Here is a 72089-nt window from a genome sequence, read left to right on the forward strand (position 1 = left end):
ATAATGGTTTTAATATTTCCCACCTTTTAAATTTTAATTTTAATATTTCCTGATTGGAATAAATTGGTTGTACAGAAATTTCATTTTGACATTTCCTTGTGTGCTTACCATACACCTTAATCAGACTTATGTCCTCAACCTTCAAGAATCACTCTTCTTCATCCTCCACTCTTTTCCAAACAGTCTTGACACTTTCCTTTCATTTTCATGAATATATACAGAATTTGAACCATATTTATTCTCCACACACTTTTAAAGAAAGATTTTAGTCAATAATTAAAACTATATACTCAGATTTGAATTCTGGTTCTGGGTGGATTTTGGAAAAGTTAATGTCTCCAAGATTTTTTTCTCATCAATGTCCATAACAAGATTAGCATCATGAGTTTTGCAGGACTAAATGTACTCCTCTGGTATAAGAACATAGAGATGCATATGTTGATTACTGTTTGTGTTATTATTGCTATCATTATGGAAAGATATTTTTCAAAGTACTTCCTTGACACCATATTCACAAAAATATGTAGGTGACTGAAAGGTCTGAAATAACAGCATAGAAATTAACTTTATTTGCTAAGCATTCTTTAAAAAAATGTAGACAATAGTCCAATTTATTTTTCAATATGACATATTTTCAAACTTAGAAGTTTAATTTCTTTTACTTCTGTAGAGAGAATGCACAATCGTAGTGGTTAGCCATGCAGTTAATTATTTATGATTCTTCATTTTAGAAAATGTCTCTAACATACTTACTTAGTAATGTAAATAACTAAGTCACATATTCAGTGGTCAATAATGACACAGGAAGCAAATAAGGTACACAGAAATAAAGCGCTTAGGTAAGAATCATTTCACATATGCATATTTATTTTTGTTTCTGTTTTTAAGGTCCATTAAAATTTTGGGGAGGGTGGTTTAGTTGGCTAGTTTTTTAAGATAAGCAATTATTATATAGCACAGTCTGGCCTGGAATTACCAAGGAAGGCCCAGACTGTAACTCAACTAACTCCTATCTCAACTTTCAGAAGGCTGAGTTTAGAGGAATCCATCACCATGTCCACTTATTTTCTTAATTTTGATTCTCAAAATATATCTGAATCCCAGATTACACAATGCATTCTACAATAAATACTAATTACATTATTCTCATTTATGAGTTCTTTCATTTCCAACAAGCTTAATTTTGGCAAATGAAGGTACTCAAATATTCTGTACTGCACATGTGTCTGATTGAAGAAATACTTCATTTTTTTCTTTTAGTACAAAATCATATCTGCAAAATGGTACCCTGTGAAAGATAATGAAAAGTAAATTTTAATACTACAGAAAAATTTCCTTCCTTTTTATCTAAATATTAGAATAGACAGAGCCTATGCTAGGAGTTGCAACAGAACCAATTCCAGTCTCCTCAATTTGCTGTGCAGAGAATCACTTCTTAAAACCTATGCAAAAGGAAAAAGTTTCTTTAACTTTTTTCTCCATTGTCTCACAGAAATGCATGCATGGCATGGGAGGCAAAGTTGGCTGCTGAAATCATTGAACTCAATTTATCTGTGGCCAGGCCTATTCTATTCTGACCACCTCCAAGGAAAGGAATGTAAACAGTACATTCAAATTTAACTTTAAAATAAAGGAAAAGTAAGAAAAAAGCGAGGTACAGGAGTCAGATGTGGTAGGGCTGTTGGGTACAATTGTAAATAGAATAGGAAGCAAAGGCTTCTTTGAGCAAATGGCATTTTACTGTAAAATCTTGCTGGGGGAGGGGGGTGGCCATTGAATTTCAAGGACAGAAACATTCTAGAGTGAGCAAACAACCACCAATATGAGAGGATGGGGTGTGATAATAACAGGGGATCCAGCCTGGCTTGAATCTCTTAAAATATCCATATATTTTGGCCCACTTTTTTTTCAAGTGAAGGCAAAGCACTACTAAATTATCCCTAGTTTTTTTGTCCTCACAACAGTAGTTTATTGATATATGAATGGCTATATATTATCCTACCAGAAGTACGAGATGAATTTGCATTTAGATGCTTTTCCAAAATCTCACTATGGATATAGATTGATATAGATCTCATCTAGATATGCACGTGTATCTACAGATACAGATATAGATATGTAGATAGATCTCATCTAAAACAGATATAAAGAGAGACAGGCAGATATATTTATACTGACATTCAACTGGCATAATAGCAATATCTGGAATACTTTAATTCTAAAATCAATATAGTTTCAATGAAAACAAATTACAGAGACTTATCTATATGGAAAATACCCCAGAAAACTCTGTCAAAATACTTATTAAATAATTTAAATAATAGTTCATAAATATTTTCTTTATTCATCTGTTGACTTATACCTAGTCTGTTAGTTTGATTTCATTTTGGCCACTTTGTATAATTTATGCTGACTTGATTCCTTTGGTGCTATACCTAGGTGTGATATAGTTGAATCATATGGTACATCTCATTTCAATTTTAAGAGATCCTCCAAACTATTTCCATAGAGGTTAGAATAACTATATTCTTATCAACAGTATATAAGTATTTTCTTACCCTCACATACCTGCAAGCATTTAAGAATAGCATATTAAGTGTGTGATAAAAACATCACAAGAGCATGTGTCCTATTTTGATAGGAATGGAAACACTTGTGATAAAATGAGCAAACTGGGCCAGCGGTGTGGCCTAGTGGTAGAGTGCTTGTCTAGTGTAGAAGCCCTGGGTTTGATTCCTTGGTACCACACGCACAAAAAAAGCCAGAAGTGGTACTGTAGCTCAAGCGGTAGAGTGCTAGTCTTGAGAAAGCCCTAGGACAGTACCCAGGCCTTGAATTCAAGCCCCAAGACAGCTAAAACAAAAAGCAAAAAAAAAAAAAAAAAGGAATTAGCAAACTAAGAAAGATGACAAAACTCAAGTGTGAAAAGTGAACCTCTTGTTGGAATTGCTAGAGATCTGAAGAATCTCAGATAGAACAGATGAAGTGGACTTGCTTATTTTATGAACAAAAGGAAAAAAGTTAGGAGAAAGAATATCAGTGTAAGTCATGATCATTTCTAGCTCTGTGACCATGTATTTCACTTTACAGCTCCAAACTTTTGGATACTATCTAAATGGTTTAAAAAAAAAAAGCTGAAAGGAAGGGGCAACATTGTCCTCAAAAAAGTATAAAATGGTAACCCTTCTGAATGACACCATAATAGTAATAACTAAATTATATTTAAAAACACAGTCACTCTGTCAATGCATATCATATATAAGAAATAATTTCTGAATACCTGAGGAATCAGTTTGTCTCAAAATTTCATCTTTGATGTGTCTTATGTATTGGTCATGAATGTGTTTTCTTTATGTATGTTAATGTGATTCCAAACTAAATTTTATCTAAATAAAAAATTACATACTTTTTAACCTTTGCATATTCTGATCTCTATGAACAGTATGGTCTGAAAGATAAAAGAAACACGTATCTCATATTGTTACAGTATCTCACTTTGTTATCTGATATATGAATTTATTTGTGTTTGGTTATTTGAAATTTGATAGGGAAGGGGGAAAACCAAGACAGGTGGGGGGGGTGGGGGAGGGTAATGGGTACCAAGACATGTGAAAGCGTATCAATGTATGTGAATTAATGCACCTTCTATCTGGCAAATATCATGTAACCCTTTTACTAATTACAATAAAAAATTTAAAAATAAATAAATAAATAAAAAGAAACACATATTTGCCTTTGTATTCCTAAACTGTTACTTAATAGGCTAATATTCTATTTCCTTACCTTTCAGGATATGTAAGTGATTTTAACACAAGACTCTGTATTCTGTATTGACAGGTGGAACATTGCAGATTTGAACCCTGGGAATATGTCAAAGCAATGCCTGAAATATTCGCAATGTCATTTAGAAATTGAGCTAGAATCTTCACTTCTTGAAGTTTGTCAAATGGTTTGCTTTTTCTAAACAACAACAAAAAATATAATCAGAATAATCACAATATTTGCAATAATTTAATTGTAAAATCAACACCATTTTAATAAGACAAGTTGCGAGGAAAAATATTTATGGAAAATGCCACAGAAAACAATGTGCCAAAATGCTTACTCAAATAATTTAAGTAATAATTTAAAACCATAAAATAATAGTAACAATATATTCAGTCCCATATGTAAACATTTAAGATTACATTTAAAAAGTGAGTTATCTTGACTTTCTGAATGAATGCCTGGATTATAAATTTCTCTAAAATTGGTCATCTTATATATCCTCTTTTAGATTATTCAATTGTTACATTTCATAGTCTAGGACCTCCTAAATATTTTTTCTGTCACAATTTGTCAAATATTTTTAAATAAAGAAGTAATCTATAATGGTTCAACACCCAAAAGTATGGTAGCAATTTATGAATTATAATTTTATGACTATTCACAAAGAACATAGAACTGTAGTAATGCTTCCCATACTTGTCCTTTTTTTTTTTGCCAGTCCTGGGCTTGAGCTCAGGGCCTGAGCACTGTCTTTGGACTTTCTCAAGGCTACAGCTCTACCACTTGAGCCTCAGCACCACTTCTGGCTTTTTTCTATGTATGTGGTACCAAGGAATCGAACCCTGGTCTTCGTGCATGCTAGGCAAGCACTTTAACCCCTAGGCCAAACTCCCAGCCCTCCCATACTTATCCTTATTTCACTACCTTATAATTTCTTATACCATGAAACATTCCGATTTTACATAAGTAAAAACTGAGTATCAAAGAATACAGATGCTTTTTCTGAAGTCATAGAGTTAATAGATACGGAGCTGGAAAGCAACACCACCGTGTTTGTCTTTTACATGTATGCCCTTCTGCTTCCTAATTCTTCCCAATCCACTGGTTTCCATGAGGCCATTTGCATGCCTCAAGCATGCCTAAAGTAGAATAAATTCTACTTTAAATGCCGTATCCTGCCAATCATTTTCCCTTATCATCAAAAAAGAAAAAACTGAAGTGTGATATTTAAACTTTCACATTTCCTTATCACATGGAAAGTACCAATCATCACACTAGTCTTCTCTTTTAATTCCCACATCCAACTGGTCAAAAATATGACTTTGCTCAACAAACATCTTGAATCTTCTTTGAATCCATAATTGCCTATTCATTTCAAAATCCTATATCCCCTCACCAATTCCAAAATAGAGCAGGAAATGGAGATAGAAATAACTTTTCCAAATAATTCTTTTTTCCATATAAAAATCGATCTTGACCTCGACTACTCTAAATAAAATACTAGAAAACTTCCATGTGCCTGGTGACTGAATACACCATGTTTACTGAATACTGTTACTGAATACAACATGTTTACACTATGTTTACTTCAATATGTAGATGCTCACTTGCTTTCCCCATCTCTAATTTCAAGCATAATCTTCTGACAGCGCCAGCAGTGATCCTTCAGGTTTCATATTTTTTTAACTTATTAGAAGTTAGAATGCAGTATTGCATTGATCCTGCCCATCATTTGAACCTCAACTAATACAAAATATCAGTATAAAAAACTTAAGGATCCCATAAAAACATATCCCCTGACTTAAGTTTCTATGCACACTATCATTTGCTTCAAGACATTTTTCAAGGAGATATATTATTCATAGAATTTTATAACCATATAATCATCTTTATGTCCCTCATTATGCTCTAAGCTAAATGAGAATCCTGCCTCTTTGGACTAATAGTTAGCATTCCACTGAGCTCAACGTAGATAATCATTAAAAGTTGTTAGGCCAGAGGAAAGATGGATATCTTCGTTTTATTTGTATTATTAAATTAAAATCTGCCTGCTGCCCTAGACTGAATTGTATAAGGACAGAGATCTAATATGTCAGGAATTTTATTCCCAATTCTTAGCATAGTTACCGGCCTGTAGCATCCCTTAAAATATTGTTGTATTGAATGATAAAATTGTAGGTTCTCCATATGTCTCCCAGGATAGTACAGAGAAGTGCTGCGATCTTTGTGCAAAATAGTTGTCACTGAACAAAGGCAGTTTATGAATACAATATAAAAATGTACCTTGATTAATGTCACCCCTTTCACCATTAACCACATCTCTCCCAATCCCATCCCTTTTCTCAATTTTCTTAATTTTGTAGATTATGCATGGAATTTTAGGACTTCATTCTCCCCACTTTCTTCATTCATCTACCTCCCTCCCCATGATTCAAATCCCTTTCTTAAAAAAAAAACAATATTAAACACCTAAGAATGTTTGATTAGTTTATTTTCAATCTCCAATATCTAATTAATAATACAAAACATACCATTCAACTTTCTGAAAACGTTAAACACTTCTGGAATCTACCTTACCCTTGTTTGTCTGGCTAAGTGTAGGTTCCCCACTGTCTTTCTTGTGAATACAATATAAGCCATTTTTCCCATCTGGTACCATTCAGTCAGCACATCTCTTCTTATTAATCTATTGAAGGGACCATTCTGATCTTGGAATTCAATACCGATACCCCTTTGTTTAACATGCCGTATTAAACTGATTTGAATCACCCTGCGATGGTTTTAGTGACACTGAGTTTTGAAGAGGACGAAAATGGTAAGCAAAAAGATGGGCCCGAATCATGGTCCCAATGTTAATTGAATGACACCATCATTCACAATCAGATGAAAAATACTTTCTCTTCTTAAAGGGGGAGTAAAAGGTCACTCGACATTCTATGGCACATCAGCATCTAAATTATAGTTCATTGCCAAGATAATATAAAAAATTAAAGCAAATAATCAGACTTAAGATGACAGGTTTTAACAAGTATGCATGGTTATATATTTCATATTCCTTAATGAAAAATGTACAAGCTTAAGCATGATGCAACACATCATTATTTCATCATCTTTATATACTTGTAAAATACATCAGGCCATACTTGCTTCCCATTCTAGACAAGCCTGAACAACTGTAGTCTGTGTGCTATTTGTGAATTTGGTGCTTAACTATCTCTATGATTTTTGAAAGAAATTTCTGTTTCCACACAGCATTGCTTTACTTTCAAAAGCATCCTTGTTTCTACTCTGTGAGCTGACAGCATATTAAGTGATAATCTAACATAAAACTTTCTACTCAGAGACGCAGTTTTGCCTTTGCCTCCATCTGTCCTTTATGATCTCCTTGAGAACAATAGCATTTTCTATTTTAGTTTGAGGACCCATTACATAAGATAGATGAATAAGTTTGTGATAAATAATATAAATTAATTCAAAAGCTAATAAAGCATATTTTTGAGAAGTCTAAATAAAAGGAAGATGGAATCACATGCATATATGGATATATATGCCTGATGTAGTTATAATAATTTTAAATAGTGTGCAATTATAAACAGCTTTAAGGAATTTAAAGTAATTAATTCAGAAGAGTATTTGCCACTAAAACATACTTGACATGCATCTAAAAATCCAATGAAAAAAACTTTGTATTTCTTCTTATGAGACATGCATTTCACGCAAATGAAGAATTTGGTTTGGAATTCTTACTGAGATTATTTTATCTTCTTTAAGTAACTAAAAGGAGGTGAATTAAAAGGAAAAGCAAGAATTAATTCTCTATACTATCAATTTCATCCCAGCACTAAGTTATAGGGAGTGCTTTAAAAATAAGAAAATTATATATAATATTTAATGTATGTTCATTTTTCTCTTTTAAATATCTAGCTTTAAACCCAGAGAATTATTACTTAGGATGATCATGGCAATCACTTTGGAAAATATGTTATATTACACAGAAATTTCAGTAAAATTTCAATATAAACATTTCATTGTGGAATTCAATGCTTATAATTTTTATCTGCTAAACAAAACGTACCTTCTATGAGCCAAGAAAACTGTTTATATTTTAAGCTCTTTTGAATTTTAAATATTAATATTACCTTAAAGTTAAAGCTAGCATTGTATGTACAAATTAATAAACAGGAAAATATGTTTCTTGATTCATACTAAATGGCTGTATAGATCTTTATGTTAGTATATTCAGGTTAAACACCCTTCACATATCAATGTTCCTACATTTTCCAATTCTAGTATTGTAACTCACTTAAGACAACAGTACATTTTAGAGATACCAAAACTTCCTCCTAAAATTCCAATGTCATCAGTGGCAAGAAAAATTTATTCCAAAAACTTGTTAAGTTCAATCACAGCAAAATAAAATGCATCAGCAGTGTGAGACTTGTGTCTTCTAACTCACAAGTAAAACATTTCTTAATTTACATATGTATGTTTATATCATTCTGTAAACATCCAATACCTACTTTAAGAATTTATTTTTTGTTTTACTTTCCTGTTTATTTTTTCCCATATGCTTTTATTGTAATTAATAAAAGGGTTACATTATATTCACCAGATAGAAGGTGCATTACTTCACAAACATTGATACCTTTTCTCATGTCTTGGTCCCCATTTCCCTCCCCCCACTCCTGCCCCTCATCTTGTCCCCCCCTTTCCTATCCAATTTCAAATAACCAAATAAGCATATATACAATATATCAGATAACAAGGTGAAATATTGTAACAATATTACCCAATCGTCTAGAAACAAGGACATACTAAATCCACTGGCACAATGAGGTTCATCGCAGCACTATTTACCATAGCAAAGATATGGAACTAATCCAGATGCCCCTCAGTTGATAAATGGATCAACAAGATATGGTATTTATACACAAGGGAATTCTATGCTGCTGTCAGAATGAACGACATTGAATCATTTGTAAGAATTTATTTTTTAAGTGTATTTTATTGTCAGGGTAATGTATAGAGGGGTTACAGTTACATTTGTCAGATAATGGGTACATTACTTCTCGAACCTTGACACCTCTTCTCATGTTTTTGTCCCCCTTCTCTCCAATCCCCTCCCAATCATCTTGTTTTTACCCTCCCTTACCTATTTCAAATAAATAAATATATATGCAATGTATATACTAGGTTACTTCCTAATCTATGTAAGAACGAGCTTTAATATTATTTGGCAACCTTAAAATATGTACCCAATACTACATTTATCCAAAACTATCTCACCATTAATATTTGAGAGCATTGTGCATGGGAGTAGTTCTTTAGAGAAGCAAATTTGGGTTGCTCAGTTATGAGTTCTATTAAAAAACTATTTACATAATTTTTAGTACAGCATTTGAAAATTAGAGAAAACGTCAAGGAAGTTAAGGATAATACTGAAATTACTAAAATTAGTACTGAAAATAACACAAAAACTCTAATCTAACTTAACAATTGTGAGCTATATAAAACAAATTTAGTCTATTTCATATTTGGTACCCTCTTTAGAATAAAGTAGAATGACATGAAATTCTTTCAATATGTAATATTTTAATATTCGCCATATAAAAATTCAGGCTGTTTGGATTATCAGATGAACTGAGCACCTAAAAAAAGAATATTTTCATTCGTTTGTCAATGCTGGGTTTTGAATTCAGGACATTGCACTCATGAGGCAGGCGCTCTTGCTGAGCCAAAGCTGTAGCCCAAAAGAACATTTTCAATTATGAAAAAAGAACATACCACAAAATACTTACTCATAGATCTTTGGATTTTCAAACACTCCATGTTGGTTTAATAACTTAAATGAAATAGAGCCATCCATCATAGTTTCATCTAGGACAGTGATACTGAGAACAAAATAATAGCCTACAAAAGAGAAATAAAGAAGTTCCCATATATTATCTTTGGTTCATCTTATTAATCATTTAGATCTATTGTTGGGGGGATACCCAACTGATTTAAATGTAGTAGAAAACATAACTTTAAGTTGACTGATTTCACAAACCAATAAAAAAATGGGTCTATGGTGCTATAGCAACCTTTTTATTATATTGTATTGTTGGGGTAATGTATAATTAAATTCATCAGGTATTGGGTATCTTACTTGTTTTTCTTTTTTTTATGTTAGTTGTGAGGCTAGAATTCTGGCACTGGGCGCTGTCCCTGAGCTCTTCAACTCAGTCTATCAACTCTACCCCTTGAGCCACAGCAACACTTCCTGTTTTCTGATGGTTAATTGGAGGTAAGATTCCTCACTGACTTTAGTGCCCAGGCTGGCTTTGAACCACAATCCTCAGCTCTCAGTCTCCTGAGGAGCTACTTCCTGGTTGGTACATTACTTCTTGAACATCCATACCCCTTCTTATGTTTTTGTCCCACTTCTCTCCTCCACCCCTTCCCAATCATCTTGTTTTTTCCCCTTCTCTTCCCTATTTCAAATAAACAAATAAACATATATACAATACACCAAGTAACAAAGTCAGATACACCCATGCATTATTCACAAATTTTATTTTGTTTTATACATATAAAAATATACATACATAGACAGAATCTAGTCTCCCATTTTATAGGCAAATAATATGATCTAGAAGTATTTATTTGGCCAATGGGGAATATATTTGCTTAGTTCATATATTTATCAGTTAGTGATAAATCTTAAAAATGAGGTATAAAAATCCTACCTGTCAGTTCAGTATGGTAATGGTTTAACCTAGCAGCTATTGAAACAAAATTAGTTTGATAAAAACAAACAAATAAGCAAGCATACTGCTCTGGTTCTCTGTGTATTAAATAGAAAAACAGGAAAGAAAAGAAGTTCCCTATAGGAAAGGGGGAAAACAAGATGAGGGTGGGGGTGGGGGGAGGGAAATGGGGACCAAAACATGAGAAAGGGTATCAGTGTATGTGAAGTAATACATCTTCCATCTGGCGAAAGTAATGTAACCCTTCCATTAATTACAATAAAAATTATATGGAAAAAAAGAAAATAAATTCCACCAAACTGAAACCCCTGTTTTAGGTGAAAGTTTTGATAACCGCAAATACTTATGGTCAATAAAAAATTTTAATTACCCCCTCAAAAAAGAAAAGAAGTTCCCTAAGAACAAACAAAAGTCTCAGTAATGTGGAAATTAAGTCAACCATATTCACTTAGTAAAGGACTCCTAACTACTTAGGTAAAGATATTCCAGGATTATAGTACTAAAGTCTTGGCGATAGAGGGAATCCAAACTATTCCAATGGTAAATATTTTTTCATGTATTTTTTATTGTAATTAATAGAAGGGTTACATTATATTCACCAGATAGAAGGTGCATTACATCACATACATTGATACTCTTCTTCATACCATGGTCCCCATAAATCTTTAAAGAATATCTAGCAGGAAAGAATTTTCTATATCAAAGTAAGTCAAGAACAACTAATTAGCACACACCATTTTTTCATCTGTTTCCTCTGTATGTGTGTGTGTGTGTGTGTGTGTGTGTGTGTGTGTGTGTGTCTGTCTGTCTGTCTGTCTGTCTGTCTCTGTCTCTGTCTCTATCTGTGTGTATCACTCATGGGTGCTATTCAATAGTAAACCTCAGGGTTTACTTTTTCTCCAAGGGTATCACCCTACCATTTGAGCTTCTAGTTTAGGGTGATATTTGGATGAAAAAAACAAAGTCTCAAGAACATTTTTGTCCAGGTTGGCTTTGAATTGATGTCTTCTTATCTTAGCCTCCCGAGTTAGTAGTTAACATAACAAATACATAATATTGGAAAATAAAAATTGGCCAGGTGTTTGACCTAGTAGTAGAGTGCCTGCCTAACATCACAAAGACCTGGGTTCAATTCCTCAGTACCCCATACATAGAAAAAAGCCAGAAGTGGTACTGAGGCTCAAGTGGTAGAGCTCTAGCCTTGAGAAAGTCCAAGGATAGTGCTCAGGCCCTGAGCTCAAGCCTAGGACTGGAAATAATAATAACGAACGAAAGAAAGAAAGAGAGAGAGAGAGAGAGAGAGAGAGAGAGAGAGAGAGAGAGAGAGAGAGAGAGAGGGAGGGAGGGAGGGAGGGAGGGAGGGAGGGAGGGAGGGAGGGAGGGAGAACGGAAGGAAGGAAGGAAGGAAGGAAGGAAGGAAGGAAGGAAGGAAGGAAGGAAGGAAGAAAGAAAGAAAGAAAGAAAGAAAGAAAGAAAGAAAAGAAAGCTTTAACAAATTAAAAAACCTGTTGGAAAAGAAATATACATTTTCTTCAAGGAAGAATTAGATTGACGACAAATGGAAAACAACAGAAAATTTATGTGGAAGAATGAGGATAAGTATATTTGAAGTACTTAACATAAAAAGTTTTCAAACAAAAATTCTACCTTGACCTGTATTTTCATTCCTGAAGAAAAGAAAGATAAAGATATTTTAAATGGAAATTAAAGCAGAACTGAGGAAGTGGAAAAACCTCCCAGGATGCTCCTGGATTAGAAGAATTAACATAGTGAAAATGCCAATCCTGTTGAGGGCTATCTACACTTCAATGCAATACCCATCAATATCCCAATGTCATTCTTTAAAGAAATAGAAGAGGCAAGCCAAAATTTTATATGGAATAACAAAAAACCCCTTAGAGAAAAGAACAGTTTTTAGCAGAAAGAACAGCACTGGAAAAATAGCAATAACAAAATTTAGACTGTATTACAGAGCCCTACTGGCACAAGAGGCCTCAGGACCATGGATTGGACCCCAGACCCAGAAATCAAGCCACAGATCTACGGCCATCTAATCTTTTGTAAGGGAACCAAAAAAAAAATTAGGATGGAAGAAAGACAACCTCTTCAACAAGTGGTGCTGGCAGAACTGGTTAATAAGCACCTGCAGAAAACTAAAGTTGGATCCTTCTATGTAACCCTGCACCAGGATTAATTACAAAGACCTTGAGGTAAAAACAGACACCCTGAAAACTTTACAAGAAGGACTAGAAGTACAGTAGGTTCCTTGGCACAGGTTGAAACTTTCTTAATAAGAACCAAGAAGCACAACAAATTAAAGAAAGGCTGGATAAGTGGGACTGCATTAAACTGCAGAGATTCTGTATAGCAAAGGACATAGCTAGCAAGTTAACTAGAAAGCCCACAGAGTGGGAGAAGATCTTCACTAACCATATCACAAAGGTCTCATATCTAAAATATACCAATAGCTACAAAAATTGAATCTCAAAAGAATCTCAATTAAATTTTCAAAGAAAAAGCCATCCCATTAAAAAGTGGGCCAAAGACTTAAAGAGAGTCTTCTCCGAAGAGGAAATAAGAGTGGCCTATAGACATAGAAAGAAATGCTTGACATATCTGGCCATAAAAGAAATGCAAATTACAACAATTTTCAGATTCCACCTTCCTCCAGTTAAAATGGCCATGATCAAGAAATCTAATAATATCAGATGCTGGCGGAGATGTGGCCAGAAGGGTTTGCTACTACATTGTTGGTGGGAGAGTAAACTCATTCAGCCACTCTGGAAAGCAGTATGGCGATTCCTCAAAGGACTAAACATATGGGGCTGGGAGTTTGGCCTAGTGGTAGAGTGCTTGACTACCATGCACAATGGCCTGAGTTCAATTTCTTGGTACCACATACATAGAAAAACGTTGGAAGTTGTGCTGTAGCTCAAGTGGTAGAGGTCTAGCCTTAAGAAAGCCCAGGGACAGTGCTCAGGCCTTGAGTTCAAGCCTCAAGACTGGCAAAAAAAAAGCCACTAAACATACAGCGCCCCTATAATCCAGCAATTCCACTCCTTGGCATTTACCCACTCATCCAGAAACAAGGACATACTAAATCCACTAGAACAATGATGTTCATTGCAGCACTATTTACCATAGTGAAGATATAGAACCAATCCAGATGCCCCTCAGTAGATTATTAGATCCAGAAGATGTGGTATTTATACACAATGAAATTCTATGCTGCCCATCAGAAGGAATGACATCGTCCTTTTGTAAGGAAATGGAAAGACATGGATAAAATCATATTAAGTGAAGTAAGCCAGACCCAAAGGAACATAGACTCAATAGTTTCCCTCATTTGTAATAATTAGTACACATCTAGGACTCTCCTATCAGAGGAGTACAATAGCTCAAAACCTAGATACATAAGGTCATATAGAATAAGACTAAATGAAAGGATCTCTAGGATATGGAAACAAGAGCTTTATCTTGTATGATTGCTGTTCTTGTACTGTCATTTCTCTTCTCCTTTGTTACCCTTTGGTTAGTCTCACATTATTACTATATCTGACTTTGTTCCCTGATATGTTGCATATCAGAGAAATATGAAGGAAAACATGAGAAAGGGTGTCAATGTGTGAGAAGTAAGGTACCTACTACCTAGCAAATGTAAATGTAACCCTTCTATACATTACCCTGACAATAAAATAACATAAAATTTGAATTTTTTAAAAAAGAAAAAAGCATCCATCTGCAAAGTGTACAAAGAGTTTTAAAGCAAAGTTTTCACATCCATAGTCTGTAGTTTAAGTTTTTGTTTTTGTTTTTCTGCTATTCAAGACATCCATCCTCAGAATACAGTCTCTGGGTGGCTTGAGCAATCAAGCATCCAGTTTACACAGAAGCTTCGTGATACAAGACTTATTTCCTATTCATTAAGATGGGGCTAAGGTTTCAGACATCTTGATGTTTGAATCCTTGCTGGCACTGGTGGCTCACACCTATAATCCTTACTACTCAGGAGACTGAGATCTGAAGATCGTGGGTAGAATTCAGCCTGAAAAAGAAAGGAGTTGAGATCTTTCCTCCAACGGATCACTAAAAAGCTAGAAGTGGAACTGTGTCGCAAATGTGGTAGAGTATTCGCCTTGAGAAAAAAGTTTAAGGACAGTGCCCAGGTCCTGAGTTCAAGTACCTGGACTATCACTAACTAAACAAATATCTTGGGTTAGTATGAAGCTAATTGAAAGGACTTCCAGGATATTGAAACAAAAGCCATATAATGAATGATTGTTGTCCTTAATGTACTATGTTATCTCTCATCTCTTTTGCTGTCCCTTGGTTATATCATATTGTTACAGTATCTCACTTTGTTATCTGATATATTGGATATATTTGTATTTGGTTATTTGAAATTGGATAGGGAAGGGGGGAAAACAAGATGAGGGGTGGTGGTGGGGGGGAGGGTAATGGGGACCAAGACATGTGAAAGGGTATCAATGTATGTGAATTAATGCACCTTCTATCTGGCAAATAGCATGTAACCCTTTTATTAATTTCAATAAAATATATTTAAAAAATTAAAAAATAAAAAACCCAAACAATTAGCAGCCATAATCTAAAAGCTTTGCGTGTGTAGAAACAAGAGGTTTTATCTTTGTGATTGTAGTTCTTAATGTACTATGTTATTTCTTTTCACTCTTACTTTTCTCTTTATGGTTTATCTCATGCTGTTACTGTATCTGACTTAGGTACCCTGCTATATTGTATATATATTAGTCTGTTTACTTGAAATAGGGAAGGGAAGGGGAAAGACAAGAAAAAAAAGATATTTCCAAATTAAAAAAAAGATTAGTAGAAATTGCTAGTGAAGAGTGTGTTTCAGTAAAAAAAATAAACAAAAGGAAAGGTTGAGAGCTAGGGGATGGTCAACTGTTACTTAACTATTACTAGTTAAGTACTCCCAACTACTTGGAAGGAGAAGAGAGAAGAATCATGTTGAAGAGCCTGGAGAAAGCTGATGTAAATGTATCTCAAAAACATGAATTTTAAACAAGCAAAGAGCTGTGATATAGTTTATGTGACAGAGTACAGTTCAGGAACCTGTTGTCAATCTGCAATATTATGGAGTGACACAGAGACAGAGACAGAGACAAACACACAAAGCCAGAGCCAGAGCCAGAGAAAGAGACACAGACACAGACACAGAGAGGAAACAGAGAGAGGATGGGGAGAGGGGGAGAGGAGAAGAAAGGAAGGGAGGAGGGAAGGAAGGAAAAAAGAAGGAAGAAAGGAAGGAAGGATTCTTCACATAGTAAAACTTTTATTCTTTATACTATACTCCTATCTTTTTCCTTTCTAAACATTAACTTTTTCCTTTACTACTTCTTTTTAAAGTTCAATTACTGAACACGTTTATATGAGATGCCTGTATTGCTTTTTTTTTTCCCTTATCAAAGCCTAAATATGGTAGGATGATCATTTCTTTTATTTCTTTTTGGTAGAAATATAAGTTCTCAAATAGATGTTGCCAGGTATATAGATTTACCTACCTACACAGTCTGGACATCTAGGCATTTAATAAGTGTCTTACAGTCTCTAACATCTATGTTCTGTAATAAGTCCAGAAAAGGGATGATAACAATACTTTGACTGTTTTTTTTTGAAAAATAAGATCCTGTTCATTTTATCTAAAAATTTGTTGATGAATTTTGTGGATTTTTAATCTAAAAAATATTCTAGACCTGTTCAATTTATCCAAATTGTCCACATTTTAACAAGCATAACAAAAACTGAAAGAATGCAAATAATCTTTCAAATAAGTGGAAAATTTGCATGATGAATTGGTAATTTGCCTATGAGTTAAAAGGAATAGGAGATACACTAGGCCTCCTTGGCACAGGTCAAAACTTTCTTAATAAGGACCAAGAATCACAACAAATCAGAGAAAGGCTGGATAAGTGGGATAAACTGTGGAGCTTTTGTATGGCAAAGGACATAGCTAGTAAATTAATTAGGAAGCCTACAGAGTGGGAGAAGATCTTCACCAACCAAACAATGGACAAAGGCCTCATATCTAAAATATATCAACAACTCAAAAAAATGAATCACTCCAAAACTAATCTCCAAAGTAACAACCATCCCATTAAAAAATGGGCCAAAGACTTAAAGAGAGTCTTCTCTGAAGAAGAAACAAAAATGGCCTATAGACACATGAAGAAATGCTCAACATCTCTGGTCATAAAAGAAATGCAAATCAAAACAACTCTAAAATTCCACCTCACTCCAGTTAGAATGGCCAGGATCAGGAAAACAAATGACAACAGATGCTGGAGGGGATGTGGCCAGGAGGGATCACTACCACACTGTTGGTGGGAATGCAAACTCATTCAACCACTATGGAAAGCAGTATGGCAGTGCCTCAAAAGGCTAAACATAGAACTCCCCTATGACCCAGCAATTCTACTACTTGGCATTTACCCAACCATCCAGAATCTAGGGCATACTAAATCTACTAGCACAACAATGTTCATTGCAGCATTATTCACCATAGCAAAGATATGGAACCAACCTAGATGTCCCTCAGTTGATGAGTGGATCAACAAGTTGTGGTATTTGTACACAATGGAATTCTATGCTGCTGCCAGAAAAAACGACATCGACCCATTTGTTAGGAAATGGAAAGACTTAGAAAAAAATCCTATTAAGTGAAGTAAGCCAGACTCAAAGTAACTTAGGCTCAATGGTTTCCCTCATTTGTCATAATCAGTAGAAACCTTGGGCTCTACTAGCAGAGATCTGTAATAGAGCAAAACCTTGATATATAAGGCCATATAGTATGAACCTAATTGAAAGGACCTCCAGGATATTGAAACAAAAGCCATATAACGAATGACTGTTGTCCTTAATGTACTATGTTATCTCTCATCTCCTTTGCTGTCCCTTGGGTATCTCATATTGTTACAGTATCTCACTTTGTTATCTGATATATTGAATTTATTTGTATTTGGTTATTTGAAATTTGATAGGGAAGGGGGGAAAACCAAGACGGGGAAGGGGGTGGGGGGAAGGGTAATGGGTACCAAGACATGTGAAAGGGTATCAATGTATGTGAATTAATGCACCTTCTATCTGGCAAATATCATGTAACCCTTTTATTAATTACAATAAAAAATATTAAAAAAATGTTAACAACTTACTACAGAATGGACTCTTGCCAGTAGTGTCCAAAAATGCAGTGGTCCTCAGAGGCAAGCCTTCTCTTCTTAGATCTTTTAAATCTCCTTTCCATAGCTTTGGTTGATAACCTGAGATTTTGAAACATAACACTATAACAGAACTTCTCTCAAATAATACAAAGATTTTGAAATAAGTGACTATAAAACTCAACATAAATTACTTCATTATTATCCTTCTCTTCATTGTTATTATTATGGATTTTTATAACTTAAAAAGCAGTTTTCCAGAAAGATAGCATTACATAAAATCAAGTTTTATGTATAAATGAACTTCCCAAATATCTGAGCTTTTCATACCTCATAGAATTACAGCTCATTTGATTCATATTACACTGCCTTGAGATGAAAATTTTACTGGCAACATTTTTACATCATTTTCACAGGCCTAACTTAATTACATTTGAACATACGATTTACCTCCATAGTTTCTCCAATTGCCTCTATGTATATATTCATATAAAGATTATGTGCATATGCATATATAATATATAATATATTTGCAAGAGTATAATAACATATAATTATATATTACATATAACATACTTTCATACATGTGGATACTTGTATATTGCATGTGTGCTATTTTAACATATATCATATACTTATATACTTAATAGAATTCGTTACTTAAATCTGAAAATATTTAAATGCTTCTTTTCTTCTGCCAGTCCTACGCTTGGACTCAGGGCCTGAGCATTGTCCTTGGACTTTCTCAGGGCTAGCACTCTACCACTTGAGCCTCAGTACCACTTCCGGCTTTTTTCTATGTATGTGGTACTGAGGAATTGAACCCAGGTCTTTGTGCATGCTAGGCAAGCACTCTACCACTAGGCTAGATTCCCGGCCCCATAAATGTTTCTTTTTCTTACATTCCCTCCAAAAGTTTTAAATTTGAATATAGGAAAAAGAATACTCAATTGAGAATTCAAAGGCTTAAATTGATTTCTCACTATGCTCTTTAGCAATCAATATAATCAATATATCCAGTCTAAATCATATATAAGAAAATGTTAATCCAAGAAAGGCAATTTTCAAAATATGAAAATGAATAACACATTCAGACTTGAGGAATATCTGTAAATATAAAATTTTGCCAAGGTTACATAGGGCATGCCTTGCCTAATATTCTCAATATGTAGTTACTCCTGCTTAAAAAAAAAACTGTCTATAAAAATGTCAGATTACCTCAGAAAGAACAACATCGCCCCATTTGTAAGGAAATCGAATGACTTAGAAAAAATCATATTAAGTGAAGTAAGGCAGACTTAAAGGAATATAGGCTCAATGGTTTCCCTCATTTGTCATAATCAGTAGAAACCTTGGGCTCTCCTAACAGAGATTTACAATAGAACAAAACTTAGATATATAAGGCCATATAGTATGACGCTAAATGAAAGGACCTCCAGGGTATAGAAACAAAAGCCATAGAATGAGTGATTGTTGTCCTTAATGTACTATGTTATCTCTCATCTCTTTTGCTATCCCTTAGTTGTCTCATATTGTTACAGTATTTCACCTTGTTATCTGATATATTGTATGTATGTGTATTTGGTTATTTGAAATAGGATAGGGAAGGGGGAAAACAAGAAGAGGGGTGGGGGTGGGAGGGTTAAAAATGGGGACCAAGACATGAGAAAGTGTATCAAGGTTTGTGATATAATGCACCTTCTATCTGGTGAATATAATGTAACCCTTCTATTAATTACAATTAAAAATATATGGAAAAAAGAATTAAAAGCACAATTTTAACCCTTCAAAAAATGTCAGGTTGCATTCATCCTTTTTTAATCACTCTTCATCTCTAGAACTCTTTGTCTTTGAAAATCTTCCTGTGCTGTAGACCAGATGTTTACATGTTCACTATACTCTACAGTCTTGTATTCTTTTTGAAAATCACAATTTCTTAGACTCTCTCCAGTTCTCACTGCAATCATTGTAGCAATCTCTCTTACCAAGCCGTGGACAGGAGTCTTTCATGAAACTGTCACAGTCCACACATAAACTACTCTTGTACTCTTTGTAGGAACCACAAGGAAAGGAAATAAAATTGCAATCTGTTTCCAAAGCAGCCAAGAAGAGATGAACTGCTCTCTGATGGTCACATTTAAGATATTCCACTCCTTTGGGATGAGAAAAAAAGCACAATAACTGTGGCTGTATTAAAAGAAGCTAAGAGAATTTCAAAGTTGAAAATTAACTTCTACTTTCCTAAGTATAACATATAAAAATGTTGACTACAACACATATTTCCAGCTCAAACCACCCAACAAACAGTATGACTAATGCTTAAATTTATTATGGGATTAAAAACATATTTTTGGAAAGCAATAAACAGTATAGCAAAGATAACATAATTTTAGTAACAGACTGTGCATATAGTGATGGTATATACATTAACTAACCCAGTTAAACATTTCTCCTTTCTAAACTAATCTTCCTACTTAAGATTTCCATCAAGTGTCAGAAATGACTATGGAAACAAGTTACACTGAAACTTTATAGCCCCCCTTCCCATTTTAGCCCCTCATAGCCGGGTTGTCTTGATCAAACTTCTCTAGCTGCAACCTGAGCACCAAACTGTGGGCAAACTGAGAATCAAATCACCAAATTTAAAGTAGTTCTCCATCTCTCCATACACAGGACAACCGCCAATCAGTTTATAAATATATTCATCTGGAGGTATGGTGAGAGTAAATGTTGAATTTACTGTTAAATGTTAAAGTTTCCTGATTCTACCAATCCAGTATTTACTTGATGATTTCAAATTTCTCTTCATGTTCAAAATGATAAAAATAAGTTCATTGGAATGCTAACCTAACAGTTCCTATCATGGTTAAATGTTATATCCACTTTATGAAGTAAGCAAGTTTGAATGAAACCCTTTCTTTGACAATTCTCCTGAATCACAGACCAAGATGAACCAAATATAATACATTGGAAAATATGATCTGCATACCTGAGAAGATTGATTTAGGACAGCCAGGTTGTTTTTTCCCTCCATTTGGATAAAAATCTATATGACCTAATGGCTCTTGAATGCCTAAACCTAAAAAAAAGTAGAGAGGAGGTAGAAAAGGAGGAGGAGGAGGAGGTGAATAATCACAAAGTACACATTATTATATCAGTGGCAATAATAAAAGTAAGTTTAAAAAATTCATTGAGAATTTATCATTCAATTTTTAAACTGAAAATAAAAGCTATATTTTAAGTTGTATTTTTGTGGTATTGTTGTGAAGCTAATTCTTTGAAAAATGAGTACAAAACAGAAACCTGGAGAAATCACTAATCAGGGGAGATAAACATGGCAACCAATGACTGTCAGGAGAATGACAGAATTTTCTATGTCTTGTGTGAAATATCAGTGCTTATGATCACATGACCTTTCTAAAAATTTTTTTGTATTTTTATTATAATTAATAGAATATTTACATTATATTCACCAGATAGAAGGTGCATTACTTCACAAACATTGATACCCCTTTTCATTTCCCTCCCTCACCCCTTCCCCTCATCTCAGAACCTTTTAAAGAAAATATATCATGAGTAATACACAACCTCATTAAGAAAGATCTAGTAATCTTTTTCCTCTTACAACCCTCATTCACTCAGGGTCTATATTCCCTTTTAAATAACTGAACCAGTAATTTATTGTTACCTTTCGCATCAGAATGGATTACATCCACAAACTTTGCATCAGTGTAATCTAATCTGCTATTTGGTGGCTTTCCAGAAAATTTTGGACCAGCAGGGTCAAGTCCTGAAGTGGAAAACAAAAGAAACCACTATGTAATGAAGACTCATTGTGTGGTGTGCTTGCATTAATATTACATTGAAAATGCATATGCCTACACACATACATATAGATATGTAAATGTAAATTAAATTTAAAAATAACCAATTTTCTTCATTATTTGAATGCTCAAAGTTTAGCAGTTTAAAGCATACTAGAAATACAATAACAAGATATTATAAAATATTTTTGAATTTTAAGTAGTAATTTATAATAACATTTATTTGTAAATTTATAAACATAAACATAAATTTATAAAAACTTTTCCTCCAGAAAACAAAACTAAACCAAATATATCACACTAACTAACACTTGGTTCTCCATTCATTAGTTTATTCTGGATAAATCTATAGGTCTAAAAGGTCTTTTAGATGCTCAACACTGTATGAGCTGTGGTATAGCGCATAAAAAACATTATCCCTTATTACTCATAAAACTGCTCCAAATACTATAATGAAAATGAAATGGAGTTAAAATTCTTTGTTTTTTGGAATATTTCTGTAGTATCTTACAATACAAATGATGCATAAATAATAAATTTCATGCTCATGAATTTTTCAAGACTATTAAAAGGACAAGATACTTGAAAACATCTATACACTTGAAGAAACAACTGTTTTAATGACCATAAAACTTAACTTGTTCAGCTTATATCATTTTCTTTGTTTTATGTAGTCATGTTTTAGATAGTCATTTGGCTAAACAGCTCATTTATTTCTTTTTTTCCTACAAATTATTCTATCCTAGAACCTCCAGATTGGCTCATTTTAAACCCTAATACTTGCCTGCTTTATTAAAAGAATACATTAGACTAAATATGGTATGACCACACTTTCATGAATAACTTATTCTTCTATCATTTCTTAAAGTCTAACTAAAGATTTTATCACATTTTTGTTAACAACTGACAATATTATAAATCTTCCAAAAACAGAGATATCAAGATTTCCTTAAAAACATAAAGTATTAGAAAAGGATAGTATTCTACTCATAAAAATCACCATCACACCACCCAGTGTGTCTTTGTTTGGCTAGTGAATAGTCTCATGAATAACTTTCCCATGATAAGAAGGGAAATTAGGGGTCAGATTTCCTTCAAAATTAGATATAACCTTCTTGATTCTTCTAACACTTGAGCAAAATGTTTAAAAGCCTTTAGATACCTCAAAGCTTGTGAAAAATAAATGCATAGCTAAAATTTTAGCTAATAAATAAAAACAATTCAGTAGCCATATTTTCTTGTAGTTTTTAGAGTGTACCCTTCCATTGTGAGGTCATTTCCTCTTATACTCATTTAGTACCTTATGCCATATTCAGAACCAAACAAGACTATAGACTTTAAATAAGATAAGGACTCATACCTGAATATAATATAGGGAAAATTGAATGTTCATAAAATGTCTATTGTTAACTGGTGGTCTATTATATTTTAAATAAAATAACATCTGATGTTTAAAAATGGCTTTACCTGTTATTCTTCCAAGTTGACCATGAAACATCTTGCCAACAAAGCCACTAATATGAGCTCCTAAGCTCATTCCTATGAGATGAAAATTATCAAGAGATGCTCCGTGCTTCTGGAATTGAAAGAGTTTCATTCTTTTCATTTGGAGGTAATCACAAGCTATAGCTCATGCATGAATACTCTCAAACTAACCCACTTCCAGAGAAAGTGAGGGGACCCTCATACTTCTGACATCATTTTACCTTTGTCCAGCTTATGCCATAACATGCATGATTTGTCTCTATTCATTTATAATCATATTATTAAACTTTCATTCAAAAGCTCTGAAAGACTTGTTATTATATTTTTGAAGATGGCATATGTAGAATCATGTAATTCTCAATATACATAATGACAATACTGCAAATCAGCAGTTGTTTAGTGTATATTATAATCTTATTACTATTGTAAAATAATAGGCATTATTAGATATTCATCAGAATTATTAATTGCTTACTTTTGATAGGTATTTTGATATGTGCTCTATAATGTTTCATTTTATATTACAGTTTCATCTATAAATCATGTCAATATTTTGCATAAAATTGGGCAGGGTACTTATTAAATACTAAATAAACATTAAATATTTCCTATTTTACCAAAATAAAAAGGCTCACATGCTGAAGACTTGCCCAAAACCACATACAATTTAAGAGAAAAGGTGGATTTCAACTGGCTAATGTCCTAATATGTGTATTCTCCAAAAGTTAGTATGCTGAAATCTTAACTCTTAAAATGACAGTATATAGCCCAGCTCTGGCGGCTCATGCCTAAAATCCTAGCTACCCTGGAGGCTGATGCCTGAAGATCTCAGTTCAAAGCCAGCCAGGCACAAAAAGTCATGAAAGTCTTATCTCCAGTTAACCACTAGAAAGCTGGAAGTGGCCCTGTAGAGCGCTACCTTGAGCTGAAGAGCTCATGGACAGCGCCCAGGCCCAGAGTTCAAGCCCCACACTGACAAATAAACAAACATAAACTGATGCTATATGGAGAAGGTGGGCCTCGGGAAGGGTGATTATGCCATGGGTTTAGAGCATTCGAGAATGGGAATCGTGCCCTGAAAGAACAGATTTGCCATCTTCACCAAGTGAGGATACTGTGAGAAGACGTCATCTAGGAATCAGCAAGTGGACTGTCACTAAGCCCAACTTCTTTTACAACCTTGCTCTTGACTTGCTCAGCTAGCTGAACTGAACCGGCTTGAATGGATGGACACAACAGTCTAGATCAGTTTGATAACAAAATTTGTATGAATCTGCCTGTCTTCTTTATGACCACAGTACATCAAATATTACAGGAAACTTAGAAACGTGTTTTTTTTTTTACTTCAGAGATAATAAAATAATGCTGATGGATTTTAAGGCACATTTCTCTTATCAATCTGGACAGTGATGGACTCTAATCTGAGATTAAGGTTGAATATCCATTAGGCACAGGGAAGAGACAGTAGGCATTACCAATTTATATTGGGAATAGGAGACTTGAAAGAACAACATGATTGTGCTTACATAATGATATGGCAGAAGGCTTATAGTAAGAGGTGAAACATTTCATACTACTGGAAAACTAGACTTAGAAACTTTCTAACATAAACTAATCATTTTCACATTACTCAGAGACATTCTCTCAAACCTAAGGGAGTCAATCATCACTTCTGCTTTTACAAATATAATATGGTTTTCTCCAGTTTCAAAGATAGGAAAAAAATAATGAAAATTCAATTATTTAAAAATTATTAAACATCATTTATTGGAGCACCACATGACTACATACACACATATATAACATTTATACATATTCACACAGACAGTATTATAAAATGTTTAGTACAGGTGTAATGAAATGCAGTACAGAGATATTGAGAAATTTCAAAAAGTTGCAAAGATGGTAAGTGGGTGACTCAGACTCTGAACCCATCTAGTCTGACTCCTAAGCACTATATGTACCTCCTTAAATTTGCTATGCTCATTAAATTTTATCATAGATTTGAAAGTTCAGAACAACATAGTGAAGTGTACATTTCAAGCCCAGAGATGGAACATTCTTTTCTCTAAGGACACATACTTCTCAGGACAGACATAAAAGTCCATAAACATTGACTTAGTAACCAAGAATCATTAAAACTACAAACAACATAGAACTTGCTTCAAACTATTTGATCCATTTCAACCCTGACTAGAACTGTCCTTTGAATTTGGCAGAAGTAGCTACTTTTTAAGTTACTTTCCCTTTAATTTTACAATACACACTTTGCTAAATAAAACACATTAACTATATCTTTAGAATTTATGCAAACAAATAATTAGCCAAGTGTAGTGGCTTATAAAAAATAATCCTAATTTTGTGATTGGGAGGATTCTGGTTTGAGGGTAAATCTAGGCAAAAAAAAATGCATAAGACCATTAAAAACTCAACCAGTAGAAAGATGTCATTCTAGGTACACACCATACATTAGTAAGAGGATTGTGGCCAAAGCCAGTCTAGGAAAATGCTATTCTGAAAAATAACAAAAGCAAGAAAAGCTAGTGGCTCATGAGGTATAGTGACTGCCTAACAACTACAAAACCATGAGTTCAAACCCCAGTGCCATCAAAAAAACAGAAAGAAAGAAAGAAAGAAAGAAAGAAAGAAAGAAAGAAAGAAAGAAAGAGGAAAAGAAAGGCACACATGAAGAGTGCTTTATCTTTAGTTCAACATGGGAGATTCAAAAATAATTTCTAAAAATCTTACAGTATTTTTAATAAAAGCGAATAATAAATAACTGGTTTTGAAGATTATTTAAAAATCAGAAGAAGGACATTCGGGTAGAAATAGTCATTTGAAGCAAGTAAACAAAATTGTACAAAGTAGTATATCAAAGAAATACCGCTAAATTCTACCAAAAAAGTATTAAAATTATCACTACTTTGGTGTATAGCTTAACATATCTTACATAACGAATATAATGCATAAAAATTCCAGACTTACCAAAAGATGTAGAATGGATTCACTCAAACTTTCAGCAACTTTTCTTGAGTTTTTTACTGCTCGATTGTAAATAAATGTTGTAGCCCCTTGGTTCCAATCCACTACAATTACATTAGCATCCTCTTCATTCAACAAAATCCTCAGAAACTTTGGAAGCCAGGAAGGAGTAGAACCCAGTGGTCGATATCCATGAATGATCCAAACTGTTTTCTTTTGTATGTTGAAGTTAATGTTCAGTGAATTATTATGCGCAAAAAGTGGTTCTGCACATTTTAGATTGTTCCTTGTATACATCATCAGAATGATCTTTATTTTGGGAGCAAACAGATCTTTTAAAGAATCCTTTACATTTAGGTTTGAGAATTCAAGGCATTGTCTTTTAGTGTCTGAAATCAGAAAAGAAAATTTAAAAAAAGTCAAGTGTGAAGATAATATTCAATCGTTGATGCTGTTAAAAATATAGACCTGAGGGGTCGGGAGTTTGGCCTAGAGGTAGAGTGCTTGCCTAGCATGCACAAAGAAACGGGTTTGATTCCTCCGTACCACATACATAGAAAAAGCTAGATATGGTGCTGTGGCTCAAGTGACAGAGGGCTAGCCTTGAGGAAAAAGCCCAAGGACAATGCTCAGGCCCTGAGTTCAAGCTCCAGGACTGGGAAAAAAAAGACATAAAAACAAAATAGTCATGAGTTTAAGGGGTAGAGGGTTTGACACTTTGACATCATTCACTGAGTAACTACAATACATGGGTTAGGATAAAAGACTTTCTGAACTAGAAATAGTTTTAAAATTAAATGAAAAATAAAAATAGTACATGTCGAAGGCCTGGTTTTATCTGAACAATACAGAAAATAGCAATCAGACTCAAATAATTCATATTGCTAGTAAGAAGGATGGTAAACCAAGGCACATTTTTCAAGAGCCAATTGCAGAAATATCCAAATCTACTTATCAAAAATGAAAACATTCATCTTATTTGAAAACAACAAGAAATATCACAAACATTCCTAAGGCCATTTTCTTTTTTATACATATTTAAGTGGGAGGGAGGACAACACTGGGGTTTGAACTCTGGGCCTTTCTCATGCCAAACAGCTGGGCTGCTCTACTTATTGTTTTGGTCCAGGCAAGCCTGGGCTTTGATCCTTCCATAATAAAGCTTTCTACTGGTTGCAGAGGGTTCTTATGACATATTTTTACCTAGGTTCACCTCAAATCATGATCCTCCTGATTCACCCACCGGACTCCCACCTGGACTCCACTGCACCCAGACCAAAAGGCCACTTCAAGTTGGAAGGTAATCTAGTTTCTCTTCAACATCAAATAAAACCTGCACGATTAATTGTTTATTTGAAATAGGGACAGGAAGGAGGGAAAACAAGATGACTGGGAGGGGGTGAGGGGAGAGAAAGGGGGACAAAAACATGAGAAGGGGTATCAATGTACAAGAACTAATGTAGCCACTACCTGATGAATGTAACTGCAACCTCTCTATACATTACCCAGAAAATAAAAAAGAATGCATTTCTAAAGGGTTCCCAGACCACCAATAAAAGATAGATCAATTATGAATATTGACAAAAGCTTTAAAATGTATCCATATATAATCATAATTAAGGAAAGCCTATTTCTCTCTCTCTCTCTCTCTCTCTCTCTCTCTCTCTTTCTCTCTCTTTCTCTCTCTCCCTCTGTTTCTCCTTTCTTCTCCTCTCCAAAGACTTGAACTCAGGGCCTTAGTGCTGTACAGGATTGTGTATAATGGCACAAAAATGTAAAAATACTTTATATTTGTTTTATATTGATGTATAAATATATAGTCAATGTATCTATCCATCAACTACTATTAGTCTATTTCAGAAGGAACTAGGACAGAGAATGAAATAACTAAGAAAAGATAGATAGAAACCATTATTACTAAATGATGGGAAAATAGCTGATTTTTTATTTTTCATTTTTTGTTTTTGTTTTTTAATTGTATTTTGTTGTCGGGGTTACAATTACATTCATCGGGTAGTGGGTACATTACTTCTTGAATATTAATACCCCTTCCCGTGTTTTTCTCCCACTTTCTCTCCCCGTACCCCCTCCCAATCATCAAAGATTTTTTTCATATATTTTATTGTAATTAATAGAAGGGTTACATTATATTCACCAGATAGAAGATGCATTACTTCACATACATTGATACCCTTTCTCATGTTTTGGTCCCCATTTCCCTCCCCCACCCCCGCCCCTCATCTTGTTTTCCCCTCTTCTCTATCTGATTTCAAATAACCAAATATACATATATAAAATATATCAGATAACAAGGTAAAATACTGTAATAATATGAGATAACTAAGGGGCAGCAAAAGAGATGAGAAATAACATATTACATTAAGGACAACAATCACTCATTATATGGCTTTTGTTTCTGTATCCTGGAGGTCCTTTCATTTAGTGTCATCCTACATGGCCTTATGTATCTAGGTTTTGCCCAAATAGCTGATCTTTTCAATTTTGTTTTCATTTATCTTATAAGGAGAAAATCCCACCTCAAATTTATTTCCAATTGATTTTTTTTTGTGGGGGTCATGGGGCTTGAACTCAGCCTGGGTGCTGTCCCTGAGTGCTTCACCTCAAGGCTACCACCCTGCCTTGAGCAAAGCACCACTTCCTGTTTTCTAGAGGTTAATTGGAAATAAGAGTCTCAGGTCCTTTTGTGACCTAGTTGGCTTTAAACCTTGATCTTCAGATCTCATCCTCCTGAGTAGCTAGGATTACAGGCCAGAGCCACTGCCTGGCTTTATTTCCAATTGATTTTTATGAGAGTCTGTACTCATGTTTCTTTTGGAATTTTGATTTAATAAGAGTACACAAGAAAGAAATTCTCAAGTGCATTTCAAAAACTTACACCATTATTCATGTACTTCTCAGTTATTATGCTTTTAAAATATACCACTAGACAAAGACCAGAAATAAACTAACAAATATTTTCATAGTGGATATAAGATACTACATCTCATAATAACTCTAGTTTTAAAACAATATACACAACACTGTTTCAAATATTTAAAGGAACACGAAGGAAAACAGTGAAGGAGACCCAAGGCCCGCACTCTATCCCCAGTGATATACTTGGAATCTTAAAACTTTCATACTGAATCTCTTTAAAGTACCAGAGAATAAGTAATTGAAGAATAGAGTGAACCATAGAGCCTATAAATGCTTCCTACACTATGCAAATTTTGCAGAGAATCATGCCATCTGCCTTATCAGCTGGAACGTGGAGAAGGGCCACATACAGTCAACAAGTCAAACTACTGGTCCACTTAAAGCCCAACTAGATTTTGCTTGACCATAAGACATGTACAGTAGAATCTCTCTAATAAAAATAAAGGTAAGAGATCATCAACCTAAACCCTCAGCAGACATGTATAATTGGTTCCCAGATGCAGAAGTCACTGCAGAGAACTCTAGAATACTTCCATGAAGACAAAAACATATATTCTTTTCAAACCACGAGAAGGACGTAATAAAGGAGAATATTTATTGAGGTAAAAAGTGACAGGATCAGATGAAAAACAGAATGATGAAATTGCTGAGCCAAATTTAAAAAGTGCAATTAACAGAATAAATCATATATGAATGTTTTAACATGCAGACTTCATCTTATAGTAAGCAATAAAGAACAATGTTCAAATTATGAAGGAAATCATAGATATAGGACAGAGAATTCTTCAAATTAAAAGCTGCTGCTGTTCCTGAAGTAGCAGTTTTGATGGAGAGGAAAAGGCGGCAGCTACAGCAATTAAGAGAATAAGTTTTCAAGCTGGAGATTGCAAATTGACAGGTTTACCAAGACACAGAAGAAATCAGTTAATCACACTCACCGATAAACTTCCTAGATACTTGTTTGTCTTTCCATGAAAGATTAAAATATCCTAAAATATCAAGGTAGAAAATCCAGGTTACATATAGAGGAATGAAGTAATAATGATTTCATATTTTCCTTCTAAAATAGTAGATTAGACAGATAAAAGAGCAATGAATGTAAGTTTTTTAAAGATTTGTGGAATAATAATTTGTTAACTTTCTTGAAAGACATCACTCACATAGATTGCTTTTAAATAAGAATGTTTGATTTATTAATAGAAGATCTATAGAAAGGCACAGTATGAAAAGATACCAGATATGGAAATAAGTCAAATAATGCTTCGTAGTTAAATACTGCAAAATGGAAAGCCAATAACAAAGGTCATTCTTTCATGTCCAACTAATATGATAACTAGGCCTTAAGAAGTAGACATGCTGGAAAACATACTCAAACGATTTCAGTTTTACATTCACAGAAAAAATGGGTGGTACTTAAAAAATATATGGGAAACTATATGTAACTACCATTAAACAGTACACGAGGCAGCACCGCACACCTGTAATTCTAGCTAGTCAGATAAGATCTGAAGATCCAACAGGAAAGTCCATGAGACACTTATCTCAATTAACCATCCATAAAAAAACAAGAAGTGAAACTGTGTCTCAAATGGTACAGTACTAGCCTGGAGCCATAAACCTTGGAGATAGCACTCAGGATCTGAGTTCAAGCCCCAGCAGCAACACACACACACACACACACACACACACACACACACACACACACACACACACACCACATCTGTACATCCTAAAGTCTACTCCCTAAAAATATGAAAATCTGTTAGTGCATACACAAACACATAAAAATATACACACAAACACATACACATGAATATACATGTACACAATAGATAAGAAAATTTAGAAAGGAACAATGGAAAGTAGAAAGCATAATGCAAAGTAATACCTTAACAGATGAAACATGAATAAGACATTTAAACAACTATATAACTGTATAAACCGATGCTTTATTGAACAAGGAATTTCAACTTTTGAACCAAAAAATAGAGAAGATACTGAAAGATTTTCAATGGAGAGATTAATGTAGTTTTTATAAAACAAAAGAGGAAAAGTTGATGTGTTATCTTGCCTGAGCAGGTCCAGTTTATCACCTATTCCTGAATTCATACCATTTGCCTGGGATCAAAGTGGAGTCATACTTACCACTCCTCCATAAGTGATTGGAAAAAAAATAGAGCTTTCTTCGAGAAACAAGAACATAAGAGATTTGTAGCAAGCAGAGGCTTGACATGTAGCTGGCTAGGGACTTGAACTCCTGCACACCTGCTACCACAATGAAGACATTCCTATATAACCTGCTAGAAGATGAAAGAGACAAGTGTGTGAGAGCTAAGCTGTGCTAGGTGCTGGTCATTCAAGCTACCTAAAGCTAATCCACAGCCAGGCCAAGACAACCTGAAAGGCTCACATGAATTCACTACTAGGAGCGTCAATGCTTCATGTCAAATACCACTGAGAGTTGACATTTCAAGTTTATTGTCCTTTACGTTTTCATTAGTGAAATAGTTTGGAATAGAAATAAAAGTTATCAAACATGACAAAAAGTTAAATTAATATACTTGTCATGCATATATAGATCATTAAATTGATTTCATTCTGCTAGATTTTAGGAGTAGAGGGAAACATAAAAATCAAAACGTAAATAAATCTTTGTAAAATTGTCCTTCAAAGAAGAGAGATGTTGAAATATGTCAAGACAAATTAGAGACGGAAATTCATTCCCACCAGACCTACCTCATATGAAATACTGGTAAGAGTTATTCAGGTCAGGATGAAAACACTAAACTATAATAAGGTCATATAAAAATAGAAAGTCTGGTAGAGATAAATGATAAACATAGAAAACAGTATTGTTATAATTAGTGTTTATGACTTCATTTTTATTTTCTAGACAATTTGACCATATGTTAAAGGGTACAAACCATATGAAGATGTAACTCTTGTCATCAGTAACAAAGTGCAGCAGAGAGGAGCTGTAAGCAGATTTTTTTTCTTTTTTAGCCAGTTTGAGAGCTTAAACTCAAGGCCTGAACACTGTCCTTGGTCTTTCTTAAGTCTAAAGCTCTACCTCTTCAACCAAACCACTACTCCAGCCTTTTCTATGTATGTGGTACTTAGGAATCAAACCGGGGTCTTTCTTCATGCATTCTAGGCACACTCTACCATTAAGCCAAACTCAGGGCCTTAACAGATTTTTTTAACATGGTTAAATTTCAGTTTTGGTTTGATGAACAACTAAGTACACTGAATAAATATGTAGAAAATAAAATTTTCACCAGTGGAAAACTTCTCTGAGAACAAAATATAATACTTCAGCCCTATCTTCTAAAACATTTCTGATGAATATAGATTCTAGACCACAGTAAAAGAAAGGATAAAACTATTGAGATCATGGCTCTTTTGTCATATTAGGCAAGAAAAGCTGAGGTTTGGGCAGGATGAAGCAACTGCAATTTGAATAGCAGAATCCTAGAGAGAAAGAAACTACACAGAAGACCTTAGGAACCTTCAGTCTATTACTTTAGATAGACTTATGCAAACAGACTGAAGCCACAGAAGCTGGAAGCTGAACAATTCCTAAAGTCATGCAAAGATAAGGCTCATTTAAAGGGCACAAATGAAGACAAAGAGAATGGGATCTTGTTTGAATACTAAGGAAATCACTGTGGAGCTGTCTCAAAAAATTAAACAGAGAACTCTACAATACAGCTCCCGAGGAAAAAATTATGAACTGGGGCCGGGAGAATGGCCTAGTGTTAGAGTACATGCTTAGCATGTACAAAGTCGGGCGTTGGATTCTGAAGCCCTGGGTTTGGTTTTCCTCGGTACCACATACACAGAAAAAGCCAGAAGTGGTGTTGTGGATCAAGTGGTATAGCACTAGCCTTGAGAAAGCCCAAGGACAGTCTAGGCCCTGAGTTCAAGCCCCAGGACCGGCAAAATAAAATTTTACAAATCATGCTACAATAAAGCCACCAAAACAACCATGTTTAGTGCAGAACTATTCACCATAACCAAGGTATGGAATCAGTCCAGATGCCCCCTGAAAGGATGAGTAGATCAAGGAAGTGTGTGTGTGTGTGTGTGTATGTGTGTGTGTGTGTGTATTCATAATAGAATTTTATTCATCCAATAGAAAGGACATTATGTCATTTGTAAATATATAGAAAGACTTTGAAAAAATTGTTGAGTAAAGTAAGACCCAGAAAAATAAAAGATCCATGCTTTCCCTTGTATCTAGATGTTTGGTTTAGCTTACAAACTCATAAATAAATTCAATGGGCAGTATAAAAATGTGTACAAAGTATAAAATGACATGTGGTAGATTAAATAGTTTAAGTGCTTAGAAAGCCAAAATCAGAGATCAGCAAAATAAAATACATACTCAAAAGGGGTGTGGTGGGGTCAAGAGGAAAAGGGTATATCAATGAAGAAGAAAAGAGGGGGAAATAAAAGCAAGAATACAGTGCATTCCTTATATAGACAAAAATGTTGAAAGGGTAACATTAATGAAGGTATATTCTATTCATAGATGGTTTTTTAGGTGGCAATTCTTTTGAATAACTACTTAAAGATAATATAACAATAATAATAGTAATAGGGAAGAAAAGGAAGAGAAGTAGGAGGATGAATAATGAAATCAAGACTCGTAAGAAAAGAGTTATATAAAGTATAAGAAAAATACATTTTAAAAAGTGAAAACAAAGAAGATATTGATCCTCACATACATCCTGGAAATATTTAGTCTACATACTCCAAATAACATCTGTGAACTTCACTCTTATCCCAAAAAGTCTACATAAAATTTCCTTCCTTTTTCCCCATTTTTGAAAACAACATAGGTAATTCATAAAAAACAATATCAATGGTAATAATAACTGATATTTAGGAATGACTTCATACCAAGTCTTATGCTGTTTGATATTACATTTCCCTCCCACTTTTTTGTATGTCATATTTAGATACTAAAACTCCCCAACATACATGATCCAGCCTGACAAACTGGAGGATCTAAATTCACTTCTAGTACCACCAAAAGAAAAAGAAAACAAAATTAATTTTAAAAAAATGATATCCTTGTTAATGATATCAAATGCACTAAGGCAATAAATAAGGAGTATCTGGTTAAAATACAAAATTTATGAGCATCATATTCATGGGCTAAAGTATATAAACATCAGAGCATCATAAATAAGGCCCTATTAGAAGGTTAGTAGCTCATTTGTTCATTTGCATATACTGAAAATAAAGCCCTTTTGGGACCAACAGAATCACAGATATAAAGCAATTTAGCCACTTCCAAAATGGAGGTTTGCTTGATCTTATGGCTAGTTAAAACACAAAACTGTAGAAAGAACTTTAAAATCTGTGCAAACTAATGATACAATAAATAAGATAAAAAATATTTTTCCAGGAATGAATGGACTTTACACTTGGTTGGTAGGTACTGTAACAACTGAGCCACATCTCTAGTCAAAGGCAAAGCAATAACTGTAACTCTCTTTTTCTCAAACAATCAAAGCAAATACATACTGGCTTAACATGCCACAGCAAATCAAGATACTTAACCAGTAACAATTTCTTTTGTAGCAATTTTTGGAAGATGTTTGGGAACAAATCTGACTATATAAGCAAATTAAAGTAGGTATTTAACACATCTTAGAACCAGGAATTGAACAGCAATGGCTTAAAAATAAATGAGAAAACTAAGTGGGAAATGTGTTTAGAATATAGCTGACTTGGACAATTCCCAGTGATCCTGATTTGCAAGGTACCTGTGTATTTTTACATGAGTAACACAAAAGATTACTGAAACAAATATTACATGAAAAGTGAATAGAAAAACTTACATCTGAAATTTTCTAAAAGAATGAAAGCAAACTGACAATCAACCAAGTAGCATATATATATATGTTATCTCCTCTGAACTTCCCTGTGCAATGATATAGTATTCCCACTATAATTTCCACTTTGAAGTAAGGAAACTAAGGTTCATTTAAGTTACGTTACCTAGCTATACGGTTAAGTAAATTAGTCTAGAGCACAAGCTACTGGACAGGAACCATGCATTATGTTTTCAAACCCCATGTCCTTTCAAATCCACCCTTGTACTTAAGAAACTGTTATAATAAATTAAACCTGTTTGTAGTTACTTAGTTTAAGTAATTCAACATAAATCACTATTGAAAATAGATTGTTAAAATCAAATTAGACAAATATAAACATTTTGTTGAAAGAATAAAAAACATGGTTATCTAAACACGACACTAAAACCATATGTCATTTCTACTCAAAATGTGGCTAAAAAGAACTTCATGGCTTAGTTATGCAAAAGCTATGTTATTCATAACTTATCCAGTTATGCAAAATAATTTTCACTGGAGAAAGAATCCCAGGCACTCTAGTACATGGTTCTATGATTCAAAAAAATGCATCCAAAAATCTATATTTCACTTTTTCAACTGTGAAATGAGAACGCAAAATAAGACAGATTTAATGCTTTACCAAGTACTAGAAGTCAGTGGTTAGTAAACTAAGTCCTTTTGAGCCAAATCTGGTCAGGAGTCTAAAAAAAGAGCTTTTAAATTTTTAAATGATTGGGAAAAAAATTCAAAATGGTAGTATTTTATTACATGTGAAAATCACAGATAAATTCGGATTTTCTATCATTTCAAATTAAAGTGCTAGTATTACACATCACATAAACATAAAATATGTATTTAAAATTTTCAAAAGAGTAACTTTAAATTATAAACTGGGCAGAAATACATGAATTGTTTTCAAAAATTATCTTATTATTACCCAAATGAAATTATGCAATATCAATTACTAGGTGACATTTTAAATTTTTTTTGAGTTTGTATTTATGAACTATTTGAAATATAAATTCATCTGCTTATATAGAATACTAAGCATTTTCAATTTAAAATTTACTGCTTTTTTCACAATAAAACAGTGCTTCTGCTACCTGTTAGACCATAACCAACAAGTAGTTCTATTATAATAGCAGTACAAATAGTTCTGCTTTATTATCCTACAAAGTAGTAAAATATATTACTAAAATTATTATTATAAGCCAAAAAACAAAAGACTAAAGTTCAATCTCATTACCATGAACTTACTTTAGTTTCTATTACTATAAACATTGTAGTCTATCATTTTTTTACTTTTCAATCGTTAATTTTACCTATTACTATGTTCCTCATAATAAGATTATTTGAACAAATAAAACTGAAGTATATATTTAAGTCATGACTTAATGATTTTTCAAACCTGAACTAATTTCCTTATGAATGAGTTATTGTTTCTCATATTTCTGTTTATCTAAATCCCTTATAAAAAGTACACTAGTTAATAAGTGTTTGGAAAGTAAGTTATAGAACTTCAATTTACCAAACACATAAATGTACACACACACACACACATACACACACAAACGTACTGCCCTTTATACACACAATTCTTCTTAGTAATCTAGCTTCACATAATTAATACCCAGAATCACAGTAAACTTTTCATAAAATATTAAAAAAATGATATTCTTTATCCAGAATATAAACTATGCTAATTATTTTACTACACAATTTTATAAATTGATTATAAACAAATATCTTACCAGATCTTACACAGCACATGAAACACAGAAAAATGTATAATCTCATTTGGAATCAAAAACAGTAAAAGCAGCACTTGAGATACACCAAAAAAGAAATTCTGTAATTCATTAAGATCTCACTTTAATAGGACTGGCACAGTCTGTCCAGTTTTACTGTTAAAAATGATTTTTGCTCCTCCCTCTGTTGAAAAAGGTGAGGTAAGTCTGTTTGTTTTTGTTTTCTTTTTCCTCCATTCTGGCCTGTGGTTATGAGAAGAATTTTTTTAAGTCAAAAATTGTAATAAGTCACAAACAAATGTTCAGCTGCACAAGTTGAATTTAAGGACTGAGAAAACTAATTATGTGTTTCCTTATTCCTTTTAGCCTCAGGATTTCAGAAGTGGTCTGAAAGAATATGTTTGTGGAAGACTAGAAAGTAATATGTTGTTAAAAAATGCTGAAAATGGAACCAGTCAGAAAAAGCTATTTTTTTCTGCCCATTTTGATTTCAATGTAAGTTGTCATCAAGTACCAAAAAACAATAATGAAATCCATACTCCATGAAACTGTGAAGTGTGAACTATGGGCTTCCTGTATGTGTGTGCGTGTATGTGTGTGTGTGTGTGTGTGTTGTGTGTGTCTGTGTGTGTCTATGTGCATCTGTGTGTGTTTTTATCTAAATCACAGAGGCCATTTTGCAAGTCAAACTTTTAGTTGTTTTGTGCAGTTAATTAAAAAAAGACTTTTGTTTTTAATTTGACAACCATTTAAAATTATTATCCAGTTACATTTTTTATGCTTCCTTAATTCTAAATTTTCTTATTCTCCCAGTAATGGATTTTAGTAATAAAGGAAACTGTGTGCTGTTTTAAGTACATGGAGTACAAGTTCTAAAACTAAGATTTAAAAAAAAAAAAACATGTCTCTGTAAAGTCCCAAGGATATAGTTAAAACAATGTTTAGTTTACATCAGAGATAAGACAAATTAAAATTCAGTCTGGAAATACTTTATAAGAAACCCACAAGCAAATATTATAAGTGCTTTTAAATCATTAAAAAATTAACTCCCAGTGAATTTTCATCACCAATTTGATGTTTGCTTTCTGGGAGTCTTATGAAAGGTTTAATTTTGAAAGGGCCTACTACTGTAATTCCTTGGTGACCACAAAATTATCCAGACCCTTCTACACACTGTGCTGTAATAACTGCATATCCTCAATAAAGAATATACATCATTTCAGAAGGGAGATTGAAAGGTAAATGACTTCTGTATATTGTTTTTTTTTGCCAGTCCTAGGCTTGAGCTCAGGGCCTGAACACTGTCCTTGGACTTTCTCAATGTTAGAACTCTAACACTTGAGCCTCAGCACCATTTCTGGCTTTTTTCTACATGTGTGGTACAGAGGAATCGAACCCAGGTCTTTGTGCATGCTAGGCAAGCACTCTACCACTAGGCCAAACTTCCAGCCCCTGACTTCAGTATATTATTTTCATCTTTATCGCTCTCAATACCTCACAGGAATTTGGTGTTTCCAACAGTAAAATACCTAGCAGTGTTATACTATTTTATATTTTACTCTCATTGAGAGAATGTTAAAAATATGTCAATTGTAATAAGTAGTAAAATGTCAGTAGGTAACAAGATAAAATGGGAAGAGTTTAATGAGATATTATGACTTATGTACTTATCTACTTAGAGATTTTAAAATGATTTTAATAGATATGTCAACATATATGCAATGAAAATTGTGACACACTTGTGTTCATGATGTTGATAATTAATATGATGACAATGATGATGATGATATGTAAGATTGATCAAGTTTATGTACCACATATATTTCCAAGAACTACTGATAACAGTTGGATAATGTGTATTTAGATGAGTGAGTCACTGTTTAGTCAGAATATTTTTGGTATAATCTTTTATGTATTTTGACTTATTGAGATAAAAAATATTAGTAATACTTGATTCCATAATTCAAAATCCAAACTACTTTCCCACAGAAGCCAAGGTCTTTACATATGATATTAACCACATGTGCCAAAATTATAAAATCAAGGGTGTTCATCCCTGAAAGATTTATTTTTTTGTGGGTCATGGGGCTTAAACTCCGCCTGGGCATAGTCCCTGAGCTCTTCAGCTCAAGGCTACCGCCCTTCCCCTTGAGCCAAGTCCTACTTCCAATTTTCCAGAGGTTAATTGGAGATAAGAGTCTCAAGTTCTTTTGTGCCTGGGCTGGCTTTGAACCTTGGTCCTCAGATTTCAGCCTCCTGAGTAGCAAGGATTACAGGTGTGAGGCACCGCACCTGGCTGAAAGATTTCTTCTTATAGTCAAAATTTGAAAACATTAATATTTAACAATAAAATTATGTACAGATTAACAATAATTAATGGTGAGGAGAAGTGAGTGCAGAAAATCATCCTTATAGTTTCAAGGGGAAAAGTCCAGCTGAAAATGGGAAATACAGCCTGCTTTTTCAAATATTCGTATTGTTCAAATTCCAGAAGGTTTCCCTTCAAAATGATTGTGATTTAATGGTTTCATTGGTAATTTTCACTATATACGTTGCTTTCTAATATTAAAGACACGTAGGAAACACTGAGAAAATATACAATAAATTTTTCTATTTAGCACAATCCATTCCTTAAGAAAATTAACTACACAGAAAAGTTGATTGTCCAAGCGCATGAATCTAAGTAATAAGCGAATTAAATAGAAATTAGGGTCCCTTAAAATCACTTCTGTCCTTTATAAAGATGATTTTTTTTCTTCTCCACAACCAAGTAAAAATATATATTCTCATCTTAAAAAAATGAATCTCCACCACTACACCAACCTGGGGACTAAACAGTGTCATCCATACTAAAATTGTAATTTCACGGTCCTGTGTAGGTAGTTCCAAGCCTTTCTTGGGGCCACGGAAAACTACTCCTGTCAATTTCAAAGTATTCTCTTGGGACGGATTCCAAGGTAAATAAGCTTTAAGGCCAGTTCTTTATCATTCATCTTTCCAATTTTTATCCCTCCAAATATTGTTCTGCAAATTAACTTTAATTCTTAATGATGTGATTATTCAGTAACTCTTCAGAGACCAATTCATCTATTCTCCTTGGTCTAGCAACATCTGTGGGGAAGTTACTAGAGCTTCCAATCGTTATTTCACTAAAATCCTTAAACGAATAAATGAGTAAATACATAATCAATAAGTCAACAAATAAAATGCCTGAGAAAGCAGAGGATACTCATACAAGCAAACTGGAAAAGCTTGAGCAGGCTTATGCTTGGTTTACTCTTTATCCAAGGAGGATCCGGGGCGGGACAGCACTGCAGCAGGAGGTTCCCACGGCCGGCGTTGGGCGTGGCCACGACGCGTCGCCCCGCCCACTTCCCCTGATCTCCCCGCGCCAGCCCCGCCTCCCTCCCTCCAGCAGCTCAGTCCAGCAGGAGGGAGGGGCGTGGCCTTGGTACCTCCTCCATCCTGGGGTGAAGATCCGGAGGGATGTTCCCGGCTCAGGAGGAAGCCGACCGGACCGTGTTTGTGGGAAATTTAGAAGCTCGGGTGCGAGAAGAGATTCTTTACGAGCTGTTCCTTCAGGTACCCGCCGCCGGGATGGGGCTGCGGACCCGTGGAAGCTCAGCCGGAGGGATGCGGGAGGATGGGGGGGAAGGGGGCGCCTGGACCCTCGGGAGGGCGGGGCCCTTCCCTCTCTGCTGCCAGCTTTTCCTGGAGCCTGGGCGCACCTGTCTACCCAGCACAGCCCCGGGAAGGGCGTGGCTTAGTGTGCTTTCCAGTCCCACTACACGGTTCTGGGGGATTGTAGTGACTGACAGGGCCTCCTGCTTCTCCCCTCCACCTCCAAGCCCTGAGTGAGGGTATTTTTTCTGAGTTACCTAGGCCTGGGATGGACAGGTAATAAAGCACTTTTATGTCCCACATCCAGTTTTAAAGGCGTCCTTGCGTGCCCAGGGTGTGTTTACTCCACGTGAAAAAAACTAGCACTAGAAATGATGCAGCCTGATTAGACTGCAATTGATTCCCTGTCTCAGGCACTTTGATTTCCTGGCAGGAGGATCTTCTGAAACTTTTTGAGGTTCGGTATTGAACCCCGGTGTCTTGTAAACACACCCAGGTTTACCAGACAAAACCATCACTTGCCCAAAGGATAACTTCAGCCATTCATCTGAGGTTTAATCATTCCGAATGACTAGGCAGATATGAAGGTGCTTCTAAATCTAACAGCTACTCCTTGAAAATGGAAAGTCAGCACCCTGATTGTCTAGAGAGAGGTGGACATAGTATAGAAAAGTGTTCGGGCGTGTGAACTCCATCGCTGGTCAGTTCAGCAACATGACTTTGACCCTAAGGCAATTTTTCAGTGTTTCAGTACCATCAGATGAAGAATGGGTGTTAATAGTGTCTACAGTATGATGCAATGGTGAGGAATTAATGAGCTAGCCTTGTCAAGCTGGTACAGCTGGCAGTTACCATTTAATCCTGCGAATACTAATAGTAAGTTGGTTTGCTATTATTAATAGTGAGATTGTTGCTACTAAAAATAATGCAAGCATCAAGAGAAATCAAGAGTGATTTCCCCCCCTCTCACAAATACCACGAGAGAATGGAATTTCCAGAATTCAGTGTACAAGTGGTAGAAGGGATGGGATTTTTTTTAATTTATCTCTCAACAGTCTTTAAGTACACATTTTGTGAAGTACGTTTTTGAAACACTCAGAATCAGCAAAACCCAGAATATTTGGATAGTTGCCAAATTGTGCTTCATTTTGAGTCTAAAACGCCTCAAAATTGCTCATTGTTATGCCTTAAAGGTGTTGAATATTTAAAAAGAAACCTTGCACCTTTAAACCCTTAAAATTGGATTAAGAAAAATTAACTTAAAATGTAAGACCTTTGAATGTGTAATATGCTTCAGCAAGACTAAACTGCTTTATGAAAATTCAAATTACTAAGGTACCTTTTGTCTCTTTAGGCTTCCATGTATTAACTATCATTAGTAGCAAAGTAAAAATTGTAGCAAAGTAGAAAATCTATTTTATGAGGAAATTATACCTTTATTAATTTCAAATCACTGCCATTTCAATTGAGAAAAATCAAGATACTATTATATTTTTTAGCCAAGAAACACTAAGTATATATTTAGAGAATAAAGACAGCAACTTAGTTCCAGATATATTAAGTACTGCAACAGAATAGTTTCGAGAAATCTGACTCCGTGAAAGAAGCATCAGTAGGAGAAATAGATTCATTGGGGAGTGCCAAAATATGAACAAGTTCCTGGAAACCACAGGTAATACAAAGTTAAAGGGTGGATCCCAAGATAGGGAATCATTGGCAGGATGGTCATTAGGACTTCTCTAAAACTTAAAAGCATATTTTATGTATTTCCAGCACAAAGAGCACAGTCGTTAAAATCACATCATTACATTCTTTATCTGATTTTGTGACCATTTCCTATGATCATGATTGATCACAGAGATCTTATAATTTTTTTCAGTTATAGTTAGCACATTGCTTTAATGCTTGCCTTGGTTTTGGTCTCCGACAGGTTTTCTACCAGTACTTTATTCCATTTTTCAGAATATATCATGGAATAGTATATCAAGTATACTTACTTAAGACTTTTCTAATTTTTCACTCGGAATAATACGCTTACTATTTCAAGGTCTTAAGAATGTAATTTCTCCTTCTGAAAGTTTTTGCCAATTACCGTTACTAAATCAAAACACATGATAAATTTTGCTTCTTAAGAGTCAAGATGTTTACAGTTTCTTCACTATCTTATGATGTTTCTGTCTGTTTTGTAAAGCACTCACTTTACTTTGAATTTGTCATTGCAATTTGGGTTAAATGCTACTAAGATATAGAGGCACACTAGAACTTCACTATTAGATTCGAATACTCTACAAAATGGTTTGTAAAATATAAAAGAAGAAATGGTGTTTCTTTCATTTTTATATTTTGGACTATTCAATTTTCCTTTTCTATTAAAATTTTGTGTTAGTCAAAATAAATTTTTAAAATATCATATTTATGAATAAAATGCATTCTTTGCATAGTTATGTAAAATCCTGTTGCTAACAGATTTTCTTTTTTTCAAAGATGGATTTACTTAGTTATCTGAGTGTAAAAGAAAATCTTTCAATTTATGAGAAAATAATATTTTTAAGTTTCTTATAGGCTGGACCACTAACCAAAGTGACGATATGCAAAGACAGAGAAGGAAAGCCAAAATCTTTTGGATTTGTCTGCTTTAAACACCCAGAGTCGGTGTCATATGCCATTGCTTTACTGAATGGAATTCGTTTATATGGAAGACCAATTAATGTACAGTATCGATTTGGTATGTCCTCTCCCTGATGAGTCTCTAAGGCTTGCTTTGAGATTGCTATTATTATTTATTGTACAAGCATTATATTTGCCATATGGTGTTGACAATAAAATTTTCTCAGAGTAATTATTTAACATATAATATTATAGGATTAATTAGTATTATCCATTTCATTGACAAACCTATAACTTCTGTATTAAAATTTATAATGTTCTCTTTTAGAAACAGAGCTTTTAAAAAAGCTCTGATGGATACTATTGACTCATAGATAGAGTAAATCTGCATGAACAGGGCACACCACTCTAGCAAGACACAACTCTCAAGTGTCTTGACATTGTTCAGATTTGATACCAAACACCTACTTCTTGGCAGAAGAATCGTCCAAATTATTTTCTCTTGGGGAACTATGTGAGGCATATTTCCAGGGGCTGGTTCTAAGATCCCTGTAAAAGCAAAGTAAGTGAAGATCACCCTTATTAGGAATAGAGAAAAGCTTCTTAATATGAATGGCTGGAGCCTCAAATGCCTTGTCCAGGCTAGGAATAGTCATCTACATGGAGGAACTCAGATGATGTTATACTATTATCCTAGTGCTTTCCGGTTTCAAAATCTTGATACAGGATGTCAGGATAATTCTTCTGATGCTTATGTTGCTTCCCATAAATGATTCTGCCCCTCTTTGGGTAATGGTGGTATTCTAGCTGTAGCTATTATTCCTCTGGTTTTACCCAAAATAAATAAGAATAAGAACAGTAAAAGCAATGCCTTCCTGGGTTTGATTTGGTTTGCTTATTTATTTTTTTGATTTGACAGCATGGATGTCTCATGTACTTTGTACAGCCCAATTCATTCATACAGGCCAGAGGCATAAATAAAGGTATATTATGTTGTGATACAGCCTGTTTAGGTTGAATTGACTTATTTCCATGAAGATTAGATAATTTGTGTCTTATGCAATGTTAATATCATTTTAAATTTAGAAGGATGTAATACAAAACATCAAAGCTCCTTGCCAGTGTATCTAAGAAATGGCCAATATTTTGGATAAAGGTTCATTATAACATTAACTTATACACATGTATGTCTTAGTCATTTATAGAAATATATTTTTCAATGTGGATATATACATTCATTTATACAAATAGAAATTTATTTGTATATTCATTTGTACAATGAATTAGAGATAGATGTGTTTAAGTGTTACATTTTGTATGGAATTTTCAGTTAGTCATATGTTTGTAATGCAGGCTGGCCTCGAACCGTCACTGTCCATGATGATGAAAATATAGGTGTTTGCACTATAGCCAGTTGAAGATTTGAGATCATTTCATAGTTCAATAATAAAACTCCAAATAAAATCATTAGTTAATCTATCATCATTCCCTTTCTTTTGAAGGGAGTTCTCGTTGTTCAGAACCAGCTACCCAAAATTTTGAAAACTGTGTGAAGATAAATTCACAGAGCTACAGGTAATTTAAAATATTGTTTTCCTAAAGATAAAACAAACATGTCCTTATGACAATATTAAAGTTAGGCTGTAAATAAAAATGTATTAGGAATAGTTTTAACATATACGGGGCTGTTACAAAAACTTGTATTTATGCATAGGTTAAAACTGATTTTATTTTTCTCAATCTGTGACTACTAAGAGATGCTCATTCAAGTTCAATCTTAATATTTTCAGGAGCAAGTAGTTGAGCTTTACATTTGTGGTATTCTTTTTTTGTGCATGCATGAATGTGTGTGTTTAGCTTGTGTGTGTGTGTGTGTGTGTGTGTGTGTGTGTGTGTGTGTGTGTGTGTGTTTGTCTGTGTGAATTAGTCCTGGGGCTTGAACTCAGGACTCAGGCATTTTCTGAGTAGCTAGGACTGCATTATGAGCAGCTGGGTGCCCAGCTCTGTTTTTGGTATTCTTTTTAGTTGCTCTTATGCTTTTATAACTGTTAAGTCATTTAAGTATACAGAGTCTTGCTATGATGGCTACAAGCTACTGTTATTCACATCTTATATCTCAATAAGTACAGACATAAACTCCAAACACTTCTCAAGGCTAGCCTTGAACTTATCTTTGTGACATGAGGCCGTTCAATTATTTACTATTTTTTTTGCCAGTCCTGGGCTTGAGCTCAGGGCCTGAGCACTGTCCTTGGACTTTCTCAGGGCTAGAGCTCTACCACTTGAGCCTCAGCACCACTTCCAGCTTTTTCCATGTATGTGGTGCCAAGGAATCGAACCCAAGTCTTCATGCATGCTAGGCAAGCACTTTAACCACTAGGCCAAACTCCCGGCCCAATTATTTACTATTTTATAGAACTTCTCTGTGTTAATTTTTAGATATTCAAGAATTGTCTAGTTGTATTCTTGATGCAATGATAACTCTAGATTATTTGATGGGCTATCCCAGAGATTATAGAACACCTTCCACACCAAGTAAAGATGCCAAAATAGAGCTGTGATTAAAAAAACAAGTTTAAACACAGAGTGAAAATGTAAAGGCAAATATATTGGGAAAGTTTACATACAGGATAGGGTTCAAATGGTAAAAGATTAAGAAATAGCTCTGGGGGTATAACTATTCACAGGCCTTGTTTCTCTGCCCTTGTCAGCCCTTCTCGCTAACAGTGTGGTGATGAGAAGAAAATGTAAGGCCTGATCAAATGTGTCTGTTCAGAGAAAATGTTCTCAGAGCTGATGCTATTCATGTGGTCTCTTAAAGAAATGTGTGTGGGGGGGGTTGGGGATATGCTTAAGCTTAGAAGGAACTTGGTGTTTGTCTGGTAGATGCCTACTGATTTATCTAAGTTTCTCAGGCAGAGTGAAGGGAAGAACAAAAGCATAACTTTTTTCTCATATATTTTTATTGTAATTAATAGATGGGTTACATTATATTCACCAGATAGAAGGTGCATTACTTCACATAGTTTGATACCCTTTCTCATGTCTTGGTCTCCATTTCCCTCCCCCAACTCCTGCCTGAAAAGCATAACTTTTTAATCTAGCAGTGACAAGATCTGATCCACTGTGAGTTGATAACCATTTCTCTTTACCATGTTTTACATGATCGTAACTTATTCACTATCTATATTTTATTTATAATTTGTCTCCCACCCTTCTTTTACAATTTCATTATATCTCTAACATAGCTTCATCACTCCATCATAAACAAGATTACTTACAGTCTGTACTGGCGTTTTATGAGTTTCTTCCATCCTGTTTGTTATCTGTTTCAGAACAGCATATTCTTAAAAAAAAACTAGTAATAAATAGCTAAACTGCCTTTTCTTGTTTATTCTATTAGCCTTCTGAGGTATAGGAGAGTCACCCCTTAGAAACAATGACTACCCCCGATTATCTTTAAAAGTATTGCACTTAAATGATGTACTCTAGGTCTTCATTCTTCCTACCGTGCCTGTTATAGCCAAATCAGAAGTTAAGAAGGTTAGTCTTCCATCATATTGCTCCAATGCAGTTTCTGCCTCTGCCACTTCGTTAATGGTACAATCCTGGCTGTGACTTCAGTACTGTCTGCCTTAAAATAGAAAAGTATTACTCTGGGAATGTTAAAAATAAAAATAAACATTTAAAATGCTGGACTAAGCCAGGTGCGGTGGCTCACACCTGTAATCCTAACTACTCAGGAGGCTGAGATCTGAGGATCAAGATTCAAAGCCAGCCAGGGCACAAAAGGACCTGAGACTGTTATCTCTGGTAACCTCAAGAAAATGGGAAGTGAGGATTGGCTCAAGGATAGAGCGGTAGCCTTGAGCTGAAGAGTGCAGGGACAGGGCCTGAGTCGAGGTTAAGCCCCATAATGCACAAAAATAAATAAATAAACAAACAAATAAATAAATAAATAAAATACTGGACTAAAGTACTTAGCAAGTGTGAACAAAAAGGATTTCACTACTTCATTAGGGGAAGCATTGTGGACTTACATATTGATCTATTTCTGTGCTAAAAACTAGAGCTATTCCCTCTAGTTTTTTATATCAAATGAGAAAAGATACTTACTGTTCCTCAATATTCAGAAGTTACAGGAAACTTCTAACCAATTAAGTGCTAGTCCATTTGATGCCGATATTATAATTGCCATCTGTCATGATCATACTTAAGTTCACACTTTTCCTGGCTTCTGGAATACTTCCAGTCTTTATGACTGACATCTCTAGCCATGTATCTGACTGCTTCCTTGTGTTCTTTTTCCTTCATCTTTGTGTCTACCTTGGCTGTGCTGAGTTCAACTTTCTCCCATGGTATATGTCTTAAAGATGTGTAGTAGTAGCAGGCCAGTTACAAAATCCTGTTGAACAAGTATTTTGTTAAGTCCTAGTTCCAGAATCCTGTTAGAATTTGTTACAGAATCTTGTTAGAATTTGTAGGATCTCCAAGAAAGTCCATTTTAGAAATGAAAGGTTGGCACACCACAGGACTTAATGTTATATTTTCATTATACCAGCTGAAGATATTAGTTAAATAATTAAGGTACTCTTAACTATAAACTGATGGAATTTTTTTACTTTTTTATAACTGTACAAGATCATTGTGTACTCTTTGTGACTATTAGTGATTTGTTCTTTTTATGTTAATACCTAATGTAAGCTTTTATTATCTTTTAAGAAAATAAAGAAGATATTACTTAGGAACTTTAAGATTGCTTTTTGCCTCTTTTGTTTTTACAAAGGAATGAAGAAATGGTGGGAAGATCTTCCTTTCCCATGCAATTTTTTCCAGTTAATAATACTGCTTTACCTCAAGAATATGTTTTCTTTCAGAAGATGGTAAGTTTGATATTTCAATGTATTATATTCAAACTCTGAAAGACCTAAAAATTGTTCTTAGTAACAGATACTACAACTTAAACCTGCCAGAAACATAGAAAGTGATCCCAAAACCTTCTGCTTTTTCAATAAGTACCTCAGCAAGAATAGAGCACAGAGTAATGTTACAGTTGTCCATGGGAAATGTGAGTACTTAGTTCCTAATAAATATTTTAAAACATATTCTTAGAATTAAATAAACTCTACTTAGTATGAAGGATTTTTCTTTTTGTTTTGAATTTTGTCAGTATTGGGGTCTGAACTCTGGCCTCCATGAAGGCTTCATGTTGACCCAATAAGACTAGCCTGGAGCCTATAGGCCTGATTTATGGTATTTATTTGTTTACTGGTTTGTTTATTTTATTTTCAATTGTATTTTATTGTCGAGGTGATATATGGAGGAGTTACAGTTACATTCGTCAGATTGTGGGTACATTATTTCTTGAACATTGGTACCTCTCCCCAAGTTTTGTTCCCAGGTTCCTTCCCCACCCCCCCCCCCAATTACCTTGGTTTTCTCCTTTCTTTCCTTCCCTATTTCTAATAAACAAATAAACATATATACAATATACCAGGTACCAAAGTCAGATACAGTAACAACATGAAATAAACCATTAGGAGAGAAAGAGAGGGAGACAGAGAGAGAGAGAGAGACAGAGAGACAGAGAGACAGAGAGAGACAGAGAGAGAGAGAGAGAGAGAGAGAGAGAGAGAGAGAGAGAGAGAGAGAGAGAGAGAGAGAGAGAGAGATCTTGATTCCATATCCTTGAGTTCATTTCACTTTTTACTAGTTTTAGTTTTGAACCTAGAATCTAGGCATTGTCTCTTAGCTTTCCCAGTTAAAGCTGGAACTCTACTACTTGCACCAGAGCTCCACGTCTGGTTTTTTTTGATAGTAATTGGAGATAAGAGTCTCCAGACATATTTGCTAAGGCTGCCTTTGAACATTAGTCAGATTTCAGCCTCCAGAGTCGCTAGGATTCCAAATGTGAGCCACCAGCGCCTGGCTCTTCTTGGCATTCATAAAGATAGGGAAAACTTTACAGTACTAGATGGTGATTTTACTACTAAGTCTCTATACGTGGGTTTGTCATTGTTGTTTGTATCTTTGTGTCGGTTCTGGATTTGTTTGGGGTTTTTAGCTTTTATTTGTTTGTATGTTTGTCTTGGCAGTCCACACAGTTTTAAACTTAGAGATTCAAGCTTGCTAGTCAGCCACAACAACAGCCTTGTTGTATCTCAATTATTTTGGAGGATAGCAGTTTTAGCCCTGGGAATGTCTCTGATAGAAATTTTCCTACTTAATATTCTACAGTCACTGGGAATAATTAATTTGTTCTTAAATATGGAATCATCTCTCTTTGTAAGTGACAACTGTACTGAAAAAAAATGAGCTTTTAGCTCTAGCTACACCTAAAATCAAAGGGCTGGGAGTTTAGCCTAGTGGTAAAGTGCTTGCCTAGCATGCACGAAGACCCAGGTTTGATTCCTCGGTACCACATGCATAGAAAAAAGCTGGAAGTGGTGCTGAGGCTCAAGTGGTAGAACTCTAGCCTTGAGAAAGTCCAAGGACAGGGCTCAGGCCCTGAGCTCAAGCCCAGACTGGCAAAAAAAAAAAACAAAAAAAACAAAAAAAAAAAACACAAAATCAAAGCCTGGTGCAGTGGCTCACGCCTCTAATCTTAGCTACTCAGGAGGCTGAGATCTGAAAATCAAGGTTCAAAGCCATCCTAGGTACAAAAGGACCTGAAACTCTTTATCTCCAATTAACCTCTAGAAAATGGGAAGTGGGGCTTGTCTCAAGGGTAGGGTGGTAGCCTTGAGCCGAATTGCTCAGGGACAGTGTGTAGGCCTAGTTCAAGCCCTATGACCCACAAAAAAAAAAAAAAGAAAAGAAAAAGTAAAAACAACAACAACAAAAACCTTAAAATCAATACTAGGCCCAGTTATTAGAAATTGTTCAAGTATATTTGAAGTACCCTACATATGGAGATTGTTCAATTTTCTGAAATCCAAATTTAGACCCAACCTTTTCAGTGAAAATTTCAAATCCAGATTGAGATATTTTGTGAGTATAAATGCTGTTTGAACACATAATCTACAAATCAAAGTGAAAGATCCTGTCAATAATTTTACATTAATAGCATGTCAAAATGACAGCATTCTCTCTATATTAGGATATTTAAATCTATTCATTTTATATTTTACTTTTTTAATATATTAATATATTTAAATATATTTTATGTTTTGATATAATAGATTATTTAAATACTTTAATTTTAGGTTTTCCTTTTGTACTATAACTACTAGAAGATTGAGAGCTACATGAGTGGCTTACATTAACTAGCTCTTGGACAGTGTTAGGCTGTGTTGTAGTTAGTCCCAAGTCTTACCTTTAATCCTTATGTTAAGTTTAAGAAAATTCCCACATCCCTTTTATGAAGTCATTGTGTATCTTATGCCAAATGACAGTAAGATTTTAAATGACTACGTAGATATGCATGTAAAGTGTTCTTTTTAGCTTTTGAGAGTGTTTTAGTGAAGGAATATCTATTTTGTCACAGCAGTGGTATGCACTAAACCCACCACCACAGCTTCCTTACTATGAGATGACTGCTCCAGCTCCTAACAGCATATCTGGGACTTCGTCACAAAATCATATTCCCACTGTAGAACCTGGACCCAGCTCCTATGAATGGACACACCAGCAGCCAAAGGATTCTGACCTTTATCAGAAGAATAAACGAAAGAGACAAAAGCGAACAAGTGACAGTGACAGCAGTACAGAAAACAACCCAGGAAACAAATATAACCAAAAATTCCGGAAATGTAAGAAGAAGAAAAGACACTAAGTATTATCTTCAAATGAAATTGATCACTAGTCTTAATTCACTTTACACAAACAAAAAGGTATTGTACCAAATGACCAATGTCTTGGCTAGCTTGTCTTTTATGAAATATATAAAAATATGACTTTGATTTAATAATCAATATTTGCCTTGAATAACAAAAGCCTTTAACACAGAATATACTCCATTTTCTGGTTTTGTAATGCTGTCTTTGACCCATTGTCAAAAACAAAGCTACTTTATTTTGCTTTATTTTAGGTAGCAGAGCCAGGCACCAGTGGCTCATGCCTCTCGTTCTAACTACTCTATCTTACATCTGAGGATCATGGTTCAGAGCCAGACTAGGCAGGAAAGTTTTTAATACTCTTATTTCCATTAAACTACCAAAGGAAACCAAAACAAAACACAAAATGTCTGAAGTGAAGCAGTGGTTCAGTAGCCTTGAAGAAAAGAAGTTCAAGAAGTGTGTCCAGGCCCTAAATTTATGCTCCAGGATTAACATGTACACACACACACACACACACACAGACACACGCACACACACACATGCCATGCACATGCACACACACACACACACACACACATGCCATGCACATGCACACACACACACACACCCCCAAGCCCTGTTGGTAATGAAGATGAAATTTTTATTAAACTATTAAATAAAAGACACGTGTACTCTCCAGATTGTCATCTATAATATTCAACCACAAATAGGCCAGGGTTAGAAGTGAGGTGGTATTTTACTTAAAGACCTAATGGAAATATTTCTGAGTTTCATTCTGTTCCCAATGAATGAGTCCTAATTGAATTTATATTAAGACTACCTACCATAATAAAACCAGCCTTTTATTTCCCTTTGTTAATAATATTTTATTTTTTCTTCTAAATATGATGTTACTCTACATCAAGTTTATTTCAAAAACATGAAGATACATGGCATTAATACCAAAGAAAGATAATTATCACAGGCCTAGATTTCAGATCATTCCTTTGTTAGATGATTTATATATAGATATCATTCTCTTAACTTCAACTTATTACTTAGAATGAAAATTACCTAACTATGTCAGCATTTTTGTCTATCTCTCAGTTTGAGAGGATTTAGTTAACACATGCACCTTTTCAAAATAAGCAAGCAAACAATGTTTTGCTATATATATTTAATACATATTGTCCAGATCAAGTGCCCAATTTCTTTACTTATCTAAGATAAATAGAAAATATATAAATCAAAAAGTTCTCTTAAAACTTTTGTTACCTCTATAACTCATCAGAACGAAGAATGATTAATCACATATTTATTAAAGCTAGCTAAAGAAATGTGTAAATCTTGGGGGATTTAACCATTACTTTCAATAGGAAAAGTCAAGCTGGTATGTAATTATAATGTGCTGCATAGCACTTTATAGATATTTATTATTTATTAAAATATAAAATAAAAATGTTTTTAACAAATGGTGTACTTGACTTTATTTCTTCTTATAACTGTGTACTGTAATTGAGTTAAAACTGAAACAATCTATTTCCACCTGATCAGTGTGAGAACTGAAGTCTGCTTTTTGTACCATTCATTAGAATTCTATGTTTCTGAGGAAGGGACAGATCTTTTTTTTTCTTTTCACTTTTTATTATAATAATATGTAATGATACATCAATCATATTTCCCTTTGTAATTTTGTTCCAATTCTAAAAATAAGGTTTATTATATCATCATTAAATTTGATAGTTCTCTGTATATTCTGTATACAAATTCTGGTGTGTGTTTCGCAGTTATTTTTCCTGTCAAGCTTGATGTAATTACCTAGTATTGTCTTTTGAACAAAATAAGGTTTTAAATTTTGAAGTCCAATTTGTCCATTTCTTTTTGTCCTCATCAATGTTTTATATGTCTTATCTAAGAAATCTTTGCCTATTCCAAGACCACAAAGGTTTTTCTGCTGTTTTCTAGGAATTTTATAGTTCACAACTTCCATTAAATCATATGATCCATTTCACATTTATTTTTTTCTTTTCCATATATTATAATTAATATATTTTTCCATATATTATAATTAATAGAAGGGTTATATTATATTCACCAGATAGAGGGTGCTTTACTTCACATACAATGTCACCCTTTCTCATGTTTTGGTCCCCCTTTCCCTCCCCCAACCCCCGCCCCTCATCTTGTTTCCCCCCTTCCCTATCCTATTTCAAATAACCACATACGCATATATACAATATATCAGATAACAAGGTGAAATACTGTAACAATATGAGATAACCAAGGGACAGTAAAAGAGATGAGAGGTAACATAGTACATTAAGGACAACAATCACTCATCATATGGCTTTTGTTTCTATATCCTGGAGGTCCTTTCATTTAGCCTCATACTATATGGCCTTATGTATCTAGGTTTTGTTTTATTGTAAATCTCTGCTAGGAAAACCCAAGCCAAGGTTTCTACTGATTATGACAAATGGGCTGAAACCTATGTTTCCTTTGAGTCTGGCTTATTTCACTTAATAAGATTTTTTTCTAAGTCTTTCCATTTCCTTACAAATGGGGCAATGTCATTCTTTCTGACAGCAGCATAGAATTCCATTGTGTATAAATACCACATCTTGTTGATCCACTCATCAACTGAGGGACATCTAGGTTGGTTCCATATCTTTGCTATGGTAAATAATGCTGCAGTGAACATCGTTGTGCTAGTGGATTTAGTATGTCTTTGTTTCTGGACAATTGGCTAAATGAAGTAGTGGAATTGCTAGGTCATAAGGGAGTTCTATGTATAGTCTTTTGAGAAACTGCCATACTGCTTTAAGGAACAGATCTTTAAATACACATTAAGTGCATATTTACATCATACCCTAATTCTTTGATTATTTAAATTATATTAAAAAAGAACAATGGATATCAGTATTATAAGAAAATTTCTCTAAGAAAACTTAATACCAGGACATTGACAGTTAAGAATAAGATATGTGAAAGTGTAGTTAAGAATTTAATGTTTTTCTTACAAATGTAAGAAAACTAAGGGAGGGGGCAGGATGAGAAGGAAGAGTAAAAATGTTTTAAGGAGTGACATTGAACAAGATATTGCATTCTGAAATTGCAAGTCTGGTTTCTAGTAAAGCATTCTTTTTTTAAGCTTCTAGAACTAAAATGATATATCCTCAACAGGTTACCTGAAGATTGAGAAATGTCAGTATTGTGTTGTAATTATATGATAAACATCGGTATAGAGGGGGCACAGCATTGTTCTCTATGTTTCAAACTCTAAGAGTAAGTGATGGCATGTAGTGAGAGTATTTGGATCAACAATAACTAGTTTCACCTTTACAACTTCTTTAGGACATTGAAGAAAACATCCTTTAAATTAATAGTGTGAATAAATTCTACATAATTACCATTGAGTCCTAATAATGCTTTTTTTTGCTATTGATATTCGAAAAAACTAATAATACCCTGGGAAGGAAAGTCATCATCATCCACAGTACCTAATTCCAGCTAACTTTATCAACCATAAAAGTTACATTACATACTATTCTGCTTGCCAATGGGAATCTTATGAGTTAATCTAGATAATTACTCACTAGTCCATTTTAACTGATCATTTAAACTAATTGTGACATTCTGCATTGCCTGTTTGGAATATTCATTAAAGAAATCATTGTATAATGAATTAATGTCATTATAAACTCTGCTTTAGATAATTAAGGCTATATTACTGAAAAATATATGATCCTAAAGCCCTAGGACATATATGATAAATTAGAAAAGTGATTTCAAGATAATGCTATAACCTATGATACAAGTAAATACAATCACAATGGACTACATATGAGGCTTCCTTCTTGAAGATCATACATCCATGAAGAACAATAACCTAACTACTTTACATAAAGGAGGGGATGTAGACTCTCAGCATTTCTCCTATTGCTATCTTTGCTTACCATCCCTCACTGTGGAAGAGGTTCCAAATGCTAGATGTGTAAATATAAGAATCATTGCTGTTGATCTGGATTAATCTACCCATTAAGGTTATACAAGGATTTAGGATATGATCATTAAACGAAATGTTAATCCTTGCTTTTGTGTAATGACATTCAGCCAATGAACGGAAAATACCTAAGAGTTAAACTCAGTTGAATACAAATGACTTTTAATGAATTTCTAACTGCTGAGAATAAATTATTCAGGGGACTGCGTAGGTATTTAAGAGTCAAGGAAGAAGGGCAAATGAGCCATATGCATATCTGAGAGAAGAATGTTCTAGTGTTTGCATGTTCCATGGAGAAGAAAAGAAGAACTCCAGTGTGATAAAGTTGAATCTGGAAAAGAAAAAATCAGAAGAGAATATGGAGCTTATAAGTCATTACGCATTAGGAATGGCATCGGGTGAATACGGTGAGTGGGGCTGAAAGTGGGATGGATTAAGGGAGCTCACTGGGGATATCCAAACATGGGAAGATAGTCACTGGAATCTTAGTGGTACAAACAGAAGTAGAAAGAGTTGTAATATTCTGGATGAATTTTAAAACAGAGCTGACAATGCACCATACCTCTCAAGACTGGGAAAGAGAATGAATAGGACCAAGAATAACTTAGATGATTTTTGGTCCAAGAAACTGGAAGAAGATATTTATTGATAAAGGGAAAATACTCAGAGGCAAATTCTAGAAAAAAATTAGGAGCAGAATTTTAGACACCAATTTTCATTTGCCTACTAGATATCTAAAAGAAGATGCTGAGAAGTCCAGGTCAAAGATTTAAATATTTAAAGCATTGCTATATGAGTGTTATCTAGAAGATGGAGATAAGATAACTTAGGAAATAAATATGTACTAAAAATAAGTCTTAGTATGTAGATATTTTTGTAAATTGAGAAAATAGCTAGAAAGTAGAATATTTCGAGGTCTGGCAATCCAACTGAAGAAACAGCAGAAAAATTAGCCAGAATGTAGATATGTGCTTAATTCATATACATGTCAGGGTATTCTATAAGGAGTAGCTTCCCAAACAATCAGGTTAGCTAATGTAACTGCCCACTACAATGGCAGCCATGTTTCAGATTCCTATGGAAGGGTCTTAGCATTTATTGGCATAAATTTTCATCCCAGTGGCAGCTTTCTTTTTGGCCAGAAATACTTCAAAAGCGTGATTTATGATACCAAAATCCATATTTGAGTGCTAAGGGTCAATCTTCTATTGAACAAAAACTTCATCTATGGCAATTTATTACAGGTGTATATCTGAGTGGTTCTACTTAAGTCAGTGAAAGGAAACCATACTTTTTGTGGCAGTTTTTTGTTCACATGCCAATAAAATATGATTTTTTGCTATACTGGTATCTGGTTGGATACTTTAATATCAAATGTATTTGATTACATCTTCATGAAGACGCTAGACCTACATTTTGAAAAAATGGAAGATTTTGTTGATTGAAAATTTTCTACTGTCTTAAATTATTTTTATATAATTTTGTTTTAATTGTATTTTATTGGCAGGATGCTGTACAGAGGGATTACAATTACATTCGTCAGGTACTGGGTACATTGCTTTTTGAACATTGATACCCATTCTCATGTTTTTCTTCCAGTTTCCCTCCCCCAACCCCCTCCCACTCATCTTGATTTTCCCCCTTCCCTTCCCCATTTCAAATAAACAAATAAATATATATATATACAATATACTAGATACCAAAGTCAGATAAAATAACATCATGAGATAAATCATAAGAGTAGAAAAAGATAGAGAAAAGAAATATCTTCTCCCAAGTAAGCCAGACTCAAAGGAACATAGGCTCAATGGTTTCCCTCATTTGTCATAATCAGTAGAAACCTTGGACTCTCCTAGCAGAAATTTACAATAGAGCAAAACCTAGATACATAAGGTCATATAGTATAATGCTAAATGAAAGGACCTCCAGGATATAGAAACAAAAGCCATATAATGAGTGATTGTTGTCCTTAATGCACTATGTTATCTCTCATCTTTTTTGCTGTCCCTTGGTTATCTCATATTGTTACAGTATTTCACCTTGTTATCTGATATATTGTATATTTGAAATAGGATAGGGAAGGGGGGAAACAAGATAAAGGGTGGGAGTAGGGGGAGGGAAATGGGTCCAGGACATGAGAAAGGGTATGAATGTATGTGAAGTAATGCACCTTCTATCTGGTGAACATAATGTAACCCTTCTATTAATTACAATAAAATATATGAACAAAAGAAATATCTTCTCCCAATAGGTTAAGAACAACAAACACAAAGCTAAACTCTTATTTCCATATCCTAGAGTTCATTTCATTTAGTCTAATTTTATATGACCTTATATGCATAGCTTTTGAGCTATCATAATCCTCTGCTAGGAGAATCCTGGATGTGTACTTCCCATTGCAAATGGGGAGACCCATGAATTCTATGTTCTTTTAGATTTGGCTTACTTCACTTAATATGATTTTTTCCGAGTCTTTCCATATCCTTAAAAATGAGGCAATGCCATTCTATCTGATGACAGCATAGAATTACATTGAATATAAATATCAGCTCTTGATCCATTCCTCTACTGAGAGGCATCTGGATTGGTTTCATATCTTAGCTATGATAAAAATGCTGCAGTGAGCATTGTTGTACTAGTGGCTTTAGTATGTTCTTGTTTCTGGACATTTGGGTAAATGCTCAGGAGTGAGATTGCTGGGTCATAAGGGAGCTCTATGTTTAGCCTTTTGAGGAACCATCCTAGTGCTTTCCAGAGTGACTGAACAAGTTTACACTCCAACCAACAGTGTGTTAGCTGACCCTTTGACCACATCCCTGCCAGCATCTATTATTATTAGCTTTCTTGATAATGGCCATTCTGACTGGAGTGATGTTTTTTTGATTTGCAATTCTTTTTATGGCCTGAGATGTCAAGCATTTCTTCATTTGTCTATTGGCCATTATAATTTCCTCTGCAGAGAAGACGCTCTTTAAAGTCTTTAACCCACCTTTTAATGGGATGGTTGTTTCTTTGAAGATTTGTTTTCAGAGATTCAATTTTTTTTTGCTGTAGATGTATTTTTGATATGAGACTCTGGTCTGTTGTATGGCTAGTGAAGTTCTTCTCCCACTCTGTGGGCTTTCTATTTAACTTGCTAGCTATGTTCTTTGCCATACAGAAGCTCTGCAGTTGTATTTCTGGGCCTTAATTAAGAAAATTTCAGCCTGTGCCATGGAGACCTAGTGTATCTTCTGTTCCTTCCTGTAAAGTTTTCACTGTATCTTCCTTTACCTCAAAGTCTTTGATCCATTTTGGAATTAATTCTAGTGTAGGGTGACAGATAAGGATCCAGCGTAAGTTTTCTACAGATGTTTAACCAATTCTGCCAGCACCACTTGTTGAAGAGGCTGTCCTTCTTCCATTCTATTTTTTTTTTTGCTTCCTTATCAAAGATTAAGTGTGGGTTGATTTTTGGGTCTTCAGTTCTGTTCCATTGGTCCTCAGGCCTGTTCTTGTGCCAATACCAAGTTGTTTTGGTTACTATAGCTCTGCAATAGAGTCTAAAGTTTGGTATTGATATTCCTCCTGTGCTGTTCTTTCTGCTAAGGATTGTTTTTACTGGACTGCATCTTTTATTATTCCATATGTATGTTTTGATTGCTCCTCTATTTTTATTAAAGAATGACAATGGGGTATTGATGGGTATTCCATTGAATTTGTAGATAGCCCCTGGCAAGATTACCATTTTCACAGTGTTAATCCTCCCAATCCAGGAGCCTGGGAGGTTTTCCCATTTCCTCAGTTCTGCTTTAATATTTTTCTTCAGATTTTTAAAGTTTTCATCATAAAGGTCCTTCACATTCTTGGTTAAGTTAATTCCTAAGTATTTTTCTTTTTGAGGTTACTTCAAAAGTAGTTGCTTTCCCCATCTCTGTCTCACTCTTCTCATTGTTGGCATACAGGAAAGTCACTGATTTTTTTGGGGGGGGGGCATTAATTTTATACCCTGCTACTTTGCCAAAGTTTCATTTCAGCTCAAATAACCTGGGAGTGAAGTCCACAGGGTTCCTCAAATACAGAATCAAGTCATCTGAGAAGAAGGAAAATTTTACTTCATCTTTCCCTATTTGGATGCACTTTGTTTGCCAACGCTCACATCAATTAATATAATCATCACCTCAACAGGAGCAAGGACAAGAAACACATGGTCATCTAAATGGTTGCAGACAAAGCATTTGACAAGACCCAACACCCCTTTACACTACAAGCTCTGGAGAAACTAGGAATCCATGGAACATTCCTCAGTATAATAAAGGCTGTGATGGACAAACCCACAGCTAGCATTATACTGAATGGCAAAAAGTTAAAGCCATTTCCTGTAAAATCAGGAACGAATCAAGGATGTCCACTCCCTCTACTCCTCTTAAATTATATTTATTATAAAACTTTTGTGGTAAGCTAGCATGTACTTCTAATTACATACCCTCATAAATATTATTTTATTTTCACTTTACAAATATCCATACTATACTAAACTTAAGTGTGTACTTTTTAACCAGATGTTTCTAAACTAACAATTCTATTGTTTTATAATTGAGTTCAATTCTATAAAGTTTAAAAATCCATCCAAATTTGTTTTGGAGGGACAAGTCGCATGATTGTGAACACAAAGCAGACCAGACTTTGCCCCCAATGTCATCCAAAACATATGTATCCACTGATAAAACCTGATTATCATAAATATATTCATGAAATGCAAATAAAAATATTCCATCTAAATGTATATCATAAAGACAATAAAATTGTTGTATTGGAGATGCTACACACCTATGTTTACTAAAATTTTGTTCAAAATATTCAAGATATGGAATCAGGCAAAGTAATAAGCAATGGATGATAGATTAAAAGAATATTACATACATTGTGGGTATGTACAATAGGACATTATTGAGCCATATAAAGAATAAATCCAACGGGGCTGGAGTTTGGCCTAGTGGTAAAGTGCTTGCCTAACATGCACAAAGACCCAGGTCTGTGTGGCTGGTGCTGTGGCTCAAGTAGTACAGCTCTAGCCTTGAGAAAGCCCAAGACAGTGCTCGTGCCCTGAGCTCAAACCCTAGGACTGCCAAGAAAAAAAAAATAAATCCTACCATTTGCACCAACATGGATAAACTGGAAGTCCTGATGGTAAATGAAATAGGCCAAACACAAAAAGGCACATGCTATATGTTTTCACTCATTTGTAGATACCTAGAGTCAATCTCATAAAATAATGGAGTTACTGGAGGGCACAAAGGACAGCAGATAAGGGAGATGGAAAGGAGCTAGATAAGGGCCACCAAAATACAGAGAAAGAACTAGTTCTGATTTGTGTGGTGCAATAGAGTAACTATTAGAAGACTCAATAATATTTTTCAAAATTAGTAGATGTTTCCCAGCATAATAATGATTAGTATTAGAAGAAATAGAAGTGCTTATCCTCTGATTGGATCATCATATACCTAGTATATCAAATTATTTTACTGTGCCCTATAAAGAGGTACAAATATTACATCTCAATAAAAAACAGTATTTTTAATAAGAAATTCAAAAAGTCAGCTCGTGAATTCTACCTGAAAACGTATGAGAAAGATTTATAGGTTTTTGCAGTGGTGAAAATCTTAGGTCTGTGTTTTGACTCATTACCTACACATAGATATCCACTTTTTCCTTTTCTCATATCCTATCAAAATAGAATGCAGACAATTATGCTAATTTGCTGTGCCTCCAAAGTAACTGGGAAGCATATAAAAGGATATCGTCATGTACCTCCCTGAAAAACACTGGAAAATTGTACAACCACCAGATAAGACTTTATAATGGAAATTTGTTTAATAGATTTCATGATTTTATCTCATTTGTATAGATTTCATTCGCCCTCCTTTTAGGTATAAACTTTAGTCTAATAGTTTATATGAAAAACATGATTTATATCAAGACTTTACCTTGTCTCAAAACATACTTTAAATCTGTTAAATGTAAGTGAAATGTAAGTGAATTCAATAGAGGCTGTCCCATAACATTCTGGAAATGTCATGAGAAAGGGTATCAATGTTTGTGAAGTTATGCACCTTCTATCTGGTGAATATAATGTAACCTTCTATTAATCACAATGAAAATTACTTAAAAAATCAGATTCTGAATAATATACTGCTGCAACTGAATATTCTTGATAAAGAGCATTGGTGGTAGTAATTCCTGTGGCAAAGTCAGAGTTCTGTCATTTCTAATCTTTTACTTTAGGTTACTTGTCTGTAAATCCTTACTTTCTGTTTATCAGAAGTCTCATATTAATTTCCAGTCCTTCCAGAATTTACCCTCAACTGTGCAGATTCTTTACAATGTTATACCACCACCACTTGGAGTGTTCAATGCCTAGAAACACAGACAAAGAAGCCAGCCTGTGTTCTAGTTGGAAAATCTTGACTGTATAGAGGAAATGTGTCACTAGGACACAAGCTGAGCTGTACTTCCTAAGGAGTAGATTCAGAAGGCTGGTGATTCCCAGTGTTGTTTCCAAGTCGTTTTTTTTTTTTTTTTTTTTTTTACTGAATGCTGCCAGTAGATGGCAATCAAATCACACATGTAGTTGGCTGGGATTCTTGATCCTAGACCAACATGAAGGATTGCTACCACTGCCAATCCTTTTTTCCCTACATTTCCACTCATTGCTAGCTGAATAGTTGCATAGCTATGTATTAAAACTAACTGTAATTACTTGTTTTACTGTTGGTGTTGAGACATGAATTTTCAAACTTCTCTTACAGCTTGTATAGAACCTCACTGATAGTTTTATGAAATTATAAAATACAATCCACCTTTAAAATTAAACCAGAAAGTGTTGTGCTCACAAAGCCAAAACACTGTAATCACATCATAACTTTCAATTGAAGAATCTCATCGAAGGAGTGTGGTCTGTTTAATAATCTGTCTTAACTACATACATTGTTTTACCCAGAATTAACCTTTAAGTCTGAAAGAAAATATTGATTTTGATTAATCTTCAGGGAATTTCAAATCCAAGAAATCAGAAGTCCTGACGCTATAAAGAATTTTCATTTCAATTTAAAGAGCTATAGGTAATCAAAAACATTTAGTAAATAAAACTTAAAAAGAAGTTAATGAATTATAGGTTTGTTATGGGCAGAGTAGTTAAAAGACAAAGAGTGAAGCTTCAAAAACCACCACTGACGGTAAGATTTGGGGGACTTTCTTTCTGAGCCTTGTTTTTTTCAGCTACAAAATGGAGATAAGAATAAACTTCAATGAGCACTGCCGTTAGCCTATAACTCTGATTACTTAGGAGGTTTAGATCTGAGAGTTATGGCTCTGAAATAAGTAGGAGACTTTTATCTTCCTGCAAAAGGAAATTGGAAACTTGGCTCAAGTGGTACAGTGCCTTAGCCGGGTGTTGTGTCTCACGCCTGTAATCCTTGCTACTCAGGAGGCTGAGATCTCAGGATCAAGGTTCAAAGCCAACCCGGGCACAAAAGGACCTGAGACTCTTATCTCCAATTAACCTCTAAAAAACGGGAAGTAGGACTTGTCCCAAGGGTAGGATGTAGCCTTGAGCTGAAGAGCTCAAGGACAGCGCCCAGGCCAAGTTCAAGATCCATGGTACCAGCCATGGAAAGCCTGAGTTCAAGTGTATTACCAGAAAAAAAAAAAATTCTCAGAGGTTTGCTCTGAGACAGTAGAAAATGCAAATAAAGAAGTTAGAATACAGTCAGTATATGGGAAGTGTTAAAGAAATGCAAATTATTTTCAGTCAGTAAATATTTCCTCTGTGACTTCATAGTAAAGTATTACATTTTTATTGCAAAATTTGGGAAGAAATTCTCCTTTTTCTCACTTAAGTATGCAAATCATCTTTTTAATAAAATTCAGTGCCATCTTCCCACTCAGAGTGTATTTAATTGAATTTAAATTGATTTCATTTAAGTCAGGATTTTATTCATAGTCAGCTTTAATTTATTCATTCTTTTCTATGAAAGACACATTCTGGTTCAATAGATCAATAGCTGTATTCCTGATAATTCATAATATAGTTGTAAATTTTTATATTTAAATAAAATGAACATTTCAGAACCTATACCTCATGTATTTCAAATAAGGTATCCAATTTATTGCATCTCAATTGATTCTGCAGCTATAATCAGACTCATGTTTTGTTCTAGATGTAAAACTTTTCCATACAACTTTAATGGGACCACTGATAAGTAACCTTCTCTTCATCCTGGTATCATTAATAGATTGTTATATTGGTGCTATATTGAGACCCCCGTAATTTGATTTTGATTATATCAAAAACTATCAGTGATTCTGATCTTAATCTATTCTTTGAGCAAAATTCCATGACTAACTTATTTTAAAATTTAACTAAATAATTCTAAAATTTTCTGGCAAAAATAAATGAGCAGTGAATTAAATGTCTATGAAATAATAACGTGAAACAAACATACAAAATTTAGTAAGAATTTAGTAATAAAAATGTAGTCTTCCAAAGAAAGTACACTTTGATAAATTATTATTTTTCTTTTTGCACAAAAATATATCAATGAAAAAGGATATTGAATTCATAAACAGATAAAAGCATGCAAATTTATGGAATAAAGTACACATGTAAAATATTAGAGAATCCTGTCCTGTATTAGAGCACTGTTCTGTGTCCCCACAAATCTGTACCAAATACCTGGTACGTGGTTCTATAAGTAAGGGACGTGTACAGTTAAAGGGAAAGCAATGGTTCACAGAAGACGTTCACCACATGATCGAATTCGTTATACCGGGAGAAAACAGAAGCCATATTTTGAGAGATCCAGTTTAGAGACTGTATTAGAAGGCCAGCACCCGAAGGAGGCCTCTCTGTGGCAAGAACCTGCCGCTCCGTGAAAAAAAACTGAGCCATGGGAACAGGAGAAGAAAGAGCAGAAAAATAATACCAACAAACCAGATCAGCTGCCATGGAGAGCTGAAGTGGGTTGCCTTGTTGAACTGAGGATTGATAGGAGGCCGGATATGAGCAGACAGGAGACACGTCTGGCATACTGGCACTTGAGCTTCAGGAGCAGGGTCACAGGGAGCTTGAGGGTTCTAGACCCAAGGTTACTGGAAGGTCCAGTAACCTAGGGCCCAGGTCCCCAGCCCTGCCTTCAGAAATGCAGGCATGCCTATCACCGAGAGGTGGGTCTCCCCTGCTTCCTCCATGAAGACCAATTAAACCCAGTACCCTATCATCTACCATCTCACCAAGAAGGCGCTGGTTAGATTCAGCATCCCTCCTTAAAGTCCAATCCCCATCACTGTCAAAAACAAAACAAAAAGAAAACCGAATTCCGCCCTCAGCAGCCACAGCCTCACAGCCTTCGAAGGGCTGGGCTGTGGCACTTGACAGCTAATTCTTGCATGCTGGTTTTCCAACCTTAACAGTACCAAAGTGATAGTTCCTAACGGACTAGTGGAGTGACAGCTATGGCTGTTCTCTGGTCTCTGGGAGCTCTGCACTCTGTGCTTTCCAGCGTGCCCCGGTGTGGCGCGAGCAACTTCCACCACCTGGTCTCTGATGGCCTGGAAGCACAGATAAATCCCAGCCGTCCTAGGGTTTTCCTCCGTGGGGTGGGGTGGGGTGGAGATGGTGGAAACCTGAAAAGCTGCATCCTGGGTCCCTAAAGGCTATCACAGAGCCTTCTAATAGTGGTAAGTGCACACACAGGCAATCATGAGACAAACCGCGACAAAACTAGCTATGTCTTGTGGTAAGTAATTCTTCCGTAAATAGAAAAAGGCATTGGACAGGCTGAATGGGCTTGTCATTGCTGAAGAGAGAAGTTCTGGTGGAATTCTACAATCAGAGGTGAGGTTTCTGGATGAATATTCAGTGTTATTTCACACGACTATCAGAAAAGGGAGGCCTGAAACCAATTCAGAAACTTCAAGGCATTTATTTGTTCTCTGCTCTGTCTCTTAAAGATGCCTCATAGGCATCCTGTGTTAATGCAGTAGCCAGAGAAATGAACCACCCAGTTATTTAGGGTCATTTCTTTAAAAATATGTATCTCCATTTACTTCACTTCTCATCACTATATTAACTGTAGGGTGAATAATGATAATAAAGAGAAAAGAGAAGAAAGCAAAATCAAATGGTTGAAGAAAATGGGAAAGCAAAGAGAAGAAAAGGACAAGAAGAAAAGAAGAGAAACAAGATAAAAAATGTATTTTTATTCATAACAAAGTTCTTGATGATATCAAGTTAAAATTATCTCTTATATTAGGAACAAAATTGCTGTATTTTTGTGAGACTACATAAATCCTCACACATGTTGACTGAGTGGTAGATGTCCTGAACTATAGTAACCTTTAAAAATGCCAAAGCATATTGTTTAATTTCTTTCATCTAGAATTTCATAGTAGAATTAGAAACACCAAAGCAGAGCACAGAAGCACAAGCTATGACTTAGAAACAGATTGCCCAGAAAGCATGTTGAGTAAGAAGAACAAATACAACATTGTGAGTTCTCAGTATGTAAATGGTAAGAGGACTAGGAGTTTACAAATAAAGTGGTCAGATGGCACGATACACTAATATCTAATAGTGTTATTACTGAGGAATAAAACCTGTCAAAATAGAGAGAATAATAAGACAGGAGTATATTTCCCTATTAGAGGCAGAGTAAGTGATTAGCATGCATAGACCTGAGATCAATCCTAGTACCAAAGACAAATACACAAATGGAAACCCTCCAGAAAAGGAAATGACTAAATTCTGGAAAGGGCTACATTAAAATAATCACTGTATAATCTTCCTTATATTTTTCTTTTTTCCTTTTTTTTGTGAGTCATAGGACTCGACACTGTCCCTGAGCTCCTCAGCTCAAGGCTACCACCCTACCCTTGAGCCAAGCCTCACTTCCTGTTTTCTAGAGGTTAATTAAAGATAAGGGTCACAGGTCCTTTTGTGCATGGGCTGTCTTTGAACTTTGATCCTCAGACTCAGCCTCCTGAGTAACTAGGATTACAGGCATGAGCCACTGTACCCTGCTTCCTTATATTTTTCTACCTGCAATTTATTTTTCTTTATTTTTATGAAAGCAATTTAAGTATAATACATGCATATCTTTTATATAGAATATTCATATATTTGAGTTAAATTGCTTTCATAAATATATTCTCTCTGTATATAGTATCTACATATTATATGTATATATACATATATAAAAATAATGAATATATGTATATGAGCATGCATGTGTATATATACATGCATATACTCATAAATGTAATGTTTATGTATAAATATACTTTTGAGTAGATTCTTGTGTAAAAATTGAGGGATCTTATGATTCCCAAGTAGCACAAATGTAAGAGTCACTTACAGAAAATAACTAACTAAGAATATTAAAGCACACACTAAAATAAAAGAAGCATTAGAAAATGTATAAGTGAGTATATTTTAGTCAACAGTTTTAATTTTCCAAATTAAATATGTATATAAAAGTTTTCCAAATGTAGATTCTGCTTTTTTCTGTAAAATTATTTGCATACATATTTGCATCCAATATACCATTTAAGGAGTCCTAAAATAAATAGCTGAAATTAAATTTAATAAGCCAGAAAAAGTATAACATATTAAAAAATATAACTAAATATCATTACATATACTAAGTTGATCAAGGAAATCAATGACTCATACTTGCTGACTCGTATTTATTTTCTGTTTCATATGTCAAAATTGATTGGAAATGCTTTCATAACAAGTAGTTATCTGGAACTGTCATTGGCATGAATCTAATTAGATTTCTTCTTTGGTGATTAAACAATTGCAGTTGAAAATTACTCATGAAAAGTTGAATGTCCCTTTGAAACTAATTACTAATTATATCCAAAGTTCTGTTATTGTTACTGAAGAAAATCAGAAATTATTTCTAGACTAGCTTCAACTGGCTACAATTATGTGTCTAATTCAATTAAAATATGCTCAAATATTATGCTAGTTAAGAAATTATATGCTTATAACTCCTAATTCCTAAGGCAGAAGCTGTGTGGATCATTTTGATGGTGAGATAATTACCAAGCCTATATTTTCTAATAAGAAAATACAATCTGTCTTCAGCATGTACTAATCACGGTCATGGAATAATCCCCTTGGTAGCCATGGCAAAATGTAGTTAATGAATTTTAATGGATCACAATTGAGTCTTTTTTCTTTTTTTTTTTTTTTTTGTGGGTCATGGGGCTTGAACACTGAGCCTGGGCACTGTTCCTGAGCTCTTCAGCTCAAGGCTACCACTTAGCACTTGAGCCACAATTCCACTTCTGGTTTTCTGGTGGTTAACTGGGGATAAAAGTCTTACAGGCATTCATGCCCAGACTGGCTTTGAATCATGATCCTCAGATCTCAGCCTCCTGAGTATGTAAGAATACAGGTGTGAGCCACCAGTACCCAGCTTTGAGACACTTTTTAGCCAGGGATGCAATATGTTCAACCTTTATTTCATATATTATAATAACATTTTCACATTAACTGTCCTTTGATATTTGGACATATTGACTTCATCCCCTCTCTCATTTCAGGAAATGTTTTAAAAAGTAATCCTAATAGCAATAAAAATAATAATGCATTCATATTCATTCTCTCCAAATATTCAATGTTTTTCATCTGGAAGAGTAATAGTTTATCTTAAGCAGGTAAATGCTACTTGTTAATATTAAACAGATGCAAAATTCTGTCAATTTGATAAAATTTAGACTAGAATATAGGTATTGAATTTCAAGATACCATGTGCCTTTTCTTTTTCTTTTTTTTTCTTTTTTCTTTGTCTTTCTTTCTTTTTTTTTTTCTTTTTTTTTTCTTTCTTTTTTTTTTTTTTTTTGTGGGTCATGGGGCTTGAACGCTAGGCCAGGGCGTTGTCTCGGAGCTCTTCAGCTCAAGGCCTCAGCCCCACTTCCCACCATGTGCCTTTTCATTAAATTTATATTAGCTTACATTTCAGAGGGAAAGCTGTGGTCGGTTTCTAGAGTTCATGTTGGTAAACCACCTGAAATGTGAAGTAAGCATTACTCTGCTCTCCTTAGGGATTTGTGAGGATCCTTGACAGAAATGAATATGCTTTAAATAGAAATATTTGTCATGAAAATATGATTTACGTGTTGGAAATGTATTGTTTAGAAATAAAGGGCACAAGTTGATAGGGCCCAGTATATGCTACATTTCACTGTAGAAGGTCAACTACTGACCCAAATTCCTTCTCCAAAAGCTGTAATTAATGTTAAACAAATACAGCTTCCTCTCTGTTTTTATTGTCATATTATAATGGTCAGGAAGTAAGCCCCAATGGTTTTTGTGATCACAATACTGAAGTTTATCAAGTAAAAATAGAACGGTGAGGGAAGGACACAGTCCTGGGAAAGGAAAAATTAATGTAGTTATAAGGCAGAGTTATACCCATCATGATCACTTCAGCTGAAGTGTCACTTCTCCATGCAGTGTTATTTGGAGACTCAGCATGAAATCCAGGGTCACTTCTCCCTGACCCAAAACCTCTGCGTTTTGCACAGCAATAACTCAAAATGCTGAGGTAGTAAATGTTCTCAAAAATGCTTTTGTGGAAAATCAATGCAATCTTATTTTGAAAATGAATATTTATTATATGGAAAGGAATAGAAAGACTTAATATGACATGAAAGGAGTTTATTGCTTAACATGTTTTTTTAAGTGCATTGGAGGAAAGGATCCACATTATTGGAATCAGCAGAAACAAGAATGATAAAGTTCCTTTCGCATTACAGTAGAGCATTTTTTAAACATGAATTCTGGTATGTTATTGAGTATTTTAATAGATGTAAAATTGAATCCAGCACAGACTTGTTTACCACGGAGTTTTTGTCAATCAGGATTGTTAAGTAGCAGTGAAAGTTAACAGTCCCAATCCAGAGTAGTACAAGACCTTTTTATACCATCCTTGGCTAATCAATTTTATAATGCAAAGACGTGAGACTAGAGAGTCAGAAAGCCTAGTGTTCATTATGAATTTTATTTTCATTTTAAGTATTTTATTTATGTCAAGAGAATTATTTGGTTGGTTATATATGTACACATTATTATTGCTAGAGAGATGAGAAAATATTTTATACGTATGATTACAGTAGTATGTAACCATTAAGTTTAATTGGAAATCATATTCCCCTAAAATACAGAGTTAAGGAATGTATCAAACCTTTTTTTTGCCAGTCCTGGGCCTTGAACTCAGAGCCTGAGCACTGTCCTTGGGCTTTCTCAAGGATAAAGCTCTACCACTTGAGCCACAGCACCACTTCCAGCTTTTTTCTATGCAGGTGGTACCAAGAATCAAACCTGGGTCTTTGTGCATGCTAGGCAAGCACTTTACAACTAGGCCAAACCTTTTTTAAAAAATAATTTTAAGTAACTGTACAAAGGAGTCACCATTTAGCAAAGTTTTTAAAGACAACACATCTTGATCAATGTCACCCACGTCCACATTCTCACTCATTTCTCCGAATCCACCCTTCTCCCACGTTCCTGAATTTTGTAGAACATTTTGCTGAGTATGTCATATCTTCCAAGCTCACGGAGAATATCTTAACTCTATTATTTAAGAAAATTTGGGTTTAAGTGAAAGAAAAATACAATATTAATAGCTGAAACAATAGGTACCTACAAGTATATGTCCTGACATAATGACATTTCAATCATAATGTCTTCCATTTCCTGACATATTTGTGGGATCAAAGGTTTAAATAAGATTTCTGCAGTATATGCAGTAACATAGTTACTTAAAAATTTATGTATTATTTATAACAATTATTTTAGTAGTGCCTACTAGATGAGTATATATATATTTAAAAAGAAACATTTTTTTACCTTGCTTCTTGATTGCACCAAGAAAATATGTCCACTAATTGGGCTTTACCATCTATGATGTTTGCACATCAGCAAAGATTCATAGTAGGGCAATGTGTTCCTCAAAATGTGTTCTTATTCTGCAGTAACATATAATTCTCATTTTCTCATATTATTGGACAAAAGGCTGCACTGATGAGTAGGCCCTTAGGTGAGTCTTGAACAGCCAGAAGTAGAGGCAGCAGCATACATGGAGAGATGTGTTGGTGCTCTAGCTCTGGGCTTGGTTGGATGATCTGGTTACTCTTCCTGTGTGCTGATGATAGATGTTGCAGATAGCTTGACGACATCTTAACCTAGATGCCTGGGATGAAAACGCTGGAAATGTCCACATTCAATTCTCCCCACTCCACTCTGGATATGTGAATATCTCCCTTACTTATTTTATGTGTGTATCTATTTCTGCCTATTTTTCAGTCTCTGTCTCTCTGTCTCTCTCTTCCCTTTGGTGTATACATGTGCAGTCTGAATTGTGTGTGTGAGTGTGTGTGTGTGTGTGTGTGTGTGTGTGTAGGAGAGAGGGAGGGAGGGAAGAAGGGAAGCAGAGAAGGAGAGAGCAAGGTCAAGGCCTTCTATTACTTATCTGTAAGGAATTATTTAGCCTTTATAGTTAAAGAGACAACTATTTGCTTTCAAAATCTATTGACTCTCTCTTTTGGTTACATTAGTCTCTCTATGGGATTTTTTTCCCCGTCCTTTGATTCCCTATAACATCTAGTCAATATGAATCCATTAAGTGAAATGATGAGGTTTTTTCAACTATATCACTTAACCCCTCAGAAATGAATTGTTTTCATGATTGCCTACATTTCTGCATCATAAATTTCTTTCTTTTTTCATCATTCTTCTGCTACTTATTACTGTTTCTCTTGCTCCTCTATTCACTTTCTTTCTCGTGTGGCAAGCCTTTACATTATAAACTCTACACTTCTAAGAATATCTCACAAAGGTTTTAGAGCTATAAACAAGTGATCATACAAAACAGATTTTAATGGCCAGGATCAAGAAAACTAATAACAACAGATGCTGGAGGGGATGTGGCCAGGAGGGATCACTACTACACTGTTGGTGGGAGTGCAAACTTGTTCAACCACTATGGAAAGCAGTATGGCAGTGCCTCAAAAGACTAAACATAGAGCTCCCCTATGACCCAGCAATTCCACTACTTGGCATTTACCCAACTATCCAGAAACTAGGGCATACTAAATCCACTAGCACAACAATGTTCATTGCAGCGTTATTCACCATAGAAAAGATATGGAACCAATCTAGATGTCCCTCAGTTGATGAGTGGATCAACAAGATGTGGTATTTATACACAATGGAATTCTATGCTGCTGTCAGAAAGAATGACATTGCCTCATTTGTTAGGAAATGGAAAGACTTAGAAAAGATCATATTAAGTGAAGTAAGCCAGACTCAAAGGAATTTAGGCTCAATGGTTTTCCTCATTTGTCATAATCAGTAGAAATCTTGGGCTCTCCTAGCAGAGATGTGCAATAGAGCAAAACCTTGATACAAAAGGCCATATAGTAAGATGCTAAATGAAAGGATCTCTAGGATATAGAAACATAAGCCATATAATGAATGATTGTTGTTCTTAAGGTACTATGTTATCTCTCATCTCCTTTGCTGTCCCTTGGGTAACTCATATTGTTACAGTATCTCACTTAGTTACCTGATATATCAGATATATTTGTATTTGGTTATTTGAAATTGGCTAGGGAAGGGGGGGAAACAAGATGAGGGCTGGGGGTGGGGGGGAGGGAAATGGGGACCAAGACATGTGAAAGGGTATCAATGTATGGGAATTAATGCACCATCTATCTAGCAAATATCATGTAAGCCTTCTATTAATTACAATAAAAAATATGAAAAAAAGAAAGGCAAGATGACTCTAAATGTAATCATCCTGTGATTAAAGAGTTAAACTGGTTAAAAAAAACCAGATTTTATCTAAGTGAAATCCAAGAAATTGAAGCAAGAGATGTTGTGTTATTTCACTTTTTTTCTTTCTCCCTTTGCTGCTGTTTATGATTTCTGTACCTTTTGTCTTGCATGTAAGTTTATCTGATTTGGGGAAGGTAAGAAGGCACAGAAACAGGACAGATTGTGAACAAATACAACAGTGATACTCAATAGACACTATGAAAATGGACTATACAACATGGGGGAAGGAAAGTCTGGGGGAAAAAACTCATAGAAAACAAGGGAAGAGGTGACAGTCTTCAAAAAGAAATGTATTTATTACCTGATTTATGGAGCTGTAACTCCTCCTCTAGCAATTTAAAAACCAAAGTAAAATAAAAAATAAATCCTTACCTTCCTAAACTTGACTGTCTCTTATTCCTGAAATAACCCTAACATTATTTTGTTTCTGTATCAAAAATAAAATTTTAAAGAAGACTATCAAGAAGAGCCTTTAATTAGATCATAATTATAAACAATTAAAAAGTGTCCACGTATCAAAGACCTGGAGGTAAAAGCAGATACACTGAAAACTTTACAAGAAAGAAGAGGAGATAGACTAGGTCTTCTACACTAGGTCAAAACTTTCTTAATAAGGACCCAGAAACACAACAAATCAGAGAAAGTCTGGATAAGTGGGAC

The 72089-nt window shown here is 34.6% G+C and overlaps 2 protein-coding genes across 2 annotated transcripts; one reads left to right on the plus strand and one right to left on the minus strand.

The window, feature by feature from the left end:
• Positions 1-901: 901 nt before the first annotated feature.
• On the minus strand, positions 902-26379 carry Lipi (lipase I). Its single transcript, XM_090333196.1, has 9 exons — positions 26005-26379; positions 23002-23110; positions 21399-21500; positions 20700-20789; positions 19696-19863; positions 17705-17812; positions 9567-9678; positions 3784-3960; positions 902-1288 (listed from the first exon to the last, which is right to left on the minus strand). Exons 1-9 carry the CDS (start codon positions 26299-26301, stop codon positions 1201-1203), a joined length of 1251 nt encoding a protein of 416 aa, XP_090189322.1. The 5' UTR covers positions 26302-26379; the 3' UTR covers positions 902-1200.
• A 13650-nt stretch (positions 26380-40029) lies between these two features.
• Rbm11 (RNA binding motif protein 11) lies at positions 40030-51071 on the plus strand. Its single transcript, XM_090333209.1, has 5 exons — positions 40030-40135; positions 42737-42899; positions 44284-44356; positions 47568-47664; positions 50268-51071. The coding sequence occupies exons 1-5, from the start codon at positions 40040-40042 to the stop codon at positions 50553-50555; spliced, it is 717 nt and encodes a 238-aa protein (XP_090189335.1). The 5' UTR covers positions 40030-40039; the 3' UTR covers positions 50556-51071.
• The last annotated feature ends 21018 nt before the right edge of the window (positions 51072-72089 follow it).

This window comes from Megascapheus bottae, chromosome 1, assembly GCF_031878675.1.
Source record: "Megascapheus bottae isolate mThoBot1 chromosome 1, mThoBot2.hap1, whole genome shotgun sequence".
Lineage (NCBI taxonomy): Eukaryota > Metazoa > Chordata > Mammalia > Rodentia > Geomyidae > Megascapheus > Megascapheus bottae.

Bases quoted from the DNA above. Each gene is read 5' to 3' on its own strand.
- Lipi (XM_090333196.1), bottom strand. From the start codon at position 26,301: ATGATGTATACAAGGAACAATCTAAAATGTGCAGAACCACTTTTTGCG. The intron at 23,111-26,004 runs GTAAGTCTGGAA...TTTCAATTCCAG, and splicing joins AATCCATTCTACATCTTTTG to AAGCACGGAGCATCTCTTGA. The intron at 9,679-17,704 runs GTAAGTTGTTAA...TCTCTTTTGTAG, and splicing joins TGGCAAGAGTCCATTCTGTA to GCTATTATTTTGTTCTCAGT.
- Rbm11 (XM_090333209.1), top strand. From the start codon at position 40,040: ATGTTCCCGGCTCAGGAGGAAGCCGACCGGACCGTGTTTGTGGGAAAT. The intron at 42,900-44,283 runs GTATGTCCTCTC...TTTCTTTTGAAG, and splicing joins TAATGTACAGTATCGATTTG to GGAGTTCTCGTTGTTCAGAA. The intron at 47,665-50,267 runs GTAAGTTTGATA...ATTTTGTCACAG, and splicing joins ATGTTTTCTTTCAGAAGATG to CAGTGGTATGCACTAAACCC.